Source organism: Carassius gibelio, chromosome A8 (genome assembly GCF_023724105.1).
Source record: "Carassius gibelio isolate Cgi1373 ecotype wild population from Czech Republic chromosome A8, carGib1.2-hapl.c, whole genome shotgun sequence".
NCBI classification, from domain to species: domain Eukaryota; kingdom Metazoa; phylum Chordata; class Actinopteri; order Cypriniformes; family Cyprinidae; genus Carassius; species Carassius gibelio.
Genome location: NC_068378.1, coordinates 18,094,294 through 18,158,641, shown reverse-complemented (window position 1 = coordinate 18,158,641; position 64,348 = coordinate 18,094,294). Strand labels below are relative to the sequence as shown.

Sequence of the window (64,348 nt, the reverse complement as noted above, 5' to 3'; positions counted from 1 at the left end):
TCAAAAAATTCACTGGAAATTAAGATAAATACTGTGTAAAAATTGTTTTTCCTGTGTTAGCTTTGGGTCTTACATAAAAGCTGGCTTATAAAAGATAAAACAACAGCAACCTGTTGCACCTGCATTTTCTGAGTGTTTTAATGGGATCTGCTTTCTGCTTTCAAAGACTTTTAGAAAACCTCTCCATGAGCATTATGAAATAGATGCATCAGCTACGTGCTGACATCACAAAATAAACAGATATGCTTTTAAGAAAAATATATTTATGCATACTGTATATACACCGTTGAACTACAAATCAAATGTTTGGGTTGGTAAGATAAAAATATTATGTATATATATATATATATATATATATATATATATATATATATATATATATATATATATATATATATATATATATATATATATATATATAATTTTTTTTTTAATTTGTGTCTATGTAGAAACTAAGTACTCTGAAAAACACACTAGAACACAAAGTGTGAATGATCCATTTTTTATAATTAAAGTTTTTTTTATATTTTACATTTACATTTTTTGTGTGTCTTCTGAGCATTTCTACAGATATAATCTCTTTCCATCCACGTAACTAGATTATGAGTGCATCAAAGTGTCATCTTTGCACATTGATCACAGCCAGATTAGTGTTACTGATAAACCCATGTGTCAATCTTCAAGAGTAACCATACAGGTCAGGCAGAACGGCTCTTGGTCTCTTCACATGTTTTTTTTTTTTGTTATTCCCAAAGACTCTACTGACCCAAACGCACCCTGTAATTGGGCTCCTTTTTTGTTTTTTTCCTACTGAATTTCTTCTCATTCACTATTATGCCTGTTTCCATAGCAATGATTTTTATGCACTTCAGCGTTCAGACCCTTCCCAGGTGAGAACTGTGATACACTCCAGACTCCAGAGGCCTTGTCAAGAATCTTAATCAAAGACAACATCAGATGTTGGGCAAATGTGAAGTCTGCCTCCACAGCCTGGAGATTGTCTGGCTGATATTCTCCACTTAAAATGGCCAAAAGTTGTATGCAATATGTGTCCACATCGGCGTTTACAACTCCATATGCAGTATGAGTTCTTAGATCTGCTTGTAAATCAAACATACACCTGACCTGATGTGTGCAGACAGAAATGCAAACATTAAAAAGTCAATATTCAGCTACAGCGTGTGCGTACCAAATTGTGCATTTCTAGGTGGCAGTGTATTTCAAGGTGAGTGCTATAGAGTGCCCTTCAGAGTCTAGATGATCAGTGAATTAATGCACGAGGCCAGGGCTCACACCTCCTCTTTCTCACTCACTCTGTCCCTGCCGTTCTGTTTTATATTTTGTCCCTCTTACATGCCATCTATCACCTGTGATTCTTCCCATCATCCACTTATAGAAATCCCTAACTGTCTGAATGAGAGGTCTGTGCATCAAATATCATTTGAACAGTTGATGTGGTTTTGTCTGGAGGTTAAGACCCAAGTTGGGGCTTATTGTGGGCCTTTTACTCTTAAGAGGTTTGTTGATAAGTGACTGTTGAACTGAAAGCCTCACTGTTCACAGAATGACTGATGTAAAATGAGCTTTCTTTGAGTTAAAGCTGCTGAGACTCTCAAATATTTCAAAAAGCTAATTTTCACTTTGTATTCTTCACCATGAACACCTGAAATAGAAAATGGATTCTCTGATGTGTACTAAATAATACCATCTGTTACTCAAGTCCCTATTCAAGACTGCTCTATTGGTGTGCAATACTGATATTTTTTCATGTTTTCTTTAGTCACAGTCTTCATAGATTCAAGGTGCTGTGGAAAATAAATGTTTCTGAAAAGATATAGACCTGTTTAAGGGACGGTTCACTCACAAATGTTGCTTGCTTGCTTGCTTTCTTTGGTGGAACACAAACTATTGCATTTTTTGTCAGTTAGGGTCCAGTGTTGTTTTGGACGCCATTGACTTTCATTGTATGGACAAAAGAACACTATTCAGAATATCTTCTTTTGTGTTGCACAGAAAAAAGAAAGTCCCAAGGGATCGCATCTAGTATGTCTTGTATCTCCAGCATCATCACTGGGAACATTCTGGTACATTCTGGAGACTGATCACTCAAACCTAAGCGTCAAAGAGTTTTATGGACTGGCAGAGGATTGTCTTGTTAACTATATTGGTTTCACAGCTCATTGTGCTCAAATAGGCCCCCTTGTTTCTCTCATCTCCAATGTTTCACTATCAGATAGTGGAAATGTCCTCCCTTCAGTCCAGTTGTCATGGTCACTGTCTTATTGTTGTGGCAGCTATTTGTGTCTCATGTCGTGTTCTAAGTGATTTGCAATTATTCCACCTTTCAAGGGGTTATTAACAGCTCTGAATTTTGAGAATATTAAGCACATAAAGCATAGCATTCTTTGAAATATCCAAAGCCTACTGCTCTGTTGTATGAATGAAACAAATGTTAGTTAATTAAGTGTTAAAGAAATACAGCTCATGTATTCAATAAAGAGGAATGACCAGGGACTTGAATTATAAGTGTTCTTCTTGAGATACTTACTCTTGTACCTTTTGAAAAACAGATTGTTTAGTTATTGTGTTGAACTTGGCCAAATATTATGTTGGTTTCAAGGTGTTCCTCTAATATATTACAGTGTGCGGGTTCAGGGGAGGGATCAATAAATAGTCATGTAGTTTTACAGTTTTAAATATACAACATTGATTAACCCCTCAAAATCTAAACATGCCTTGATTTACAGAGTATCTCATTAATGAACTGACAGTTGGGGAACTGGGGTCTGGAATATGCTAACTACTGTAGGTGCTACTAATCAACTGAATCTAAAACCTGTATAATGTCCAGGTGAAGCCATTTTGTGTATATGAAATTTTAATCGGATCCAATGACAAAGTGCAATGTATCTGCATCTATATAAAAACTAAACACGCATCCAATCTAAATAAAAAGCCCGATTTCAACTAAATTCCATACTTTTATTTAGCAAGGATGCAAAACATTCTCTATTTCCACCAAAATATCAAGCAGCACAACAAAGTTTTGTTTTCAACAAAGATGATGATGTTGATTATTATTATTTTTTTTTTTTTTTCTGATACTGTGATATGTGATGCTGAACACTGGAGTCATGGCTCCCTAAATTCAGTTATAATTTTCAGTTGGTTAGAATGAATAATGATTTAGGATTATGGGGCATAGGGTCAGACGGTACTGAGTTAAGTAAGACTTAACAATGAGAATATAGAATGGCTGTTTGATTTTGGGTTAAGATGATGTTCTGTCGATGCTTAATATGCTCTACACAATTAGGACATGGATAAACAACCTTGCAGATTATTCTGGCCAAGATACACCTGCAGGCTAGGTTTGTCTAGCTGACATTAACAACAAAAGGCTCATTGAATCAACCTTGTACCTTCCTCAACTTTATTTCCAGATGGAGTAGTACACTGACTGTTGAAAATTGCATAGAAGCATAGAATCATATTGACTTTCCTGTTTTGCAGTATGCCTCAGGTGGTCAGTGTATGTATTGTGGGCGGCACAAGAAATTTGATTGATAGGATGTTAATCCCATCAACATGTCTAGTGTAAATCACATTGGGCTCCCATGGACAGTGTGGAGAACAGTGATTCAATATCTACAGCCTCTTTCTAGGCCTGTTTTGAAAAATCAAATTATCCAAAAAACATCTAAGCTGAAAAATATGCAACTGCTTTAACAGACAAGTTTTAAAATGAAAGAATCCACTATCCAACTTTCATTTATTAGCATAACCTGTGCTTAAAATTCATGACAAAGCATCCCTATTTCCATGCCCTCACGTTTAACCTCCCTGACAATATACACTAACTCAGACTAACCCTTGGTCTTGACCCTCAGCCTTTCAAATCTCAAGCAGCTAAATGAGAGCAGTGCGATTCGGATAATTACCAAAGACAAAACACTCTGAACTCCCCTTTATTTACATATGATAATACAATTGTCTAAAGCTGGAGTAATAGCTCAATTAAAGCAAGACAGATAAGACCTCAGTTTCTTGACAAGTTTAACTAATTAGAGTTAACTAATTATTGCAGGTCAGCGAAGTGTCCAAATTGTTATTGAAACTGGAATGGCTGTGGTCGATGTCATTGACAAAATTTGGAGTCAGCCTTTAAGGGTCTTTACATTGGAGGCTTAAATCATCAGTGTAAGGATTACACAGTAATCCTGTGTGAGTAAATACCCAGCCTGATACATACAGAATGTTATGAATAAATCACTCTACAAAACAGTGCAACTGTTTTCTAAGAACTCTTAGGATTTCATGTTTTAAAGCCAGTGAAATGACTTTAGGTCTGGTAGTGTTCCACACAGAATAAAGATTCTCAAGTTTTTTCTCAAGTGATTTTGTTTCTTTTTCAGCATGAATTGAACAAATAAAAGTGTTATATAATATAATTACACACAGTATCTGGTTAAATGCATTGATCTTACAGATTATACAACATATATATCAGGTTTAAGATCTCTTAGTGCATACGTACGGTAAATGACCTCTTAACAGATGCTAAGGAATGTGTCTTCTCCAAAATGCATTTCCAGTAATGGCGTTAAAATGCCTAGCTGCTGGGATCTGCTGAACATTTGCTGTTAAGGCTGGATTTGATATGCTGTACAGCTCTTTAATGACGCTTATTTATCTCTTCATTTTCTATTTCCACACACACCCCATTAATACTGGCACAATTTAAACCAGCTTTCCTAGATGATCAGAGATTTTGTAAACCTTCCAGGCCTTGTGTTCAGAAAATACGTCTTTTAAACTCTGCTTATCTGCTTTAGAAATGGATGTATACAGTATTCAAGCCTGCTATAATGTTGATATTTTTCTATTGTTTGAGTAGTGAGCTAATGATAATTTCTTCCCCGTACCCTAAGGTATAACCCTTTTGCAAACCTTTGTGTATTTTTAGATTTTTATGAAGACATTATTTATTGTGTTTATTAAGCTATTTTCTCTTGGGGACCGTTAGATGGTCACCACAATTTGTGAGATAGGTTTAACTATCGTTGTGGGAACTGTTCGGTCTCCACAATGAAGGAAAAACTTGACACTTCACAACCCCGACACACACCAGTGTTTTTCAGGAATGTATTTTCTTCATCGGGGCTGTTTCCACAAAGACCTTCTCTCAAACGCACCGGCTTAATGAGCTTTCCTGCTGCTGCCTGACAGTCTAGGCCTAGTTTTTATTCATTTTCAGCCATTCCTGTGAAATAAACAGGAATTCAACATTATTCAATGCCACTGTTGTCTCTTTCTTCTTCCTATATGGTAAATTGGAGTGGAAGATCAATCATCTTGGCAACAAAAAAGAGTTTCTGTATTTCACAAGGAAGAAAAATGTGTCATTACGCTCTCATGCAATTTGCAGGATGTGGCTCTATTGCTTTACTAAACCCACCAGACACTGTATTAACCTTGGGATGAGAAATTGATCTCACCCTTAGTGGAAAGTGCTGTATACCGGTTGAGCTTTTCATAGCCCATATGCAGACTGATTTATCTCAGCGAGCAGAGATTGGGATAGAATTGGGCTCGGATTAACTCCTCTGAGGGAAAGAAGGGAAGGATGTCTAAAATGTTACATATTTGACTTTAAATGACGTCACGGGGTTGTCAGCTAAAGCAGGACTGGCAGGTTGTTAGTCAGACGGAGGAGGACAGGAGAGAGAGAGAGTGTATGTGAGAGAGGGAGTGAGGGTGGATAGCGCGCACAGTGGTGATAACACTATCTATCTATCTATCTATCTATCCTAATGACGAACGTCGCTTTCACGCGCTTCACTCATCACGCGCGTCCGTGAAGTGGTGTTTCATTCCTCACTCTTTTTGTCCCGCCCGCATCTCTAATTTATTTCAGCCCTGAGTAAACTGCGAGAACTATCGAAGAGCTTCTTCAGCCGATGTAGGACATGGTTTTTCGCCACGGAACTCTCAATGTTTTATCGTGCGTTTTTGCCTGCGCTCAGTCTACTAACAATGTAGAGAAAGTGCGCGGTGAGCGCGAGCGCAGCGCACGGGCGATGTTGACGCTGTCACCTTGCCGGCTGGCTCCCATAGCCTCTTGACTTTTTTTTTCTTCCATTGGAGTATATTCTAAACGAACTTGTGAATGTAAAAGAAGGGGACTGTTGTGAAGCAACTGAACCGTCCAGCTGCCCACGCTGCCGCTGGGTCGCTCTGCACATCCGTGCGCGCTTCTGAGGAGAAAAACGGGGACAAGACGCGTCCTTGTTTTTCCGTGAATATTTTGCCCAATCCTCGTTTGGTGCGCTCTGGAGAGACGTGGAGCTATTTCAAGCTTTCTGTTTCTCGGGATATATAACATTAGAATGCTAGCATCCGTCACATTTGGAGTAAAGTGTCTAACTTAAGGTGACCATTACGTTCGAGCGTCGACGTTTGCTGGAACGCGTAAATGGACGAATACCAGGACGACTGATTCGGAATTAGTATCTGGAAAAATGTGGCTGAAACGTTGTGTCACATGCAGGTAATAAATATCCCTTTCAATAGCTCTCAGCTAAGGGCTGAATGCATTAAACGCCCATTGCCAAAATCCTGTCATCTGTGAAGAGTTTTGTGGCAAGTTGACGCGCGTCATGCCGTTTTCACTTTACTTGTTTAGAATGTGATGTCTTACTTAAACATAACAGCTTTGCGTTGGTAATATTCCCGAGGAAACGCTTTAAGTGATGATGGTTTGTATGAATAACTAGACGGCTCGTAATTAACAAGATTTTGAATCGAGTTGAAGTTATTCGAGCATCACTCGCTAGGGGTCGCCAAATAACCGCGATGCGATACCAAAGACTTGGACGCGCGCAAATTAGGTCGAGTATCAGCTAAACACACCCTCGCATATCACAGTAGTACATCATGCCAGAACAGCATTTTCTGTGCGGTCAAGACATTCATGTCATTTTATGAATCACATCTCTCACTGTTAGAGGGACATTTTGATCATAAGGTTCAAATGGTGTGATGTTTGCTAGTGGAAAGTCAGGTCGAGTCAGAATCAGAATCAGAAGAGCTGTAATGGCCAGGGATTTATTAATGGTTAAAACAGGAGCCCTTAGCACTTACTGTACATATATAGGCAAAATGGGCATGCATGCAACTAATCTTCGTTACACATGCTAAGTAATATGCTACGCTCAAGAATAACACCAGCTCACGAGTAAGAGCCATAAAAAGGACGCAGTTTTCATTGAGATGTTCATTGCTATAGTTTCTAGTTAGGACCCCAATTCCAAAGAAGATGAAAACTGAGCAAATTCTAAATTTGCCATGTTTAAGATGGGAATGAAGATGGAGCCAGGCAAGCATTATTGTTTATTCTTTACCTGATGTAGGGTGCTGCAACATCTTGCATTCACAGGTTCTTTAGAAGGTGCTATCTTACCAGAGTCACACACGTTAAAGTGCACATTTTACATATTATATTCTTGATATTCTATTTAGATGTGTTCTTTCTTTATAGAGCAATGTCATACTGTCCAGTGGCTGGTTAAGATTAATCTTAGTCAGTTTAGTCTTACAAATTAGTAATCTTTTTTTTCCCTTTAGGATTGGACATATTTTATATGTCAGCTACTTAAAACATAGATTGGTCTTATTTCAATCAGAAAAGAAAGACTTATTACCACTTGACTAACTGCTAGCTGATCAGACTAGTAAGACATAGTCTTAATGTAATGACAATGCAACTGGCCTCAGACTGGTCATCCAACGAAATACAGCTTGGTTAGTTTGGATTACTCAAAAGTGTCTGGAAAATTCTTCTTTGTTTTATGTTTATGAGACAGAAATCAGAATCTTGTTTTTTTGTGGCTTTTCTCTTTGCTGCTTTGATTTAAAGCATCAGTAAAATGGATGATGTAGAATTCACTATGGAAAGAGAATAGCAAAGAAGACAATCTTGATGATCTGTTTGTACCTAAGTTTGACCAATGCCTACTGGAGTTTAGCAATGTGTTAGATAAGGAGAAAATTAAGTATGAAACTGCTGGTAAACCGGAGGGATTTTTTTCTCATCTAGGTGATCTGCTGCTAAAAAACACAACTAAGTATTGTGAATTTTGCCTTCCTTATGCAATATAATTTTTTCGTTTTATAGTGCACGGTGGCAATAAGGCACATGCTTTATTGCACTCCAGCAAGGTTTAAGGTGGATCAGCGGCCAAGTTATAAGACAGCGGGCGATCTCCCTTTCGCAGTTTGGAAAATTCCTCACTATTCCGAGTAGGCTGAATAGCCTTGATGAAGATCGTTAGCTGCATCTCTTAATTGCTCCATCAACTACTTTAATATCTTCACATCAAGGTTATGCATCCTCTCACAGCTCCGACGTTCTCTCAAGAGCCTTGATTCTCCAGTGTACCTTACAGGGTTATGCTGATGCTCTCATATTAAGGCAAATGGGTCCTCATGTGCCACAGACTGGGCATGTATCTCAGTGTCCAGCTCACTGACCCGAAAGCCGTTAGAAGAGTAAACAGAAATATAGGAATGTGGGGAATATCAGCCTGTGTGCTGACCTGAACAGCAGCTGGTTCATTACGGGCTCTGTCACTGGAAAGAATTACCTCGTCTCTACTCGTTGGGTAATTTTTTTTTTTTAATGTTTAAATGACTTAATTTGATCATATTTTTACCTTTATTTCTTCTCCCTGTCAGATATGGTTCTCTAAGTGCACACTGTATAGCCGTCGATGTCTTAAATGGCAGCACACAACTATCTCATTACCATGTACACTGTAGCGTGTAATAGCATGACACTTCTGTCATTTTTATACCACTTTTTTTTCTTCTCGGATGTAAGCTTACTCGCTCTCTCTCTCAGTAATGCATGGCTGGTTAATGCAAAGAGTGCTTCTGCTATCCATTTGACACTCTTGACGGTCTGATATAATGGCAGGACGATTTGATTGCACCCACCCCCACTTAAACTGTTATGTAACAACGTCTTCAAGGGTTCAATAAGCCAGAAACAACTCCATACCATGGTTAATGCTGCAAATGTCAGTAAAGCTGAAGTACCTTAATTAGGAGAGTTTTTAAAGGCCAGAATTTTTTTTTTTTTATCTGAATAAAACAATTCTATGATTTCACTCAGGAATAGTAAGTCTAAGGTTTTGACTACTTCAAAGGCATAAATAAAATTGAGGTTCCATGTTTAAAATGTGGAGCTCAACAAATTCTGGTTATGTAACTTTTGCCTTTTCACAGGGGGAGTTGTCGGTATTAGCATATGTACATTCAGAGAGTTTCTTCAAAGCCTTGATCGGAGTCAAATAAAATATTACAGTATATAGCATCCTGACAGACTGACTGATATTTAACCTACATACTCTTGAGATGCACACACTCTTAAAAAATACAAGTTCTTTATTGGCATCTATAACACAACCCTGCATTACATTTGTTGAGTGAAATCCAGTATTTTTACATATAAATTTTGGGTGGCTGATTCAATAAATGTCACAATTTCCCCCAAAACAATTTGCTTTTCATAGCATTTTTTGCTGTGCTTTTGTCAACGATTTGGAAGGTAAATAAGGCTTGTATTATTCCTTAATATTAAGAAAAACTACCAAGACATGATTCCATATGTTCCTATGCTCAATTCTCAGCTGATTTTCACACGTATGAATCATTCTGAAAACATTATTTTATGCCTAATCCCTAAGGTTAGAATCATAGTCATTGAAAGAACAATATGCAAACATGCTTATTTATTTATAAACTTGTGTTTATGTAAAGTTCTTTGATATTAAATGGAGTAGTTAATAAAAAAATCCTTTGAAGATTGTAAGTTAAATTATACATTTTGTTTTATTGTTATTAATGTAATAATTGTTTTAATCAGTCACACATTACGTTTTAATTACTTTATTCTCACTATACTAACTATTAACTACAACTTTAGCCTCAATAAACTCATAATGTGCTGCTTATTAATAGTTATATTGATAATATTGAATTACCATTTTGTATGAAATATGCTATATAAATAAACTTGCCTTGCTCTTTTAAGGTAGATTTAAAATTTATGTATGGGGTAGGATTAAAGGCATAAAACATGGCATTGAAGAATAAGGCATTAATATGTGCTTTGTAAGTACTAAAATAAGCTAGTTAAAAGTGCGAATTGGCCCTTAAAATAAAGTGAATACCAGATAATGATTTTTATCTGTCAAAAAACAGTATCTGATGAAAGTTTTTTGAAAACGTAACCCAGTTACATAACATTAGGCATTTTTTAGCAAATCAGCAGCATTGTATTTTTCAAGATGCATGACTGTGCAATTCTCTGAAGAACCTTTCATATCCATGGAACCTTTCCATTTCACAAAATGTTCTTAGAAAAGGCTTTTCAGATTCTTAAAATGTTCTTTACACTAAGCAAAAATGCTGCTTCCTGTTCACCAAAAGGTTCGTTGTGGAAGCCAAAATGTTTGTTCTATGGAATCTCTGTGTAAACGCTTTTTTTTTTAACATTTATTTTTAAGAGTACAAAGTAAGTGTTAATTGTTCAAGATAAGTCACTATGGCAGCCAAGTGCCCTGTACCCTCAGCACGGTATAACTGGGCAGGAGGGGCATACCTGAACTACACACACACACACACACACGCACACACTCATGTAATGCCTTTGTTCAATCAATACCACTTCTATAAAGCCTCAAATTTATCCGTCATGGCACAAGACCAACAGTGCCTGCTAGCCCTCCAGGGCCGTGTCTTTCTCCCTCTCCCCTTTTTCTACACACATCTTGAAAATGAACAGTAAAAACTTTTATATAAGTTTAAAAGGACTCTGAGGATTTCTCCAGACACCAGGACATCTAGGTTTGGCCTGAGAGGAAGTCAATGCCTCTAACTAATGAAACTACACATTTACAGTAGTAATGAAAAAGAATATGGTTTACATTGTTTACACTTGCATGTACTGGATGCGATCAGGTTTTATTGAGCCTGTGGGTCAAGTACACAGTTGTGCTGAGGGATTTTAGTAATGGGTCTTTAAATGCCTGTGGCTGTTGAGGCTCTTTTATCTGCAAACTTTTCGTTTGGAAGATCCCTGCAGTACAGATGCAATGCAGATCTTTTCATCCACAATAACAGCTGATCTTCTCCTCCAAGCAATGTACTGAATTAGACACAGATAGAGAGTCAGTTGGTGTGTGTTTGCGCATTTTTGTTGTTGTTCACTGTGTTAAAGAGCCACTTGTCTGTACTTACTTGACCAACTATAACACATAAAGTCATCCAGTGTTGGACACAGTTTGTTATGGTCCATTACAAAAAGTAGGCAGTTTAAACCAGTTAATGTTGGCTCAGCTTAACCCTGATGAGGTATTAGATGTTTTTACTGGATTATCATGCATAAATGACTAAATGGGGGAATTAACATTCATTTTTTAACCACAACATTTGTTTGACAAACCGTAAAATTGCATCTGAAAATATTCTAGTCTGTTTACAATTTAATAAAAATGTGTTTAGATTCTGAACAAATCCACATATCTTTCACAAATCAATTTCTAAGCCTTAAAAATTTTTTTTTGCACAGCTCCACATATACTTCACTTTTATTTGAGAGGCGATCTCCATTTCAACCAATTGAATCCACTCAATGGCTTCATTCTGCCAATCAGCGTAATTATTGGATTAAAATTTGGATCATTCCTCAGGTTGCGCTTTGGCGTTCACTGTAGTATTTGTTGGATCTGATCTGAGCATTGTCTTGGTATTTTGGATTTGATGGGAGTAAACAGAATGTAGAAATATGACATTTCACAATTCAGCCAAACAGCTGTCCTGGGGGTGATGTTAGTGGCATCAGTCCATTATTCGTCCACTCGAGAGGAAAGACAACCATAAAATTTATCATAATCAAATTATGTCATCATTTTTTCACTTATCTGCTCTTGTGAATCTGCTAGCAGCAGAGGCGGCAGCTAACTGTAAAGGCTCAGAAATATATTACTTCATTACCCATCTCTGGCCCTTCCTCAAATTGTAATAAAGTTTCATCTATTCGTGTAGTACTTCAGCTTAATTTATGATTGATTGTAAATTTGAATTAAGGCGGTTAAAATAGAACAAATTATGTCCCATTATTTTTAAAGCTGTTTTACAATATTTAATGTATGTATGTACGTCATTATTTATTTATTAGGTCTAAATTTGCAGGGGGATTTAATTTCTTTTTTCCTCCAAACAGCTACTGTTGCCAAATAAGTTAGAAACAACAAAATATGATATTTTTCAATCACTATTTTACACAAAATTAACACTAGAAATAATTACATTTAGTCAGTATTTTATCAGTATTTACTACATCAATATTTAACTACATTCTTTTATTTCTTTTAAACATTTGAATATATGAAAATATATACCATAGTCTTCAGAGATCATTCTTTTGATTGATAATACAAATGATTGGTTTATGATTTATTGAAATAAAAAAATTAACTGTAAGTTAAAAACTGTAAAAAAGAATTTGTTGTGATTTGTTTTTCTTTTTTTGATCCAAGCGACAACAGTCTATTCAATTCAATTCAATTAAAGTTTATTTGTATAGCGCTTTTTACAATACAAATCGTTACAAAGCAACTTTACAGAAAATTATGTTTCTACAATATTTAGTAGTAGCTAGTAGTTTGTGCACATTTGACAGGATTTTAGAAAAAAAAATAAATAATAATAATACAAGACGTAGTCAGCTAGACGATGAACTATCAATATTATTAATTAAGTTATTATGATGCAGTCACACATTTAGCAATAATTGTTAGTTCTGTTTGTTGATTCAGGGTTAGCATAATCTGGGGTCCTCTGAGGGGTCAGCATCATCTCTTCTCAGGTGTTCTGGATCCAGACTGGAGCTTGTGTAAATCCTAGTTACCACGGGATGTAAATCCCGTAGCAAAACATAAAAACAAAATAGAGACATCATTAGCATAGCTGCTGATCCAACAAAGTAAAATTAGTTTAACCCAAGCTAATGAATAAAAATGCACCTTTGATCAGATGCAACTACACTCACAATTTAAAAGATACATTATTCGTATGCTTGGCGAAAGAGATGTGTTTTTAATCTAGATTTAAACAGAGAGAGTGTGTCTGAACCCCAACATTATCAGGAAGGCTATTCCAGAGTTTGGGAGCCAAATGTGAGAAAGCTCTACCTCCTTTAGTGGACTTTGCTATCCTAGAAACTACCAAAAGTCCAGCGTTTTGTGACCTTAGGGTGCGTCATGGGTTGTAGCGTTACGTATTTACGTAACGTGTTACGTATGCAGGAGCTAAACCATTTAGGGCCTTTAGGTAAGTAATGATAATTTGTAACTGATACGGAACTTAATTGGTAGCCAGTGCAGAGACTGTATAATTGGGGCAATATGATCATATTTTCTTGACCTCGTAAGGACTCTAGCTGCTGCATTTTGGACTACCTGTAGGTTGTTTATTGACGAAGCAGGACAACCACCTAGAAGTGCATTACAATATACCAGTCTAGAGGTCATGAATGCATGAACTAGCTTTTCTGCATCAGAAACAGATAACATGTTTCGTAGCTTGGCAATGTTTCTAAGATGGAAGAATGCAGTTTTTGTAACATTGGAAATATGATTTTCAAAAGACAAATTGCTGTCTAATATAACACCCAGATTTCTGACTGTAGAGGAAGTAACAGTACATCTGTCTAGTTGCAGATTGTAATCTACAAGATTCTGTGTAGTGTTTTTTGGTCCAATAATTAATATCTCTGTCTTATCCGAATTTAATTGGAGAAAATTATTTGTCATCCAGTCTTTTACATTTTTAACACACTCTGTTAGCTTAGATAATTGGGAAGTTTCATCTGGTCTCGTTGAGATATATAGCTGAGGATCATCAGCATAACAGTGGAAGCTTATTCCGTATTTTCTAATAATATTACCAAGGGGCAACATGTATATTGAAAATAGAAGGGGACCTAGGGCGGATCCTTGTGGCACTCCATATTCTATACTATTTAGCTTTTTTTTATTATTATTATTATTTTTCATTTTCAACTTTTGTTATCAGCCAGCCCTAGCTTGAGTAAGTGAAAACTTTGTCCCCAGACCCTCAGTCTTTGAGTTTGAGTTTCTGGTCCGTGTTTTTGCCTGTCATAATGACTTGCGCTCGAGTTCCCATAACGTCACATCAGAGCAAGCAGACAGGGGAACTTTAGCTTACATGCTAATTACGAGTCTCAGATAGTTTAGAAATGTAATTGGACAGTGTAATTGCTAACTATGTGTGACAACAATATGGACACTAGGGACACATAAACTGCCACAGAGAGTTCTGGAAGCTAACTGAATGTTTTACATACACTGTGACTTATTGAGGTCAAGCAGGGATCGTTTATTTAACGTGATGAGGCATTCATTTGTTTACATATATCATGTTAGTCCAAACATGAGCCTCTGTTTGTATAGGAACTAATAAAAGAGATAGAAATTCCAGCACTCTGTGCACCAGTGAATTCTGTAAGTCCATATCAGCTGGTGCGCAAAGAGTTGTTTGCATAGTCATTCCCTCTAAGAGACTTTGCACATAGAGGGTCCGGAAACAATAAAGCCATCCTTTCACATTCAGCAAATAGCAAAGAGAGGGAAATCTGCCCTCTGTATCATGGCTTGGGTGAAATTTAACATATTGAAAGAGATCCATGATTTGTTTTTATTTTTTTAAATGATGCATAAATGAAATGTTGATGTTGGGGAAAATATATATAGTAATATAAACCGGTCATAAGAAGCTTGGAATCATTATGATTTTTTATTTATTTATTTATTTATTTATTTTTTATATAAAAGATTGTGATGCCTACCAAGGCTGCATTTACTGATAAAAATACAGTAAAGATATTAATACTGTAAAATATTATTACAATATAACATATTCTTTTCTGTTTTAATAAATTCTTAAGTATAATTAATTTCTGTGATGCTATATTCAGTGTCACATGAACATTAAAAACAGAATTTGGTAACACGTTACATTAAGGTTCCATTAGTTAATGAATTTACTAACATGAACAAACAATGAAAAATACATTTATTACAGTATTTGTTAGTCTTTGTTAATGTTAGTCAATGAAGATATTTACTCTCATTTTTAGTCAATGCATCCTTGTTAATATTTAAAATGTTTTTATTTATTAATAGAACTTACAAACTGTTGAATTACAGTGTATCATGGTATTTTTACTATATATATATATATATATATATATATATATATATATATATATATATATATATATTAGTAAAAATAGTTTTCAGCATTGTTATTTAATTATTTTGGATTTCCCCCCCAACACCAGCATATTCAACATTTTATTCATGCAACATCAAGCAATAAAAAAAATGTCAAGGATTAATAAGATATTGTTACAAATATTTTGAACATTATTAACGTTATGAACAGTAGTACTTTTCCAGTACAGTGAAACTAAACACTATGCCGAAACTCAATCAGAATTGGCAAGTCAAAGTGAACTGAGAGAACTTCTATTGAAGCTTCTATGGAGATTTGATTGACATCACATTTGATTGGACATGAACAGTAATGATAAAGTGGTAGGCTGATAGCATTTGGCAGAATGCAGTAGTAGAGAAATATGATGGAGAGAAAATAGACGAGTCTAACCCAGAGGCTGTCCAAGGAGCATGCCGAGTCGTCTGATGGACGCTTTTGAGGTAAAAATAGCCAGCTCAGGGGGGTCAGTAGGAGTTTGACTTTCTTTGATCCAGCGGTTACTGATTTTAACTACTCAGAACCTTCAGAAGGTCCTAAATGTTGTAAAGGATCTCACACCTTTGAAAACAGATTCCCAGTTTGAGATTTGATTCGTGACCTTGAAACCAGACAGCATTTCAGACAAGATTCAGCTTCAGTGAAGGTTTCAACCCCCCACGGCCCTCTCAACACTGTTCCATAATTGTCTTCAATGGGGAGCTTTCTGCAGAAATATGATTCCATCAAACTGGCTTCATGGTTGGTTAACCAATTAATTTTCTACTTAAGACTTCAATATGAGGGAGATTTGTATACATCCTCACGAGGTCAAAACTGATTCTTTTCTCTCTAAGAAAAGAAGATGGTGGTATTGCTTCACAGACCTCACATTTTATTCCAAATCAGCAGTCGGCCGTGAGTGGGTAACATTAACCACATTCCTGAGAGCTTGCTGCTAGACACAAGGGCAGAGAACATTCCAGATAGCAATCCCTCTGACTTAAATGCTTTGATATTTGAGGCAGTGTGCATGCATACAATATGACGTTGCGTTGTGCATCAGGGTTCCTGCTGCTTTTGGATTGGAAGTCTATTGGAATTTTCTTGTATTTATGTAATACAGCATACTCAACATTAATCATTTATCTGTTGGATGACAGATTTTGGTGTGCTGCATTAAAATTGCTTTAGATCCACTAGCATGAATTCATACAATTTTAATAATATTATATATATCCTTATTTAAAAAAGATTTGTTATTACCAAAGTAATGTACCATACGGAAGAACTATCAAGCAAATGAAAACCTTTAATTAGCGGAACTAGTTCAAATTGTTCATTATTCTATTATTAAATTATTCATTGAAAAATAATTGTGCATAAAAGTCTTCTACATTCTTCTTCTGACCTCAATATATCATCAAATAGAATTTCCCTGCATTTTTCCATCGAAATAAAATCTCTTTGCTTTAATATTTGAAAGAAAAGCAAATATATACATTTTACTGTTGTTCAAATAATAAATATAATATAAAATAAAATATTTCATATAATATAAAGTAATAAATAATAACTGAAACTTGACAGTTCAGTAGTATTCAAGTTATATTCCTTTACTGATTTGTTTTTTAATAGATTCAATAATAATACAAATACAGTTTCATGGCCAGTAAAAAAAAATAAAAAATTAATGGACTGGATATTAATATTCACTGGTTATTGAACGGTTAATTTTGTGTGGCAAAATGTTTGTCTTAGTCTCTCAATTGATATAATAATAAAAAAAAAAATCTAAATTGAAAAGAATAGCGTCCACATCACAACTATAACAATTACAGCACAGAGAAACAATACGGTTGGAATTACTTTCACAACAATTTTTAGTTGATGAGCAATAAAAACATTGATAGCCAATCAGAATCTACACTGCTTTCTGAATGATTCTATTCGGGCGAAAAAAAAAGCTCAGGAAATGACTTGTTTTAAGATTCTATCACATTATGATATAGTGCAAGAAAGCCCACCTCTGCAGAATCAGATTAACACCTACTTCTGCATCATCGCGTGTTTGGCCCCGCCCACAGGATTGTTAGTGAGACGAGGAGACGAGAGTAGAGCATTATTTGTTTGTTCGGTACATTTCACTGAGGATTCTTTGCACTGAGGATTCAGTCGTGCATGACAGTTGTATATCTAAATATAAAGCTATAATCAACACTCTCCATGGTTAGTTAATCTCAACAGTTGTAATAGTAAAAACGTAGTAAAATATTTTGAGAGAGCTCTACATGTAATACTTATTTTCAAATAATTAAAAAAAGGAAGTTGAGCCCTTTAAAGAGGGATGCTAATATTGTTCTTTATAGTTATCTTTCTTGGTGTGAACAGGCCTTGGTGTGGAGGTCAGAGCCGAAGATGATTCTGAGTAACATGAGGATATGAGGTTGAATATTGTTCAGGATTTTCATTCTGAGTTGCTTGCTCTCTCATTTGTGTGTAATTGATTTATTAATGAATTTTCTAGTAGGCCGAGTTGTAAATTGCTTTGACCATCAAATCACACTGTGGCATAAGGGCACATTATACACACTTACACACACACATTCATCATCTCAGCAGCGCTCTGGCTCTACACTGATCTTCCTTTGTGTTTATTGGTTTTTCTGTCACTGTTTGTTTGTTGATCTGAGGTCAGTAATGTCATTTACAGATCTGCTTTGAGAAACCCTCTCTTTCTCCTTCTCTCGCACTGTCGCTTAATTTGTGCCTTGTCTTTACTGCTCCATATGTGTGTGGTGTGAGACTCATGAAGAATAATGGCAGGATTAATCTTGGCACAGGCAGCCCTGCTGGACAGGCGTTTTTCTCAGACGATTGAGCCAGAACTGACCTTAAGGCTTTAAAGTGCAGCGGTGTTGACCTCTCTCCTCCAACCATTATTATTCTGGGCTATTCTGCCTGAAAGGTACAAACACTTATTAAAGGCAGCTAAAAGAACAAGTCAGTGTTTCTTATCTATTACGAATCCTCCTTTTTGACTGTGTCTCTTATTCTGTTTCTCAAGGCTGGCATTTGGGAGTCCTGACCAGTATTTGATTCAGAGAAACAAAAGTAGTTTTTTTTAGTGTATAAATGAAATCTTATGTACTCCAAGACTGCATTTATTCAATTAAAAATAAAGTAAAACTTAAAAAAGCTGTTATCTGTTTCAATATATTTTAAAATGTATTTTATTTGTGCAATGGCAAAGCTTTGTGGACTTTAAAGTCTAAACCCTTCCTAATCAAAATAGTGACACCCCTACTCTTAGTATTGAATGGACTTGAGTATATCTGATCAGTACACCCCCTTTTGAATTTCTCAGATTCCTCAACACTCAGGTGAGTTTCTTGTGGCATAGCTATATCTGATTTATGTTGCTTGAGATAGGAGAGGACACTATTACATTTAATTACATTGTTACATCTCAAAGAGTTTTGTGACTCCCATAAATTATCTCTTAGTTATCAATTATTAGTCATAAAGAAAGTTTCTGATTTTGAACATTGTGTTGCCACTATCAACACAGTTATACTTGTTGTATAGTCTAAAAAAATAAATAATAATAATGATATATATATACAGTCTCCATAAAGGATTATTAGGAACACTATACTACTACTGTGTTTGACCCCCTTTCGCATTCAGAACTGCTTTAATTCTATGTGGCATTGATTCAACAAGGTGCTGAAAGCATTCTTTTTTAAATGATGGCCCATATTGATAGGATAGCATCTTGCAGTTGATGAAGATTTGTGGGATGCAGGGCACGAAGCTCACGTTCCACCACATCCCAAAGATGCTCTATTGGGTTGAGATCTGGTGACTGTGGGGGCTATTTTAGTACAGTGAACTCATTGTCATGTTCAAGAAACTAATTTGAAATGATTCGAGCTTTCTGACATTGTGCATTATCCTGCAGGAAGTAGCCATCAGAGGATGGGTACATGGTGGTCATAAAGGGATGGACATGGTCAGAAACAATGCTCAGGTAGGCCGTGGCATTTAAATGGTGCCCAATTGGCACTAAGGGGCCTAAAGTGTGCGAAGAAAACATCTCCCACACCACTACACCACCACCAGCAGCCTGCACAGTGGTAACAAGGCATGATGGATCCATGTTCTCATTCTGTTTATGCCAAATTATGACTCTACCATCTGAATGTCTCAACAGAAATCGAGACTCATCAGACCAGGCAACATTTTTCCAGTCTTCAACTGTCCAATTTTTATGAGCTTGTGCAAATTGTAGCCTCTTTTTCCTATTTGTAGTGGAGATGAGTGGTACCTGGTGGGGTCTTTTGGTTGTGCGTGAAAATCCCAGTAACTGAGCAGATTGTGAAATACTCAGACCGGCCCGTCTGGCACCAACAACCATGCCACACTCAAAATTGCTTAAATCACCTTTCTTTCCCATTTTGACATTGTTTGGAGTTCAGGAGATTGTCTTGACCAGGACCACATCCCTAAATGCATTGAAGCAACTGCCATGTGATTGGTTGAATAGATAATTGCATTAATGAGAAATAGAACAGGTGTTTCTAATAATCCTTTAGATGAGTGTATATGTTTATTTTTTGAAGGATGATTAATATTAATGTTTAAAAAAGTTTTGATGCTCAAAATATTTTGGAAAATTATACATTTTTTGATGAATAAAAAAATATTTATTGATGATTGAAATCCTTTGTAATGCTTTGAAAATAATACCCCTAAACTTTTGACCCGTACAATAGGCTCTTTCTTTCTTATTTATAAACTGTCATGGATATTTTTCCCCTCTTTTGATTGTAGTTGGTGCTCTCTCACTGCTTGCTGTTTGGCCACTCTCAGAAAAGCCTATGGGCATCTCAGAGAGGTTACAGGTGAGGTCCTGTGCAGGTGAGATGCGCGTTTCCTGTCTTGCTCTCATGCCCCCTTTCCTGCATACATGAGATGACCTCAAAGCAGAGCTGAGAGCATAGATCATTAATAGAGCAGATAAAGCCTGTGGTTTCAGGACCAGAATCAAACAATAGTTGATGCTTGCCATATAGAATTACACTCAGCCACTGAGCATTAAAGAGGCCAGTTTTATAGATGGTATGCAGTGATCCGGGCTAAGTGAAGACGTGTGGGCTGTTTATTACATTTTCTGATAAATCCACAATAATTGTTTTTTAAATTATTTTTATAGGTCTTTTCACATCAACTATGTTTGGAGATGCCATTGTCAGTATTATGCCTGTAAGGCACTAAAAATCCATTCTTTTCTCTGTTTGAGTCCAGGGGAGATGCTAAAAGGAAACTTAAAAGTTTCATTCTGTAATGAAAGAAGAGAGGGATGAGGTGAAAGCTTTACTGGAGGTCATCAGTTTTCCATCAGACTGCTTTTGGAAAAGGTAAATATCTCAGATAAAGAGAAGAACGTCCGATAAAGAGAAGAATGGTTGATGCTCTTGCCTTTCTGTTTCTGTCTTTGTATCTATTTTTCTGCTTTTGCATTTAGGCGGTTCCATCCAGTCAGATGAATAGGCATGTTTGATCACATAGAGTTTCCCCTGGAGCAAGAAATGCATGACGGAGGGAAAGAGAGAGAGAGAGAGAATGAAAGGACCCTCATGGAGCTATTCATGACCTTCTTCTAACGTGATGCAAATGAAAGGTTTCTTGTATCTGCTGAGTTCTATTTTAGGTGTGTGAAAAGCGGTATGGAGACTTGCTCAGGGAGATACTCACTATACAACCCAGGATAAGCAGGCTGAATGGACAGGAAGTGTGTGTGTTTTGGCACACGTATGCATGTGTGTACAGTGTTGAACGTTTGGAGGATCTGATTGTTTCAGGGCTGCTCGAGCCACTCTGCTCACTAACAGTTACACTCTCTTGAGCCACAAGGCATGATGCTTTTTAGAATTCTCTCACACTGTATAAAATACCACATGATGGCTTATGATGCTGTTTTAGAGTTTTGTTCTCTTTTACAGGTTTTGTATGACATTGCGATCAAGTAAACTCAAAAATGAACTCCTGAAAGGTTTGGTGTCTAGAAAGTAATACTTTTATACAGCAAGGACACATTAAATTGATAGTTAATTGCTGCTGAAAATTCAGCTTTGTCCTCAAAGGAATAAATTACATTTTAAATATCAATAAATCAAACAAACACATAAATGGTTATTATACATTGTATAGTTTCACAATCTTACTGTACTTACTGTATCTTGTGAATAAATAAGTGCATTCTTGCTGAGCATTAGAAAATACTTTCAAAACATTAAAAACTCTTTGTGACCCCAAACATCTGAATGGTAGTGTATATTATACTATACAGTATATTGCATTACTTTATTCATTTAGCAGATGCGTTTATCTAAATAAATGAAATATAAGGAGCACCATAAGCAAGTTTATCATGAGAGCCAACAATATTTGTAGTATCAAGTTTCAAGTGGAAGATTAGATTAGATTGCTATTACAGGGAGCTCCTTTGTTTATGATTGCACTTGCATATGAAGTGTCTTCAGTTGTTTTCTAAAGGGTGTGAGGGTCTCAACAGATCAGGTCGAAATTTGCCACTCGTTCAGAGCTACAGAGAGACTGAAGGTTCTAGAAAGTTTTATTGTGAAGCAGCCACCGGGAACCACTCATTAACTAACAATAAAAGTTGATTTCTAGGGTGAAATCAATTTATATTTGAAGGTTAAAAAAAAAAACACATTTTGACTACTTTGTAGTTTAACCATAAGACCTAAACCTAACCCTGAAATTATAGGCTGATAAATGTTGTTACAGGCCAAACCTAAATTCTGATTGGTTGATTGGAATTGTGTTGATCAAGGAACATGTACTACTTGGTTAAATCATGGTAAGATGTAAATAGGGTAGCAGAGTGTGTTAGGTAGGTTGGGTAATTTAGTAAATGTTGTCTTGTTGACGTTGAACTTTCAGGAATATAGTGTTTCTCTTTCTGTATGCGTGCTGTTGTGACTGTAAGCCAGAAGTCGTGGCGCTGTCCAAGGTGCTGAAGAAAGACCTTCATGCTGCTCTTTTGATTTAAGTCTCAGCTCCAGACAGCCTCAAATATCTAGAATGACTCTGAAACAACTAAAGGATATGTTCATTGTAATCTCTTTTGGGACCTTTATGTCTTACTTCTGCAGGAACAGCACCTTTTTCGCTGATTCATAAATCTGTGTTTGGAGAAATAACATTGTTACACTGAATAGCTCAGGCATGTCTTTGAAAAACTGTGAAGATAATCTCACTGATTTGATGTACTAACTAAGACATGTCAGCAGATTAATGTGTGAAATCTTTCCTATAGTGAGTTAATGGCAGGGCTCTGGAATGACGTCACATCTCTCCCAACGAGAGAGCAGGGATTTGTCCTTTTTCTTGGCTAAGCCTCATTACACACTCTCACATACGCAGACACCCCTGTCATGTCTCTCCAGCCTGCTTCTGATGCTTCTATATCTGGATAATTACTAGGAGATCCTTCCTCAATAGCTTCCTACTGGCCAATTTTAAGCAAGACTAGCATTGCAGTCAAGATAAATACAGTATTTTATGTTATTTTATTTCATTTATTCACATCTTTCCATTTTTTCATGGTATATTTAATGTGGCTTTTAATATTGTGTTATATTATTTTATTTTACACGTTTTTAAATTTATTTATTTATTTATTTACAACATGGCTCTATTGTCCTGCCATATTTAAAGTGTTTATTTTATTATTTTATTTTAGTCACAACTTCATTTCAATTTACTTTGTGTTGATCATAGCAACAGTAATTCATCAAATATAGGTATGGAAACATTGTTTCATTGTTTACTTAAATACTTAGTCTATATGCCATTGTTTAATTTATTATTATTATTATTATTATTAGTATTATTATTATTATTTAAAGTGAACTTTTATTTATAAAGGAAGCTCTTCAATAGCTTTTAGTTTGCTGTGGTACTGAGAACTTGTATCAATAATTATGAAATTGTTCTGCAAATTTCATGAGCATCAATTGGCATACTGAAATTTTGTTATCATTACAAGCTTTCAGTCTTTTAATCGTATCTCTCTCTCTTTCTCTGAGGCATTGTATGTGTCTATGTGTGTGTGTGTGTATTTGTGTTGAGAGGGCGTATGTGTGAAGAGGGAGTCATGTTCTGCCATCATTGTGGCAGGGATATGAAATGTCAGTGCAAGGCTGTTGGAGATAACTCCCCCACAGTCACAACAAACACACACACACAAACACACACACACACACACACACACACACACACACACACACACACACACACACACACACAGATCTCTCCAGTGGTTCACACTCACACACACAGGTTCTGCAGCACACAGATCAGAGTATGTGAAACAGCCATTTACATCCCAGTGATCCAGCAGGAAGCATATTCTGATGCAGTGCTCTTGTACACTCATGTGCTAATGGGCCAATGCGAGGATGACAGCTGCCTGTTCATTACTGCCAGTCTCTAAATATGAAAAGTGAAATCCTTTCAATTAATTTATGAACCACATATGAAAGACAAGTTCAATTTTGTCCAATGATGCCATGATTTTATATTGGGGTCTTATTAGTAGGTATTAACTTTTTTTTAGAGTAACATATGTAATAAGAAACTTTCTATGCCTCTATTTTATGCTTTCATGCAAAGTTAAATTATAATTACATTTAGTCAAGGAAAGAGTGCATATGAAGTTACTTCCATCCACTTTTGTCCCATTAGGATTTCATTTATATTTTGCCTGTTTAATTAAGTATTTTGTTCAATCGGATTGTTTTTGAGTAATTCAGTACTGTGATACAAAATGCATACTTTACAAACAGATATATGTGATTACTAATGTTATTACCCTTTAAGTAAGACAATATGCTGATACAGTATATTAATACGCCTATATGCATGTATTTCCTACTTTTATATAAACACAGACCATATATCTTATGGCATCTTGTATTAAATGTTAGCCATTTTGATTTCACAATTACAACAGACTTCACTAGTTATCTTATAAAATAGATTAAAATTAATTATTTGTAAATATAGATAATTCTACCTGTTCTATTACATTTTGATTATTTTAACTCAGCTAAGGATAAACCAGCTGACTGATCCAAGGATTCAATCGGCTGTACAAGGATAAGACTGACTCGGATATAAGTTGCCCGCTTATCCAACATGCAGGCACGGAATCCATATTTATTTGCAACACTTCTCTTTAAGTGTAATTCAGCTGAAAAATCAGTCCATGAGTCATATGTCAGTGAGCATTCGGCTTGCTGTCAGAAACCATTCCTGTCGGGTTTCTCAAGTTTCGTCTTGTGTCTAGAGAGTATGTGTGATGATTCGTAATGTGAAGACAGCTGAGTAACTAGTACTGGATGTCCCTGTATTTTCCACAGGCCATATGTTCATCTACCAAACGTATGATCTCATTAATAGTTACCTGGGACAGTGTTGACCATATTCCCTCTGGATATACTGTATACTGTGCTTGCATGTGTATTCAGACCACTATTATTTGATATTCTTTTGTAACCTACACTCCTAAGTCTAAGTCTTTAGTGAAAATATGAAATAGAAATTTTAATTTAAACCTTTAAAAAAAGTTTTAGGTTAAAAAAAAAAATCAATGTTATGATGTTTTTTGGTTAACTGTTCCTTTAAGCCTCTTGGTGTTGATGCACTTGCCTGGGGAACAAGCTACTAATGTTTAATATTGGATCTGCCTACCCAGTAGAATTATGTATAATTTACACCGATCAGACATGATATTATGACCACCTTCATATAGTGTTGGTCCCCCTTTTGCTTCCAAAACAGCCCTGACCCATTGAGACATGGCCTCCTCTAGACTCACGTAGGTGTACTGTGGTCTCTGACACCAAGATTTTAGCAGCAGATACTTTCAGTCCTGTTTGTTGCGAGGTGGGGCATCCATGGATTGGACTTCTTTGTTCAGCACTTCCCACAGATGCTCAATTGGATTGAGATTTTGGGAATTTGGAAGCAAAGTCAACACCTCAAACCACTCCTGAACCATTTTTGCTTTGTGGCAGGCCGCATTATCCTGCTGAAAGAGACCACAGCCACCAGGGAATACCTTTCCATGAAAGGGCGCACATGGTCTGCAATAATGGTTAGGTAGTTGGTATGCATGAAAGTAACATTCACATGGATGGCAGGACCCAAGGTTTCCCAGAAGAACATTAGCCAAAGCATCACACTGCTTCCGCTGCTTGCCTTCTTCCCATAGTGCATCCTGGTGCCATGTGTTCCCCAGGTAAGCGACGGTCATGTGCCCACTGTTGGCGCTTTTGGTGTTGGAAAGGGGTCAGCATGGGCACCCTGACTGGTCTATGGCTATGTATTGTGACACCTTTCCATCAGAACCAGCATTAACTTGAGCTACCGCAGCTCGTCTGTTGGATTGGAACACATGGGCCAGCCTTCGCTCCTCATGTGTATCAGTGGGCCTAGGCTGCCCATGTCCCTGTTGCTGGTTCTCCACTGTTTCTTCCTTGCACCACTTTTAATAGATACACATACTGCAGGCAAGAAATGCCCCACAAGAGCTGCAGTTTTGGAGATGCTTTGACCCAGTCAAGTTGTCTAGCCATCACAATTTGGCCCTTGTCAGACTTGCTCAAATCCTTACACTTATCCATTTTTCCTGCTTCCAGCTCATCAACTTTGAGGACCAAATGTTTTATTTGTTGCACAGTGTGGTGTGTTAGTCGTGACATCTAGTCCTGAGAGGGTCAGTAAATGACTATCTATAAAGGGGATTCATACTGTATAAGACCTGTACCACCCTGCAACACTCATCAGAACAGACTGAGCTACATATTGAATTCAAATGTTAAAATAGAGAAGAAGAGAGAAAGAAAAAACTGAGAGGGAAAGTTCAAGTGATCAAAATACTGTGCTCTCTCTCTCTGTGTAATGGTTAATAAATCCTTTTTATTGTGTTATTTCCCATAATTTGTTGCGTCATCAAATAAAAAGTGTAACCTTTAGCTTCAGAGCTCTGTGGAAAAGTTATGGAGCCTGGCCATTTACTCAAATTGGAGAAATTGCAATTATTAACAAAATGTTAGGAACGAAAAGCAATAAGGTTTCTCAAACTAATCAGGCAGATTTCATTGGTGATTTGAAATATGTTTTTGAAATGTAAGCTTGGGACACAGTTCTAGATTTCTAAGTCTTTCCACAGAGCTCAGCTAGAAGTAGCATTTGACTTAAAGTAGTTGCCTGGGGGTGTTATGAAAATGGCTTAAAAGAACTTTGGTGAAACACATTATCAATCCATTCAGTGTTTATAATGTTATTCCCTTTACTTTTAACAGGGCGGATAAGAGTGAGATGGAAAAAGGAGATGGTGTTATCATTTTCTTTCTGGCTTTTTCAGATAGCATATTTTCCATTTAACTTTTTAGGAACTCCAGGGGTGCTTCTTTTAACTTCATTGTGTCAGGAAATGTGTTCTTTAAGTGTTTTCATTTAAACAAAATATATATTTTCTCCATTATTATGAATATGGATGAGAAAAAAAATTACATTTTCCCACTTAGTCTATATTTGTTCTGCTGTTAAATCTAAGCAACTAAGAACAAATCTTATGCAAGTTTGCAAACATAAACATTTAAAGAGGTTTGCCTGTCATCTTAATTGGCTTGTGTGGCAAACAGCTAATTTTGAACTGTGTGCCTGTTGGTAGTCTGTGAATTCAAACTGGTAACTAAAAACATCTAAATAGAAACAAGACTTTTGCTTTGTGGGCGATGTGTGGAATTACAATGCAGAATCTAAATGAGTTGCACCATGCTGAAAGGACCCGAATCGTAGCTGATGCGTTATAAGTACAGAGCAGGGAGGGGTTGTTCATGCAAAGCTGTCCTCTATGTTTTTCTCTCTCATTCACACCCTGTCTTATGCGACCCTTAATTTAGTCCTCATTAATATCACAGCAGCCTCCTTGAATTCACAATGTAGCCACCTATTTTCATCAAAAACCAGCAGACGGGTGATCATTAATAGCACAACATCGGTTCCAATACATCTTCTTAAGTAAATACAATGATTTTGCTGACAGGAATTACATTCTAATGGAACACATTTGCACAGGGAGTGTGAGTCAGGCCCCCCAGGGCCCAGGCCAATGGGACTGAAGGACCTTATTAGTGAGGTAAAATCTCTCAGATGAGTGGCCAACCCAAGGTCCTGACCCAGTTCAGTCAGACCAGATCTCTATATAATATATATATAATTTTTTTTTTTCTGAATGGAAAATAAGAGAGAAATGTAAAGAGAGACTAGAAGAGGCAAACATGGAGAGCAAAAGACCCTATCTTTGTGTGCCTGGGGAATCCATCTTATTGATGAACAGATGAAGCAGCTTCCCGAACTGGCTCTTGAGTATGGAAGCACATGGGTAGCAAAATTAATTTTGAAATGTAATATGCAAAATGACTATGCAATATGTAAAATGGCAATGTATTTCTGTATTTACAAATTTAGATTTTCCCATACATATGTACAACATTTAGTGCAGAATGAAATTAAAAGTTCAGTTATCCTATACATATGTGCAACATTTAGTGCAAAATGAAAATTCAGTTATATAATTTACATGGGCCATTTTCTACACCCATTATAATATGTAAATTAAAAACATATTTTAATGCTTTATAAGTTGCTTTATAAAAATTAAAATGAAATTGTATTACCCAAATTGATTTGATATGTTTAACATGTCCAAGCAAAAACTGTAGAAAAATTATCATTTAAATGCCATTATCCTTAATGCATTTAGACTTATGGATAGGACACTTGAGATTGCAACTTGCAATTGCAAATTGGAGCAAAATGCACTGTGAATTTCAAAAAGCATTTAATGATTCCTTAGTCAAAGGTCTCCTCTGTGTCACTCCATGTCTTGTGCTGAGTGTGCTCTTCTGTGTCTTCCAAGCCACAAGAATGCGCTGTTTTATTTCAAACCAAAGCTAAATACACGTAAAAACAGCACATCCTTGTGGCACCAATACAATTTCACTTTAATTTTGCAACTTATAAAGTTTAATAAACATATTAAAATATGTTTTGTGAAAAAAAGACTCACTTTCACTTAAATATTACATTTCAAAATGAATTTTGCTACCCATATGCTTCAATACTTGAGTATAGGTAAATTAAAGTGCAATTTAGATGAAAAAATAATTTATATTGCTTTCAATTTGTGGTTTTATAAACTGTTGTAGTATATTTCAAATATATGATTTTTAAGTATGACTCATATTTTACTTTGTGTTGGACTTGCTGGTTCAGACATGGCAGTTCACCAATGGGTCAGATAATGGAATAAAATCCATCTCAGAACTCAAAGCAACGCAAGGGCCATTAATAGTATGTGTGGCCATGTGTGGGCTCTTTAACCCTTTAAAATTAGCCTTTGACCATGACCAATGTTATTGAAGGACAGAAAAGTTTACAGATATGTCTCGATGAACTCTCTTTCTGTCTGGATAAATAGAGATTCTTAGATTAGATATGGGTATGATAGCCCATTTCAATGTGTTTGTGATTCTGGAATTGAAGAAAAAAAAACAGCACCCCTTAAAGAGCTAAAAACAGAGAGGTACTGTAGACTCACAGTGGAAGAAAATTGGACATTTTGTGGTTTGAGGAGTTTATTTCATTAGAGGTCTTCAAAGTGGTTTCAGGGACCCTCAAGGGACCACAAGGGGGTGCTAGGGTGTCTGTGAAACAATGAGGAAAACAAAAGAGAGAAATTGTACAAAATGCTTTTTTAGGGATTTCATAAAATGTGTTATTATTATTATTATTATTTATACCACCAAATTTGACCATACATTACTATTTAATTATGCTTTCAAAAGACAATATGTAGGGTAAAATGAAGGAACTATCCGAAGGAAATATCTGGATATAGTTTGTAGGTAGTATTAAATATTAAACATATAATTATATATTACATTTTATATATTACATATTACATTTTTTTTTTTATGTTTTAGTTGTGCTTGTATTTTATCTGTAACCCAACATTATTAGTTTACTGGCAGAATTTTCAGACTCTAATTTTATGAGATTCCAATAAAAATCAGACATTTGGCACACTTTTATCCAAAGCAATATTTGATGGATTCAAGCAATGCATTTTATTAGTATGTGTAAACCTAATCTTTATGTTATTATATATTTAGATAATCTTAATAATCTTTATGTTGCCACCATGAGACCAATTAGGCTAAAGGAACGTTTGTTTACAAAGAAAAGTAATTGAACCGTGTCTTTGAAAGTAAATGTCTTTGAAAACAACATTGAAGTGTGCTTTTAGCATCTAGCTGTTAAAGGGGAATCACACGTCTAATTAATATTGGGGTTCAATTTATGAGAACTTAGTGAGTCACAGAGCAGAACAAAGCCTAGAGCGAAAATCGCTAGACTGGAAAATGGTGCTGGAAATAAGGACATTACAAAGAGTGCAGTAAAACCCAATCTACTGTAGTCTTTCAAATATCTAATAAGACAGTGTTTAAGGTAAAGAAGTTGTGTACATTTTGCAGAGCCTTCATACTCTCTCTGTGATGTATAAAACATGCACTGATTAAGATTCTCCAATGCGTCTGATTTCCCTCTCTCTCTTTCTCTGCTCTTCAGTTCCATGGTTGCTTTGAGACCTGGAGGAATTCTGGGATGTAGAATATGGATCCTCTTCATCCTTGTCCATCTCATAATGGATCTGTCTCTATGTGCACCAGCAGGCCAAGGGCTCACACTGAAACTACTGCCCAGATCAGTGTCCCGCCGGCAACCACACCCTCTGCCTAGTCGGGACACGCTCACCGGCCAGCACTCGAGGACTCGTGTCTTGCATCGTGGTGTTCCACCTCCCTTGCCATCACTTGGCAATCATGGGGAGCTGGGGGGCACCAAACTGTGGTGGCGGAGAAACCGCAGGTCACTCCAAAAACGACAACTTTGTGCAGATTGCCAATTGACCCCCTCTGACAAAGGGAAGTCGGCTGCATTAACAGAGGGGAGTAAATCTGATTTAAATCTGCATTTATCTCGCTCACGGAGGCAGCTGAAAGGGGACGGCTATGACTCCCTGGAGGGGAGGACCACTACAGTGGCAGGATTTATTGACTGGGGCCCTACAGGGGCCGATGAGGTGCTTGAGGAGGAGGCGAAGACGACCCTGAATGCCACCGTCACCTCTTTAGCCCCATCCACCACCACAGTTACCATAACTAGCACTACCACACGCAGCCCCCAAAGGACGTATGCAGAGATTACAACTGCACATCCTAAGAGGCACAGCACCACACAGCCAAGCAACTCCAGAGTGACTGCCAAACCACCGAAACCTTTTGAGGGGACACCAGGTAGGGCGTAAATCTGAATGGCGACTGTTTCTTCATGTGGCTTTTGTTTTCTAATCTGTGTAAGGTACTTAAACAGTTTATGTTTGATCATGTATTTAAAATTCAGAGAAGCTGAAACATGCAAAGATATTTTTAGGGGCCGTCAGGTGGTTTAAGGTCATTCATGAAGCCTTTGGGTCTCAAACCACAATGCAGTGCATCAAGAACTGTGCGGGTTCTTTGAAAAACTGAGGGTGGAAAATACTCACGAAGCTGTGATTGGCACACAACTGCTCGGCAATCTACAGCAGACAAAGTGGTTGGATTGTCGAAGAGCCAGCAGCGTGCATAATTATGGAAAATAAGCAAATATGGAGAAAATAAAAAAATGTACTAGTGTTGAAAGTTTTTCATATTAGTTAATAGGCTATTTTGAAAGTTTTGTGCAAAAGTGGAAATGTGTCACTTTTGCTTTTTGTGGCTTAAAGTTTCTTAAGCAGGCAGAAGAATACAGTGTTGTACGTATATGATATGAATCTTTAAATGTTTTTCAAATAAGTATCTTATAAATCAAGGCTGCATTTAATCAATTTAATTCACAGAAACCTGTAATTCCAGTCATATCCTTCAGAAATCATTTTAATCTGCTGATCATATATAATTCTTCAATTAGAGTTTATGTTAACACTTACATTTGAACAGCAATTTTCAATCACAATTTAGGAATTTAACTGGAATTCCTTTCTGAATCCTTTGCTGTTTTTGATATTATGCAATATAGTGTGTGGAATAAGAATTACATAAAAAAAAAAAAAAGTTTATTTATTAATGTCCATTTTTTCAACACTCAGTTTCAACTGTGAAATAAGCATCATAATCATCTCTCAATGTTCTGGAGCCCCGGAAGCCTGAAAATTAGTTTTTATATGCAAAATGTTGCTTGTTTAGTCATTGACTGGGCACAGAGGCAGCAAGATGTTTTTGATGCTCTTCTGCTGTTACATTTCTCATCTTTGGCTCCTTTGGATAATCTAGGCCTTGGTACTGCATGGCAGAGTAGCCTAAATATGGCAACCTCAGTGTGTGTCTGTAGTTTTTTTGAATCCTGGGGAGATTATTCTCTGTCCTAGAAGGATGATGATGATTGGCATAAGCTCTCATGTTTGCCATTAGGCTGCAATCTGTCCTCTGTGTTTGGTATTGCACAGCATTAGGCTAGTCATCCATTCAGTGTGAAGTCCTCTGGGTAGATCAACTATTGTGCTCCATAAATCTGTGCAAAAGGGGAAGTGTCTTGACACTTTCTACAAATTAGCTTGACACTATCTGTGTACGCCATGCACAGAGATCTGTTTAAGTTTACACAAAATCATGGTTCAGCACGAGACACAATAAAAGACACATAGCATGACCCCCTAAAACTGACACGCTGCCAATTTGCCGAAAAATATGTTTTAATCCCCTAATTCTACACTACAGATCCGCAATACTGCAAAGTTATTAATCTTCACTAGTTTTGCATATTAGCATGCCATATATTACATTAGCTGCGAAAGATATTAACAATGAAGACTCCCATAAAATTTAATTTGTGGTGAGTAATATACAAGCGAGAACAATTTTACGACTCCCCTGAATGGAGACTTACATACATCCATGCATGTCGAATTGTATTTCAGCACAAAGGTCAACCTCCAATCAAATGTCACGGCCTCATTAACCACAGGATTGATTAGCCAAATGAAGTCAATCTGGAGTGTGGACAGCAGTGTCATCACATCTAAAGGCCAGCATCAGGAATGCCTTAATCTCTAAAGTGCTGTTCCAATAATCCTCTTCGCCTTTCTTCCACTTCTTCATTTCTTCTGATCTTTATAAAGGCTTACCCAGGTGAAGGCAAAACATCAATCGCACCAAACTGACAGTTCACAACCACATAGTCTAACACTATATATATATATATATATATATATATATATATATATATATATATATATATATATATATATATATATATATACTGAAAAAAATAATGACTTGTGGTGAAAACATTTGCATGGCAAGTTAAAATCTCAACTACAACACAGAGAAAAAAATATATAGTTTTAAAAACAGTTTTCTCTCAGAAATTAAAAAAAATATTAGAAAGAAATGGCAAGTAACACACTGAATTAAACTAGAAATTTTGAAGTCGAAAAACTGAAATATAATTTTCTTGTAAAATATACTCCAATAATCTTTAATCTCAAATATTGAGCTCTGATCCAATTGAATTTCGGTTGTTCTAAAAGATGTTCACATTAAGCAGCGTTACTTTAAGTTAATAGTTTGCTTAAAACAAAAAATGTTTGTAAAAAGAGAATGTCAAATAGTTATTTGCGTATTGTGGGAACTCTGAGGTAGTGGCTCACATTCGTAGAGTGATGTCACGGTATGTGGAATAAGCAGTTTAATCTAATATTTGCAGCTAAATTAATTTGACTGGTTTGTGTTTTTTGCTTCTGTTTATGAAAGCAAGTGTAATGGGCTAATACAGACAATGCTGCAGTGTTTTTGCATGTTTTAATTATCTGGTGAATAGAAAGAATACCGGTGTTAATTGCAGTTTTAATAGAACTGAGGCGTGAAAATTGAATAATTTGTTTGCTGCACACAGTCCGTAGCTATCTTTTAAGTGCTATTTTGTCATAAGGGGGGAAAAAAATTGGCTAGTCAGTGACTCTAACAAATAACAAGCGACCTGAGAATATTAAAACTTGATGGAACTGCAGCGGGAAAAAACAGCAAGTTGATATGTAAATCCCTGAAGAATATAATCCTTCACTCTGTTCTACGCTGTCCACATGGAAAGAGTAGTAAACCACATCAAATGTTGCATGTTGTCTCTTGATGGGGCTAGATCTACAGTATCTGAAATATTAATGCATTATGTAGTATGTTGCCTTGCCATATTTTTCATATACAGTATGAAAATGAGTCCTATGTAGTGCCCTTATGGCATGCCATAATTATCCATCTCTGTCAAGCTAAAGCTGAACCGGTCTGATGAAACGAAATACCTATCAAGGTGAAATCCTCTGCTTCCTCGTTCAGTGAGCAGCATGGGTAAATTTAGCCCCTCGCGAACCTGCACCAGTACTAAACTACTTCTGACATGCAAAGTTATGGGGGGAAAATAAGCAATGGGCTGTGAATACAAAACTGGAGCATTAGACATGCATATGAATGGGTGTTCAGCCAGGGAGTTCATTTCAAAGCATAGAAAGTGCATGGAGGTCAATGTAACTGTTCACATGCCTGATTAAAATCCAGGACACCAACAGCATTAACTCCTTTCATTATGGTATTGGAGATGCTGTATTTTGTATAGGGATATTTACCCCAAAGTTAAAATTATGTCAACATTTTCTCCTTTCATATTGTTTCAAACCAGTAGGACTTTCTTTCTTCTGTGGAACACGAAATAATTAATGTAAAATAATGTTTTAAGCATTCAGTTGAGAAACTGAAAACTGCTTCATATTTTTTTTTTTTTTGGAAACTATGATACATTTTTCGGGATTCTCTGATGAACAGAAAGCACAATTTATTTAAAATAGAAATATTTTGTCAAATTGTAAATGTCTGTAATGTTTGATCAATTTTAATGCATCCTTGTTGAATAAAAGTATTAATTTCTTTCCTTGTTTCTTTCTTTTTAAATCTACTTATACCAAACTTTTCAATGGAAGTCTATCTTGGTTTCCACAAAAATATGAAGCAGCACAACATTCATATTGATATTCAAAGAAAATAGTTATTTAAAATTGTAAAAATATTTAACAAAATGCAGTTTTATGCTGTATTCTGGTCCATTAAATGCAGACGTGGTGAATATAACTGTTTGACTTTTATACTATGTAGACTTTATGAGAACCATGTGACAACAGCTTTAATCTCTACCCACTTTCATTATATAGAAAAAAAGCAGCTTGGACATTCTGTGTCCAATTACGCTCTTTCTTTTTCACCCATGAAAAAAAGTCATCAAGTATATGATGAGAGAAATTATTTTTTGGATGAAATATCCCTTTATTTTCCTTTAATAGCGAACATTCAAGACCTTTCACTCATTTTAATGAAGAACTATATCAGGCTTTTCCCCAAGGACCATTGCATTGCAACTGTGTGCAATGCATCAACTTCCCTCCATCAGCTCAGTGCTGACTAGACTATATTTTAGAGTTACGTATTATTCCTGGTGACAGCCTTGACTTTGGGGGTCTGTTGGCACAGCACAAGGAAGATTTTACTGCAGCAGATCAAACATGATTCAGCTGTTTACCCATCCATTTGTTTGTGTATGTGTTATGTCTTTGTGTCTATGTGTGCATTCAGAGGGGTCAAGGTTTGGTCCAGTTTGCCCCTACTGGTAGGAACTGTAATTGCACAGTATGGTTCTACAAATGGCCCTTTTTTTTTTTTTTTTTTTTTTGCATGAATGGCCAACCGCAGGAAGTCTTGTATTTTATAATATATATATATATATATATATAATATGTAAGCAACATATGCACAAATATTAAATTATTTTATACTTTGTATTTATTACTACTATTTTTTTTTTAAGGTTAGTACTTGTTTCAGAAGGTACAGATAAGTAACATTCCCAAAAATGTTGGCAAATTTATAAAAATGGAATCGTCCTCAGTCCATACCTGTGTAATCATGTGTGTCGTTTGTGTCCATTTAAGATGCTAGCATTACCATGAAGATCACAGATGGAGCTATCAGGTTAAAGCTGTGCGTGAGTTGATTAAAATGCAGTACAGTCCTGCTGCTCAGCACTCCAAGCTTGTTATCACCTCCCCAGGCTCAAAGGTTAATTGAACATTTAATAAGGAAAAGACAAAATTATGCATCTTTCCAAGCCGGACTGTGCTTAAAAGTTAATGGTTGGAAAATATTTTTTTAGTTTACTTATTTTGTGAAATTATGTTGTGGCATCCTGATTACTCATAATAATGCTCTGCTCAATGAAGGGTGATCAGTAGTAAAATAAGAATTATAGGAATCACTGGAGGGCTGAAAATATTGCTTCCACATTCCACTCAAATGCAAATTGTTATATATTCCATATCTAATCCTTCTCCTACTTCACTGAGGGACAACTTATTGGAATTATTTCCAATTCCAGTTATTTGGAAATGTTGGGTAATGTGAATAATAATTAGTTATTAATATTTTTATGAAAAGTTATTAATTCACATTACTTTTTTTTTTTAACTAAACATATGATATGTCATATGATCAAACATGATTATTTAATGTAAATTGAATTGTTTACAAATGTCAGTAAACTTTCAGCACATTATCTCACGTTTCTAACTCGTTGAATATATATTAATTAATGATAAATTAAGCATTATATAATGTCTGTTAATGATTAATTAATTAAATTTATTATAAACATTTACTTTTTAATTTTATTTCTACAAACTTTTACTTTTGTACAATGTAGTTTGATGATATGATATTCTGTATAGGCTATGCTTAAAAGGTATGCTTTAGTTTTGACATGACATTTTAAAAATACATATTAATATACATATTATTATTATTATTATTATTATTATTATTATTATTATTATTATTACAAGGTATTATTTTGTAGTCTGACTAAAATCAAACCTTTAAACTGATAAGCGTGACACACACTCACCAGAATTACAATACCCATAATTCTCACATACTACAACATACAATAAAACATTTTTTGCACATCAGATATATACCTCAGTTTTTCCCACCATGGTGCATGGAGATGTTTTCAATTGTATTTGTCAAATACAATAAAAAATAAGATAAATAAATAAATAAAAAAGAAAAATAGACTGAAGTATTGAAAAAGACACATTATTAAAATACAGTTTACCTTTATTATGTCAGTCCACCGTGTATGATTGTTTTGTGGTAACTGAAAGACATTATGTTAGGTCCCAAAGCATGACCCACTGGATGACCTTGTGTTGTAGCAGCAGTACAGCGTTTGTGAGATGTCTTCAGGTGCACTTACTTTTTTAAGTTATTGCCTCCAGTTTTGATGTGCTCCAGTTTTATTAAAAGGCGACATTTTTCCTGTCAAAGGTGTGCTAAATTCCCTCACAGGCCCCTTAGGGATGTGTCTTGCCAGAATTATAATACATGAACTATATTATGTTACAAGTGCTATCTTTCTTAAAACTGTTCAACCAGTAGGTCCGTGTGGTTTCACCGAGGTAAACCTTTTAAAGACGTGATGATAAGCTCACAGGGATGCTCTGACAGACATCCGTGAAGTAGTTCCATCCAGGACAACTTCATTATCTGTTAAGTAATACAATCATAGAGTCTACTTTGACCACCTCTCCCTCCCACACTGTACAGAGCGATCGAATTATGCAGGGAAGCCTTTGACACTGGGAAAAGGCATTTAGAATAATTGCCTTTGATCCTCCTTGTCTTTCTCTTTCTCCTCTCCATTTCACCCTGCTCCTGCAGTAAGGGTTTGGGAATGCTGTAGCTCAGTGAAAAGTCAAGTGAGATTGACATTTTGACATCTTTGTTAATTGGCAATCGTGAACCATCAGCAGGAGCCATGAGAGTTTGCCCGCAATCAGGTGGGGCGTGTGGGAGGACAACAAATGGAGCAAAGGGGGGGAGAAGGTTGACACCCAGAGGAGGAGGAAAGACTTCAAACCCTTCACTACAGATCCAATGCATTCAAAATTAGAGCTGGATATCTGAAGTATGTGGTTGTCGCTTGGTTGGCAAGATTTTCATCAAGCCCGTTTCCACAAATGAACGGGAGAGGTGCACTCAGCAGGAGTCAACAGCTCTGTGCACAGAAAGCTGATGCAATCAAACGTAAATGTAGCTAGATTCACAAAGAGCACAAGGATGTAACTGATGGAGATATAGTCATTCTCACTGGTCTGCGAGAGGAGAACTGGTGCAGAAAGAACAGTTTTTTAACTAATGTACTGAGCAAATAGGGTTTACACATGAGAAAGCCTGCGTTTGAATTGCTATTCCTATTTTCCCCCATGAATAAGTTAAGATTCCATTCATAAGTGGAACCCTCTCATTCACATACATTTTTCGGTGTACATGCTTTTAAACTTTTAAAATTCAGTGGCCATGAAGGACAAATTGTGAAACTCAACACGTTCTTGTGCTGAATTATAAAGCATCATAAAGTGTAGTGCTGTGGGCTTTCTGTTCTATCTCACTTGTTTTGGAACATATGGGTACAACACAAAAGAAGAGATTTTGAAGAATGTTTCAACTGTTTTTGACTATACAGTGAAAGTCAGTGGGATTCAAAACAACAGACCAAAAACAGAAAAAACACACTGGGACATTTTTCAAAATATACTAAAATACTAAATGGAATGTAGAAACTTTAATTTTCTGTAAAGCAACTTTGCAACGATTTGCATTCTGGAAAGCGATATAAAAAAATTCTTGAATTGAAAATTTATTTTTATGTTCCACAGAAGAAAGAAAGACCAATGATAAAAGAAAAGTTTTTTTATACAAAAATATTAAGCAGGTCAACTATTTTCAACATTGATCTTATAAATAAGTGTTTATTGAGCACCAAATTAGCATATTAGAATGATTTTTCAATGAAAATGAAATAACATTAAAATTTAAAATATATTAAAATACAAAAGTAATTTTAAATTGCAATAATGTGTCACAATATTAAAATGATACAGTTTTATAATAAATGCAGCATAGTGAGCATAAGAGACTTCTTTAACATTAAAATGCTATGTGTGTAGAAATTCTTATAGAGCAATACAAAATGTGCAAAAGGAAATGTTTAGATGAAGAAGATGTTCTGATTTGAAATCATGATAATATAATCATGATCATAATATAAAAGCAGCTAAAGGTACTAAAAAGCCCCTTTTAAAAGATTCTGAATTTGGCTTTACATGACAAATCTCCATGTTACAGAAAATGGATAATTGCTTTTGGAAAATGATTTAAAAAATAGATTCATAAACCCCAGAGAATCTCCATGCTCAGATAATATATGCATATACTAATCATTTTTAACTCACAGGGAAAAAGAAAATGTTTAATAGTGCTCAGACATCATGGGAAAAAAGATTTTCTTTCTCCTAATACTCTTGCTTTCTTTCTCTCTTTCTCTATGAGATTTCACTCATAATGAAATTACAGCATTCCCAATAAAACTAAATTGACTTATTAGATTACTGTGAAAAATATCTGGTATTAGTGCTGGGAATTGCAGCAAAAAAATTGTATGATTTTGGCGGGATTGGTGCTCCTGTAAAGTCAATTTAAACTTGCCAGACGCACAGCAGTTCATTTGAAGTTTGAAGTATCTGGAAACTCCTGCATACACATTCTGAAAGTCCTTTTTTTTCCACTTTCATTATCTTAACCACAGCATGATTGAAAACACTCAGTGAAGGCATCTCCTTTCCACTCCATCTCACTAGCCCTTTACAGCCATCTGTAGCTGCAGATGCCAGGCTTGGGCTGCATTAATAGAGCATTTAGCTGACAGATCCACACAATGTCCAGCTTCAAACCACTAAATGTCCTTTAGGTGCATAGAGGAGTGTCTGTGTCTGTGGTCTCTGCTCTATGGGGTCCCAGCAGCACAAACTCATAACCATCAGTTAAAATACTTCCCCCATGTGTCTCCTTTGCATATTTTTCTTCAAGGTCCTATACGTATAAATAGTGCTATTTGGGTTTTATATTTGTCCTAATTTTTCAACTCTAAAAAAAACTATATTTCCACCACTGTCCTATTTTAAAGGCAGTCTCATGACATTTCACTTTGTTAAGCCTAACTTTTATCTGGACCAGTTTACTCTGCTATATATCACTGACCACTAGTGGATCTTTGTTCATGTGTTTTGTACATCCTGGTTCTACATATTGTAACGGAAACAGGTCAATTTAGCTCAAAGGGAATCATTTAAGATTTTAAAGGGAATTTGAACAGAATCACTGTTTCACGGCTGGTCACTGAGACGCCCTGCGATTCAGTGAACGAGCCGTTTAACATCAAATCTGCGCTGGATACTAATAACCAAACTATAGTGAAACACTATCAATTAGCACAGTAACAAGATCGGCAGTTTAAGACATTAACTTGTAAGCACAACATACTTCTCAAGTATACAAGATACTTCTCTTTTCAATATGAATAAGGCTTTATTAGATAAATCTAAGACATGTAAACTAATCTAACACATAAACGCACGCACTCACACATTCACACAAGTTGCAGGAAGATATAAAGTTAGGGAAAGATGAGTTTAAGAGAATGGAAATATGGAATCCCAAGTTTACAGCAATACGTTAAATTGCATAGACATGAGCAACCATCAATCACTTAATTAAGGCTCGCATTGAGTTCCTCAATGGGGTTAAAATTATATTAGATGCACCAGCACAACAAATATCTGGGGATACATTGCCTTCGTTTTCTGTGAAAGGGACTCCCGTTGAAAGGGGTATCCCGGTGTTGCTGATTGGCTGGAAGTTCAGTAGTGATTGAAGTGATGTCTTGGGAAGCCCGTGGTTGTTGGGCGTTGTTGAGTCGTGTGCGCTGGTTGAAGTTGAACGGGCACCCGAGGTCAGGCATCGGAGACTTAACGTTACAAAACTTAACTCAGAACACGAAACTCTCAAATGGAAAAGAAAAGAAATAAAGTTTGACGAGACTAGGTTGTGTTCCTTCTCATCGTGGCTAAGTAGCAGCAGGCGTGCAGGCTGAAGCACGCTGCAACCGCGCTCAAACTGTGATGACTAAACAGCACTGCTAGAAGCTACAAGCTAGCAGAAGCATAGCTAGAGACTGGAAACTGGTATGACTGATAGCAGCAGCATAGCTAGAGACTAAAAGCTAAAGCTACGTAGCAAAGCTACAAGCTAAAAGCTAAGAGCAGGCATGACAAATAGCAGAGACTAAAGGCAAAGATTTTATGGTGTCCCAAGGTATTTAAACTGGCCTGTTGGCCACACCTCAAATGTTGTCTTGACCAATCAGATATTGTCTTGGCTCGGGGGTATCATAAATCATTTGTTTATCTTACCAAGCATGTGGTCCGAATTTTCTTGCCTTGCAGGGTTTAATTTTGGACATGATTCCTATTACACAAATATGATACATGGGACAAATAAATTATTGTCTGGACAATATCAAGCAAGCAGATTCGATTATATCAATACTAGACATGACTATGTATCTTATAGTTATCAAAAGACATACACAATAAGTGATCATACATGATAGTCGAATGTCCGGGTTACACATAAATGAATATGGAGTTAAGCGATGGAATGATTCATTTATAAGTCTTTTTGAGTTCATTCTGGTCCATATATATGTACAAAAAGCAGTTTCTTTGCCATTCTCATGACATAGGAATGTTCTGTAGAGACAGAGGTTTAAAGCCCTTCCCCCTTAGGAATTTCAGTCTGGTTCTGCTGGGTGGGGGAAGTCAATGGGACTTGTGCAGTACTCTCATGGGTTTTCATGTGATGTCCAGTGTTGCATTTCAATTACGCTTTGATAGACTCTTTAATTTGTCTGGTTCGACTCATTTCTGTACAATATTTTTTTTTTTACTGTAAAGGCAACACTACACAGCATATACAAATATATTATTCAATGTATTTCCATGAAAAACTATATTCAGAACAGGACAAGAAAAATGTCTTATAGTATTATTGATCGCAAGGATATAGTGGAGGATAAACAAAGCTCTACATTCCTTTTGTAGTATACAAAAGTATTACTTTTTTTTTTACTAAATTATTTTTACACATATATTCATATTATCACTTTTTAAACAATTTTAAAGTATTCAGACATTATTGACTGACTAGTGTGATATTTTGTGAATAGCTCAACAATATATTTTATTAAACTATAAACCTCTCCCATTTAGAATCACATATTTTTTTTCATATACATAAAGTCAGTTATCACTGTGATATTTTAATAATAATAATAATAAAAAAAAACTTTAACATACAGTAAAATTATTTTTATAAACCTATACCTTGATTACAAATGAAAGCAAATTTACATTTAAACTTCCTTTTGCTATTTCTTTTGCTTGAGGGATGCAATTCTTACACTTTAATATAAATTCCCATTGAGGTTTTTTTCATCCCTGACTGATTAATATTTTTTATCATCTGTCCATGCAACCTTGAAAATTTCATAATAAAAGGAATGTTATGACCAAAAAAGTTACTGCATTTTGATTAAAGATAATGAAAACAAAAACATTTTCACTTTGAGGTTTTTTTCACATTAATTTGAGTTCCCCTAGCCTGTCTATGGTTCCCCCACTGGCTAGAAATTTCAATAGGTGTAAACCAAGCCCTGGGTGTCCTGTTCTGCCTTTTAGAAAATGAGAGCTCAGACGGGCTGATCTGGAAAGATTACATCACATTTCTCTGCTTTGCCCGTCCAAAGAATTTGGATAAAATGTATTCAATTTATTATTTTTTTTTTTTTTTACATTAAATTCAGTCGCAATGTCAACACAAGCTTTACCAACAGAATTTTAAGAAATGGATTCGACAGCACCGCCACAAACAGTGAGTAACAGTGTTCATTAATGCCTAATCTGTGATCAGTGATTTCTGATGTGTAGCTAATTATTCAAGTTCACACAGACTTTCTTTCTCAATCGTTTAATACTGTTTATACATCAGTAATCAAGCAGTGACTAAACGATCAACTTTACATTGTTTCTCTTAGTCATGTCGATATTGTGTTTGCAGTTAGTTGTGGTAAAAATCATTTTGTGAGAGAAAATACATTGCAATGATGAGATCACTGCATTCACATGATAAACAGACTCTACTCAGTGCTGCCAGATTGTATGGACGATTTCCAGCCCAATAGCTCACAAAAACCCGCCCACTCCAACAAAAAAAATGCCCAAAAATTTAAGTGTCAAAATAGTGTGATAGAATATGTCAGTCTAGGCTGTTAAGAGCCATTTCAACTCATTAAAACGAAATTATGACGACAAAATAATATATAATAACGTTAGATACATTTCCCATGGATAAAATCGGGGGAAATATATTAAAGACAATTACCAAATATGCTTTGCCTAAAATATGCACAGTCAAAACGTCAATCAAGTAATTTACCGATACCCTCGAAAAAACACATCCATCATTTTCCGTGTCAACATTCAGAATTTAAATGCAAAAAAGTGCCCAATATAAGTTGCAGTGATATTAGAGCCTTTGTGTCATCTCTCCCTCAACAGATGTAATTCAAGTTTTGAGAGTGAAAACACTTATATTTAGGCATTACGATCACTCATATGGTTCATACATTTAAATAAGATCCGTGATAGTGCTACAAAACCCATCACTCATGAATCATCAGGTCTGTCTGCAGATCCCTAGTGATTGGCTGAAAGTAGCCTACGGCTGCGTGTTTATAACATCGTGATGACTGTTTGGGTGCAGTATATGCACACTTGGGTTTGTTTGTTAGCCAGTTAGCCTATACAATTTATATGTTTGAAAACTGACCCCAAACCAGCCCAAATTTTGTCCACCCGCCAAAGCCAATTTTTCATCCGCACAATCAATTTCAAAACCGCCTAATCTGGCAACACTGAGTCTACTCTCTACTCAATGCTCATCACTGCAGCCTTTCTTGTGATCGGAAAAGATTTTAAAAAAAATAACGCTATAATCTGAATTTACACGATTCGTTAATTTCGACAGCTGTATTAGTAAAAAAAAAAAAAATTGTAAAAGTAAAATTTCCACATATAATACGAATTTCAAATGCAAAGATGTCAGCCAATCACAACAGTTGGACTCTCACAGCAGACACGCCCCTTCAAACAGAGCATTCAAGCCAGAGGCTAAAATCAGGATATAAAAATGCCTTTTATTTCTAAATTGTATTATGTGAAAATCATACTAACAATAAAGTACATCTCCGGAAACATAAAAAAAATAAAAAATAAAACAAACAAAAAAAATAAAATAATCCACATCATGGGACCTTTAATAAAATACCAATTTTGAATGGCTGTTAATTGAGGCTACAGGGGGGTCATGTAAATCAGCCAGCCTTGAACTCTTTGAAACAATTAAATCAAACAACACCCCAAAATAGTTAAAAAGTTCAGCGTGTTCTAACAGGAACACTTAGCAATATCTCTGGGCGTGAGGATTCTGCATCTTTGTGGTTTGGAGAGTTTGGGATGTAGAGTATAGTGCCTATGAGGGTTGGGCTCTTTTGTCCTGATTATTGGCAAGGCGCCCAGGGAAACAAAGGCTCACCCTGAGCACCTGAAGCAAGGTGACTCCATGTCTGTCCCATACCACAGGGATGTTTCCTCTTTTGACACTTTCCCTGACTGGAATTGGTGTGCCTATCTCTCTCATTATAGGTCCAGGTGCGACAAGATGATGTACGCCCTGTTCTCTTTGCCTGGGTGGCAGTAATAAGAATATAATGGGGGTACATTTGCATTCGTCTACTCTGGTATTATAATGCTCTACATTGCACAAATGTGGTGGGTTCGGTGTGACAGAACGGGGAGAATAAAAAATGTGAGCCAAAATCAATACATAAAACAAAAGCCCAAGAAGCCAACAAGAGTTCTGACTCAGAGAAATGCTGAGGACGAAGAGCTCGTCTCATAAAATTTCAGAGATGCATAAACACCTGAATATATCATCTGACACACTCTCTCAATTCAATCTGCTGCCTTCCATCTCAGAGTTAGAGGGACGGAGCAAGAGAGAGAGGGAAATTTAAATGCTGTCTGATATGTTTATGTGTTTGTGTTGCTGGGGGACTACATGCCAAGGAGCAGTGTTCAGGCCAGGGACTGAGATAAAATTAACCCAGCTCTGACCCAGACACAGAACACAGGCAGGGAAAGTGAGGGAGAGCTTTCCCAGATGCATCTGCATGCTTCCATCAGTTACAGTGCCAGGTAAGCAATCAGGAAGAGTCAGAATGCCAGTATGATGTAAACGAGTGTCTGAACTCCTCTGAACCTTAACCAGTTCTCCTCCAGGTCAAACAAACAACCTGTAAGGCATGCACTGCCTACAGTGAATCAAAACTGCATTCGAACAAACTGATTTCTTTTCTGGATCAATACTTCACACCCCCTTGTTAAGACTGATTGATTAGAAATAATCAAGAACAAATTTCATTATCAATTAGTTGGTCTGCACACCATGCAGCATCTCCTAGTGACATCGTTTTACAGTACTGAAAAATGCATTTCTATGGACAACACACAACTAAATAATAGAGTGCATAACACTAGATGTTCAAAAACATGAGAATGCTTTAAATTAAGTGGTTCAAAAAAAAATTCCATAAGGAGTACTACTCAGCAGAGCTTGTTGGCCCTCAAGGCTAATGTAATCTGTCAGAACTGGCCCAGATGTTTACGCCACATACACACATATACAGCATGTACAGGTTTGGAAACATGCACACATGTGCACAAAACTGAAGTGTTTAACTCTCTCTCTCTCTCTCTCCTCTGTTTATATCCCATTTCTTTTCGCTCTCTCTCTAGTATTGATTATTCAGCCAGAACCTGAGGGGCACAGCACCCCAGAGGTCGGTAGGGTTAAGTAAACCATTCCAGGGTTTTCTGTACAGCAACACAGTATGACATACCTTGGCCGTTTCTGCCAGCACTGAGACATTCCTTTAATTGACTCTAAAATGAAAAACGCCTAACACAAGGGGCACTAAAGGAAAATGATGTGTATAAACTGACTGAAGCACACACATATACAGTATTACATCAAGCAGTTATATTTGCTGCCGTGTTAGCTGAACAAAACAAATGCAGTAGGAAGAGGATGCTGGTTTTGAAATGGTTAAATCTTTTTTTTTTTTTTTTTTTTTTTAACTACATACTGAATAATGCAAACAGTCTGACGGTGTGACGGTTGCAAACTGGGTACTGCGGTGGAGTGGATTATTTTGTTATATTTTTTCCAAAGAAAAAGAAAAAACAAAAACAAGAAGACTTTGTTTTTGATTACTGCCAAACAGTGTCAACATTGAACATCTTTAATCTTTACATTGTAAATCAATTAATGTAAATCTTTCAGCCTCAAATGTTAATGAGTTGCGGAAGCAACACATATGGGTAGTTGATGCATAAAATGTGCCTTTAACCTAAAATAAGGATGTACTGCATAAGTGGCCACATTTCTGTTTTGTTTTTCACAGTCTTAATTCATTTAAAGGGTCTTGTCATGTAATCAATAAATTATAGAAATATATGCATATAAGTACATATTGTTGACTCATTGACATTGCTTTTGTTTGGTATGCTGCTTCTGTTAATGTGTCTGCTAATTTCATATATGTAAATATTGCACTTAGTCTCCCAATTAATATATCATAGCACCTGAATACATAATAATTCTAAAAGAATCAGCAAAATATTTGTAAAAATTATTTTATATTCTCACTGTCCTAAAAGTATTTTATGCCAACCACCCATATCTTACAAGAAACACTTGCACAGACTTAATCTTGTACTTGTAATTTGTAATGTACAAAGGCGGCCTAAATGTATTTATAGATAAATCACTTTTGTGGGACACAGTTTAATAAACTGATGTCTTTTAATAATAATAATATATATATATATATATATATATATATATATATATATATATATATATATATATATATATATATATATATATATATATATATATATATATATATATATATATATATAAATGAACAGACACATTTAACTAACACTAAAGGAAAAGGAAACAAAAAACAAAAACAAAAAAACAACAACAGGATATTATCTAGTTATTTTATATGGAAATTTTTGTTAACCCTAAAAAACTAATCCAATAAATGCAATATTCAAAATAGAGGCAAAACACATGAAAAAAAAAAAAAAACATGGAAAATTCCTTCATTATTAATAGATTATATTGTTTATATATATTTTTTTATCCCCATTCAAGATTACATTATAACTTACACACAGCCCACGTTCAAATGCTGTGTCTCATACTGAGCTTGACACTTAACCCCATGTGAAGCTAATGCGCAAGGTGAGGTAAGGTTAACTACTGTTATAACTCTGAAATGGTTATGTGAATAAATTAATGCTAAACTTTGAAACTCCATTAAGTCCTGCACACTAAACACTCGCATAAATGTGCTAAGCTGTACCACATTCTCATATTCCACATACTTTAATATGGATGCTGCTCTTCCTTGCAGACCCGCACACAAACACTTTAATATTGATGGGCAAATCCATAAAATTGCTTTCTTCACTCTTATCAGCTCCAGCAAGAAATGGAAGTCGTGGTACTCTTTATATCTAAACGTCTGTAACTGTGGCTCCCCGTGGGGTTTCATTCCTATCCATTCGGGAGTGACGGAGTGAGAAAGACTGCATAGCTCATACTGTAGTTCTTGCGACACTCTTTATTCTGGAACAAAGTGTTCTTGTTCTGCTTTAATTGTTGTTTGCTGAACTTTAGCCAGCTGGTATGCTTGCCATCTTCTCCCAGTCAAGCTGTTTCATGCTCCAGACTTTGTGAAATGGTGTAACGGTGGCAGACGGGGCTTAGAAGACGCTATTCTGGCATAGATAGAGCAGTACATGTTAAGATGCAGTATCAGTGTTATTGCAATCAAATACCTTGCAAGAGGCACTGGAGCTCACATTAGTTGCCATAGAGACATTGATAACTATGCTTTGTCTTTGGTTTTTCTCTTCTTAGGTCTGGCTGTTCACCAGATCATCACCATCACTGTGTCCCTCATCATGATCGTTGCAGCCTTGATCACGACTCTAGTACTTAAAAACTGGTAGGAAACATTCTTTTCTTTCAGTACTGTGTCAGTGACCTCTGTCTGTGTTCCTCCTGTTTGTCTCTCCCTATTCCTGTCCCTCTGTCTGTTTATTATTTGTCCTTTTCTATCACTCTGTCTGTCAATGTGGACAGTGACCCCTTATTGCACCAAGCAATCTGGATACTCGTACACAATAGCTCTTTCCCAAACCTTTTGAGCTTCTTTTTTTAGGCAGCATTTTAAGGCACCCAAGATAACTTCTTTTGATCTCTATGAATCTTCTATGAGACAGCATTATCAGAGTGCATTGCAACATGAATGTGGGAGATATATGTGTGTGTGTGTGTGTGTGTGTGTGTGTGTGTCACAAAGTGTTCATTAAATTATAAAATTATTTAAAAAAATGGTTAATAATGTAAATAATGCTAATAAAAATGGAAATAACAAACAATTGTAAAAATAATATTTAGAAACTAAAATGTTCATTAAACAAGAATAAACAAATACTGAAAATTACTTATGAAAAATCGTAGTAATAATAATAAAAATATATTTGTAAATGATTAGAAACATACCTTTTTTTACATTATTAAAATACTTGAAAAAATATTTTTAAAAATTGTCAAAATTATATGAATAAAAGTTAATTAAAATAATGAAAATAATTATGTTTACTATTTAAGGCAAAAAAAGGTAGTTATAATAGTTCAATTCAAGTTTATTTGTATAGCACTTTTTATGATACAAATTAATGATTTGTATCATAAAGAAATGTTAATTTTTAAAATATTTAGTAGTCGCTTATCAGTGGTGACTGTCAGTTTATGTGCATATGGCAGATATTTTTGGATTAAATTAATACAAGAAGTAGTCAACCAGATGATGAACAATATTAACAGCAATTATTATATGATATTATCACACTTATCACACAGCAATATTTGGTAGTTCTGTATGTTGTTTCAGGGTTAGCATCATCTGAGGTCCTCTGAGGGTCAGCATCATCTCTTCTCAGGTGTTCTGGATCCAAACTGGAGCTTGTGTGAATCCTAGTTACCACATGATGTAAATCCCGTGGCAAAACAGAGAAACAATAGAGACATCATTAGCGTAGCTGCTGTTCCAACCAAATAAAATTAATTAGTATAACCCAAGCCAAAGAATAATAATGCACATCTGATCAGATACAACTGCAGTCACAAATTATGAGATGCACGCTTGGTGAAAGAGATGTGCTTTCAATCTAGATTTAAACAGAGAGAGTGTGTCTAAACCCCGAACATTATCAGGAAAGCTATTCCAGAGTTCGGGAGCCAAATTCGAAAAAGCTCTAACTCCTTTAGTGGACTTTGCTTGAAATCTTTTGTTGAGTCATTTTGCTGCACTTTGCTGGCTATGTAGAGCATTTCAGATCAGTCATTTTCAATCAGAATGCCTATTTAGGAAATACACAGCGAGGAGGCTCACTAGGTTTCGAACAGAGCTAAATTTGTCTGTGTCTGCCTCCCCAGTCCATGTTAAGTGTAGGACAGACACAGCGGTTCAAGGTATGATTTTATGTTGGCTTTGTGAATTTGGTGCGTGTTTTTGTAGTTGTGCGCAGTCCGGGAATGGCCGACACAGCAGCCATCAGAGAAAGATCAACCAGCAAGAGGAGAGCTGTCAAAACCTGACCGACTTCACGCCCGCCCGCGTGCCCAGTAAGATGGACATCTTCACCGCCTACAATGACAGTTTACAGTGCTCACACGAGTGCGTGCGGGCCGGCATACCGGTGTACACAGATGAGATGATCCAGCACACACCCATCTACAAGACCTCCTACAATGGAAACAGGCAAGAGTCCAAGATTAATATATATTCTGTAGAAAAAACTGGGCTGGATGTTGCTGTTGCTGACAGTGAAGATACTGCACTGGCAGCCCTGTCCGTACATTCTGACAGGGTTTGGCTTCCTCATAGCTTAGAGTAGGTTCAGTGCTGTCAGAAATAATGTTCATTCTAAAAAGCTTGAACACTGGACCAAAGCAGAGCAGAAGAAACTTTATCCACAAATGTATAACATGCTGTTTAAAGTGCACATCACATTTAACCCTGGCTGTTAGCCATTTTCTCTCTCTCTTTTTTATTTTTTACTAAGGGGCCATTTACACAACACCGTTTTCACCTAAAAACAGAAAAGCACACATTTTACAGTGCAGTCTCAGAAAAAATGGTACAAAACTGTCACTGGACTGGCATCCAAAAAACGTAAAAAAAAAAAAAAAAAACTTAAAAAAGTTAAACGTTACATAATTTGTACCATTTTTACCCCAAATCGTAAATAAAGTACCTTAGATCTAAGAGGTAGTTTCTTAACCCTTTCACGCGTGTGTTTGAAATATTCACACTGACCCCCCACAGTGAGTTTTTTTTTACGGCGACTGTTATTTTAGAACGCCTTATTATTTCCATGGCGACGTGACACACTGCAGCCACAATAGCACTGTATGAAAGATAGATCGCTTTTCCTTAATTTTTTCAATGTAATAAAACAATCACAAACTTGTTAACTGTGTCATAAAATGATATTCCGATTCTCAAATACATGGAAGTGAATGTGTTTTGTGGTTTACAAACCTTCATTATGATCTTGTTAGTTGATCTATACTGAGTGATGGGCACAGCAATCCAGAGAAACATACTTTATCTGCCAGATTTACAACACATTCTCGTGAAATACATGAAAGTAAGTGATTGGTGAATTAGAAGAATAGAGAGAAGTTTATAGTTACCTACACACAGGGCCGTCCCAAGCTGGACCCATCGTCAAATTATAATTGACTGGATTTTTATTACTGCTGTAAAATCAGTGTGTATTACTTATTGTTTTTCTAGTAGTTATGTGTTTTTAATGTCTGAAACTTAAAATAAACATTATGTGGTTGAAAACAGTACATAATTGTGATACATGACAAGCGCAGATTGAGTCCATCATTGGCTCGGCTCCAGTCAAAGCGCAAAAGCACATTTGAATCTGGCTGTACTTTCTAAATCCCATATGTGTGACCGTACTCCCGGGGGCACAGAAATAACGATCCCACATGTGGGACTGTGGTACTCAAGTGATTCAAATGACATATTTGTGCCTGCAGTGTAAGTGCAGAGTTTTGTAACTTTTTCTGAATTGTTCTTTAGCTGAGAGATAAAGAACATGTTTCCATGTTAAAACGTTCTTAGAGAAGTTGCGTGTTTAAATTCTTCCACTGTAATGCAACACCACTATAGCCATTCACACACACACAGACAGACTCTCTTGCTGTTGCATCGTGCCTCATGCTGCTTTTCATGTAGTCATGAGTTACATTTGAGATATTTATGACAGCTTTTCAAGTTAATAATAGTTAAACTTTAAATATCAGAGGTCTTAAAACCCCTGCATTTTGTTTCATTTAAACTGTGTTTGAATGCAAGAATGTCGTCATTTAAAAAAAAAAAACAATAGGCTGTATATATATAAGATAAATAATATATATATATATAATTTTTTTTTTTTTTTTTTACCATTCTTAAAGTGCTGCTTTTAACATGTTTCTCTGCTATGATCTTTAATAATAGAATAATTTAGCCATTAATGTGCATTTTGGAAATAACCAGTTTAATCTGCCAGAGAGTCATTATTCTTCAGACAAGTATGTTGTGACAGTTGTTTAGTCTTGTTTTTTTCCATTCTTCCATCCATTCTTCCATTGCCCTGGTCTTAACAAAAGAGTATGAGTATGAGCTTTAAATTGTATGAATAGTATCAATGTAGTTTCATTTAATAGTGTATGCTTCAGAACGCAATAGCCTAGATGAGAGGGTTTAGAGGAAATGTAACTGTGGATGCTTTGTTTGTGGAATAATGTAGTCGCCACATTAAAAAAAAAATATATATAAAAAAATATATATATCAGGGAATAGGACAGAAGTGCTTATATCTGCAACAGGACTGAAGAGCTGATCTGTCTGTCTATTCCAGACCGTCGCCCACTGAAAGGCAGCTAATCCCTGTGGCCTTTGTGTCGGAGAAATGGTTTGAGATCTCCTGTTGAGGCCCCTTTACTACCTTTGGGTTGAGCCCACGTCTTCAGTTTGTGCCCTGGTATGTACTGTATTTCATATGACTCTGAAGTCCACATGGTGTAATTCTGACACGTGCTTGTGTACTTACTAGAAAGTCACAGTTACTTGTGGTTTGTGGATCATATCTTTTAAAAATTGTGCTGAAACAGAATTTACACCAACAGCAGAGATATAGTGTGACATGAAAATACTAATATAATGTAACACTTGTATCATAAACTAACAATGAACACCTTTTATGGAAATAATTGGTAACAATTTCACATATTGAGCAATGCATTTGCTTCAGTATTTATTATTCAAACAATACATTTGTTACAGTATTTATTCATCTTTGTTAACAAAAGTAAAAAAAAAAATAATAATAATTATATATATATATATATATATATATATATATATATATATATATATATATATATATATTATGTTCTTTAAAGTAACATGTAAGTTAAATCTTACATTTTTTCTTACATACTTTTACAGTAGTTTATTTATTATCAGTTCTTATTCTATTTAAAAAAGTCAATTTAATATTTAAATACTTAATTGAATCTTTTCAATGTATCTTTCAGGATCTCATTGGAAAACCTGTGAGTCAAACACAAAAGACTAAAACACAATAAAGCAAAACAAAACCGCAAGAACAACAACGACAAGCAATTACAGAGACGGGAAGTGAGATGATCAGGCAGTTTGTACAAATGTTTGATCTCTCTAGAAATGGACTGAAGATGTTTATTTTTCTAGACTGATGCAGTGCTATGGATACCACTCCCAAATTATTTTCCATAGACATGCGATCATTTTAGAGATGCTATACCTAGAGCTGATATATTGAATACGTGTATTACTGCACATGTGGGTGTGCTGGAGTGGAGAGGCCATGGGACGCTCTCTGACACGATGATACGTCTGCTTGTGTGGAGAAAAGACTCTCCTGAACTTTGTGCCAATAATGCCATTATGTGCCACTACATATATAGATGGGACGCATTCAGTTTTGTGGAAAATTACAGACACATCATGTAATTTCAGTGACTGTCTCCCAATATCAATGTGTCATCCGTTTTTGTATAAAAAGTATGAATATGTATTTGAAATATGTTTTGAAATAGCTGAGGAAATGTGTTACAAATGTCAAAAAAAATATTTATATGGAGCACTATTCATTTAAAGAGAGAGAGAGAAAAAAGAACCCATTGAGAAATATAGTAGTATACCCAGGTTTTAATTTCACTACATTGTTACTAGGCCCTGTTTTAAAGGAATAGTCTCTATTTTTATACAAACAATGTTACTTATGAGTCAAACAGACCCAATTCAACCGGACTCTTGGGACTGTTAATCTGTGAGCAGAGGTTTAATGAAGTCGTTTTTTTTAAAGCTATCAAACAATGTGGAAGCCAGATTCAGTATGCATTTAAAGCTTATTTGATTTGCCAAAGCCATGCATCAGACGCTTGTTGTTTCCTTTTTTTTTTATCACTGATGAGAAATTACCTGTATGGGTTAATCATGTTTACAGACTCACAGACCCTCAGAGAGGTGTATGATACCTACCAGAAAACTGTTAGTTTGTGGGTCAAGCCTAAATATCACAATCAGTTATCTATTAAAACATTACCAGATAGCTAATAAACCTCCTCTACATTTGAATAACAAAGCTTAATTTGAATAAATCACCAGTCAGTTATCAGCCCTGTGCATAGACTCATAAAGGACAAAATATAGTTTATTTCCGTGCCTAGTCATTTGTGCCATTTGTTTACTTCTATATTTAAATCTAAAACAAAACCATGAATGTCCCTGTCATTGTGTGGTACGATTTAATTTAAACTAACAGTTTATAATTTATACTAAATTTGACTAAAAGGTTAATATTCCATTATTAGAAACCGAATCGTATAGTGCCAATCATTTTAATAAATTCAGAAATGTAGTAATGTGCAAACAGCATGAAATGTGCCAATCAGTTTCATTTATTGATTAAGTCAGCAGGAACAAATAACACTTTTATTAGTGTGTGCATGTGTGTGTGTGAGAGAGAGAGAATGTGTGTGTGATAGTTGAGCATCACTAGACCAAAGAGCTTCACTGTGGGTAGCAGTATGTAAACAGACCAGGACAGTTATTCATGATGAGTTAAGAAAATAAGAGGGAGGATACTATTATTTTATCCCAGGACAGATGTTTAATGATTACAATTACATATTGTACAAAGGCAAACACTGTGAACGAGGAAAAGCGTTGTTTCCGAACATCTTGGAGTAAATTTAAACATAGGTTTTCAGATGTTACTAAAAATGTTTAGAACCAGTAGAGAATTGTGATTCCTGTATTCATCCTTGGAAGACAGCAATACATATGAAGTTTTGAAAACCCCCTTTTTTCACAATCTATAATTGACCAATTTAAGAGATCATGTGAACCACACTTGCCAATCATGTTGGGTATTTAGAAAGCGTACTAATTATATACTGGAACACTAAAGCTCTGTATTATGTACATGTGTAAATGTGTTTTCTATATATTTACCTCTGTTCTATCTGTGTGATTTTTTAAAAATAGTTTTTATCACAATATCAGTGGATAAGTTTGAAAAAGATTTTTGTTTCCATTGCATAAGCCACTGCAGACATTACAGACAGACAAATGTACACTGATGTTGTGCCAAGCCTCAAAAACACTGTTGTTTCTGCTGTAGCTGTAGTTTTCCTAATAATTAGGGAATTCCAGGAATCACTAGGAAACTGCATGGGATAAGATGCACTAAAGACATTTTGGAGGTTTCAAGAGTAAGTTTTTATTTTAATTTTTAAGTCCAAATAAGTGCTAAACGGGACACTTTGAGAAAAGAAAATGTTCTCTTAAGCAGAAGATTTGTGCTGTGAGTCTGATAAACATGTCTGGAGTTGGACTTGAGTTTGAAATGTTGATTTGTTTTTCAGTCTTGACACAAAGCTTAGAATCAGTTGAATGAAAATCTGCTGGAAAAAAGGTTAATTGACTTTGTGCTAAGCCCCGCCTTAAAAAAACCCAATGACCAATCCTTCTGGACCTTGCCAACTGTTTGCCATATCACAAGACAAGCTTATGTTTTACATTCTGTAATGGTGTGTGTACACCAAAACCGAAGCGAAGTCATACATTTCAGGGTGCCTGGAGACGGCTACAGGAATGCCCTCCTCCATTTTCTGATACAACCAGATGTGTCAAACCAAACATTCCAATAAGCTCTTTGCTGATTGGACTGCGCCACAACATGTCATGCGTATTTACCGCTCGAGCTGAAATTTTTCAACTTGTGCGGAAGACACGATTAAGGCGAACATCGCACATTTGCAGCAATTGCAAATTAAAGTCTATTTGCCCCTTTAGGTTGATTTTGTATATAGGCTAATCTACTCACAAATAATTACATTTGCTTTTGGTGTGCACACTCCATACGGCTTGTCTAAATGAACAACAGTAACCATTGGGGCGGAGCTAAGGGAAACGGACAACTGACCATTTTCATCGTCTGTGCATTACACCTGAATGTGCTTTCTCATTCATTTCGAGTCTATCAGAAATTTCTCTGAATGAAACCTGCTGAATCCAGTGCAATATGTTTTTTTATATGACAAATGCATCTAAATCAGAGCGTCCTCGTTATTGACATGTAAATTACATACTGCTTATTGTAAAGGCTTATTTTGTTGTCGTGTTGTACTTTTTGTTTTCATGTGGTAATATACTCAGGCATCATCTATCTATGAACGTTTATAAAAGTCAATTGTCTAATGTTTACAGACAAAAATCTTTGTTGGCTTCAGTTCTGTTCTTTTTCTTTTTTTACTTTATTTATTAAGTGACGCACATTTCCAGAGTCACATTTCATGATGACAGGTTTCATATGGTGCAGAGCGTACTCCTAAACATACCCCCCAAAAGCCCAGGGCTGTCAGGAGGGATTACGCCAAATTCCTCCTTGTCCGTTTAAACTTATAGAAACCAGAAACTCTTTACTACGGCTTAGTCAGGGAGGATCTGAAATGGTCTTTGGCTTTTGATTTGCTGCAGGTACACTTTATTACATTGCTCCATATTCCATACGAAAACAACCTGACACATGTCCTGTTGTTGCCATAGAAATAAAAACTTTGTACTTTGTGTACCTTAACTTTTTTATATTTATGTCTAATATATCGATGAGTACCTCTTTTTTTTCTTCTTTTATATAAGATCTATGAATATAGTACACAACACAATATATGAGAAAGAAAAAACACATGAAAACATACACGGATGCTGTATGAACTAACAGTCTCTGTGTGGAAATAGTGCTGTGTACTTTTATTTTGTGTCTTTGAGTCTCTCTCTCTTTCTCTTTTTGTAGGTATTGGTAAAGTTACATTTCCAGGTGACAATGATTTTGATTCTTGTTCTAAAGCTCTCTGTGTTTTGGCCACTGTAAATGCAGCTGTCATCAGAATGAATCTGTACATTTAGTACTCTCTCAAGTTGCTATGAATAAGATGTTACAATGAAATGGGCTGTCTTTCTATAAACACCATCAAACGTTTGTAAAATGATTATGGGGTGTTATTTGGACTGGGACAATGATATTGAAAATAAAAGTCATTCAAAAAAGAAAAGCACTGCATGCTGGCATATTACTGCTGATTGTTTCTTGAAAATATTTCTTTAATGTTCCATTCATTCAGCTCTATTTGCAAAAAATGCATTTTGTGAACAGGATTGTTGGTAGCCTCTAAGATTTAATGTAATATTTTTTCCTATTGATTGAACCAGACAGGAATGTTTAACAGACCTCTTTGTATCTTTTGTTGTACGGCTAAAACATCAGGTCTAGCTCTACACCGGCCGTAAGACATGAAAGCGTCCAATCGGATTTTTACCAGATGAAACACTGTATGATTTCCCATAAAATATGATTTTGTGTTCCCATTTATCAAAAGACTAGGCTAAACCAAGCCTAATGAGCAGCATTTCTCTGATGATGATCGAGATGAAAAATGAAAACACTCCATCATGCTCCAAGGAACAACAGGAGGCAGAGAGACTGAGAGAGATTGTGAAAAGGATTGTGCTGTGAAATCAACACAACAAAGTCCCAAAACATTGTCTATATTGATGGATACCCCAATAAGCAGGAGATTACAAAAAGTTGCTCATTAAAGTGCTACAGTTCAGTGAAAGTGTGAGACGATGTGAGATTTGATAACATTCGATAAGATACGAATCAAATGAATTTTAAAATTTATTTTATTTTATTTATTTTATGATCATTCTGGGAACTAAAAATCCACTTCCTAGTTTCAGTTGCGAGCAAAAAAACAAAAAAGAAAACAACGTTTACATATTTAGACAAAATTCAAACAAAACTCCACACTGTAGATAGGACACAGTTAAAACAAAATGTTCAGAAATTGTGTTGCTTTAAGTCATCTGAAGCCATAATCTATTTCTCTCCCATCATTTCTAGTTATTTGATAAATGTCTGTCAGACAGAACACTCTCGTATCTGATGTCCCTATCTGAATGGGACACTTTAATCTGATTGGTTCTGTTGACAGGACGCTTCCTCTCTGGGGCGTTGAGAGTGAGAACAGGAGATGAACACCTGCTGTCAGAGCCGCTTACATATCCTCTTGAAACTTCAGACAGCAGATGATCTCACAGCCCCAAAAACCATCAACCCGACACCAAACCGACTCAAATCCACAACCCTCACTTACTTATTGATCAGTTTGTGGGCTGTATGTGCAGGTGAACAGCACACAAAGTAACTGATGATGAGATCCGAATTGCATAAATTGCATCTTTATGCCAGCATTCCCATCAGCCCGCTACTCAGATCTTCATTAGCGGTGCTGCAGTGGTTCTGCGCTCTCTCCAATCGCTCCTGTGACCAGGGTACAAAACACGCCTACATTTGCATTAGCTTCGCCTTTCTATTTCTCTGTCATACTCGCCAAAATTAAGTATTGAAAGGCTCTGTAATCTTGACAATTGTGTTTGTGTTGCTAAAGCAATTATGTGTGATAAAATTAAATATTACAAAACATAAAAGCAAATTGTGTTTCTCTCTCATGCTGCCTGCTGTTGCTCCTAAGGAAACCACACTGCATATATATGAGGCTGTTCTGATCCCTAGCCTGCCTGACACACACACAAGCACTTTCTGGATTCTCTATTCACACACAAACAAACAGATACACATGGATAGCGACTGACAGCCCCACTTGCATCCGTTCCATCCCTTGAACAGCAGCATACACACTCCAGACTAGCTAAACAAAAGGCCATCATCAAACACACACACACACACACACTCACTCACTCACTCACTCACTCAGTCACTCAGTCACTCAGTCACTCACACTCGCTCACTCACTCTCACACTCACTCACTCACTCACTCACTCACTCACTCTCACACTCACTCACTCTCACACTCACTCACTCACTCAATCTCACTCACTCACTCAATCACTCACTTACTCACTCACTCACTCTCACTCACTCTCACTCTCACTCACTCACAGTCACTCACTCCCTCTCACTCACTCACCTCACTCACGCACTCACTCACTCACTCACCTCACTCACACACTCACTCACTCACTCACTCACTCACCTCACTCACGCACTCACTCACTCACTCACTCACTCACCTCACTCATGCACTCACTCACTCACTCACTCACTCACTCACTCACTCACTCACTCACTCTCACTCACTCACAGTCACTCACTCCCTCTCACTCACTCACCTCACTCACTCACGCACTCACTCACTCACTCTCACTCTCACTCACTCACAGTCACTCACTCTCACACTCACTCACTCACTCACTCACCTCACCCACTCACTCACTCACTCACCTCACTCACGCACTCACTCACTCACTCACCTCACTCACACACTCACTCACTCACTCACTCACTCACCTCACTCACGCACTCACTCACTCACTCACTCACTCACTCACCTCACTCATGCACTCACTCACTCACTCACTCACTCACTCACTCTCACTCACTCACAGTCACTCACTCCCTCTCACTCACTCACCTCACTCACGCACTCACTCACTCACTCTCACTCTCACTCACTCACAGTCACTCACTCTCACACTCACTCACTCACTCACTCACCTCACCCACTCACTCACTCACTCACCTCACTCACGCACTCACTCACTCACTCACTCACTCACTCACTCACCTCACTCACGCACTCACTCACTCACTCACTCACTTACTCACTCACTCACTCACTCACTCACTCACTCTCACTCACTCACAGTCAATCACTCCCTCTCACTCACTCACCTCACTCACACTCACTCCCTCACTCTCACTCTCACTCACTCACAGTCACTCACTCCCTCTCACTCACTCACCTCACTCACGCACTCACTCACTCACTCACCTCACTCACCTCACTCACTCACTCACTCTCACTCACTCACTCACTCACTCACTCACTCACTCACTCACTCACTCACTCTCAGTCACACACTCAATCACTCACTCACTCTCAGTCACACACTCAATCACTCACTCACTCTCACTCACTCACTCACTCTCAGTCACACACTCAATCACTCACTCACTCACTCTCACTCACTCACTCTCACACTCACTCACTCACTCACTCACTCACTCACTCACTCACAGAATATGACAGACATCTGCAGAAATGTGTACTTCATACACAGTGCTCACTGACTTCATCACACACACTCTGTTCCAGCTGTTAGTCTATTAATTGTGATTATGCAGGCAGTGCCCACGTCCGCATCACAGCGACGACAGCAGCTGTAAGAGGGAGCTTGAATACCTTCAGCTCAGTGGAGCTGCTGTCACTCTAGCTGTCTTCCTGACAGTCACGCACCGCTGCTTCACAGACCGTCCTTCACACATACATACTCTAGCATCTACAATTCTACATTTCCATCCACCGTTCTCCATCACTAATATAGAATCATTGCAACTGTCCCAGAATCTCCATTTTTGATACAGAATCTCCTCCGTCATTTCTGTACACTATTCTATAGTTCTAATTTAAAATATACTATAGAAATTATATATCTACTCAAAAATAAAATATGCTATAAACTTTTTGAAAGATCCCCAGAAGTGATACCCTTAGTGTCATGTATGCAGCTAAATATTTCATGCATACATGTTTCTTTCTGTGTAAGAGAGAATGTGACAGTTTAGACAGGTTTTGATTGTAATGTTAAATGATCTTACTATGGGCTTTGCAGAACAGATTTTATTTTGTTACTATAATACTATAATGAAGCCTGAACAAAATAATAATATTATCTTAAAAAAAAAGAAAAAAAAGAAAAATACAGAATAGCAGTTAGATAGCACATATTTTTCTACCTATAAAGTCAATATAAACCCGAAGATCTTTTCTTCCATATAATTATACATCTGAGTGAAGCAGATATCAAAGAAAAAGAAAAAAAAAGTCTTGTTTCTATCCATAGATTACAGATTGCATGCATGATGGTCAAAATTTTTATTAAAGTTCTGAGTTCTGAGAGTAGTCTGTTGTTTAACCTAAAGATTGATGTACGCTTGTAAAAAATATATGATGTTATAAATTTAATGCATCAATTGTTTACTATAAGATCAATAAGATGCATTTAAAAAATAGATAAATTTTTATTTAAGATTTTATTTAACTTTGAATAGCTGTTTTCACCATAAATATCAAAACAGTTTCACAAGACATTTCACCTTGCAGCCACCCATTTGCAGTACAATGGCTACAAAGGTAATGATGAAAACCACCAGAAAAATTAACACATTTTATTGAACTTATGTTTGCAGGTACTATGTGGAGATTTGCTTTTCATTCATGGGCTCTAAATAAGTCTTTATTTATTTACTTAAAAAAATGTTTTTTTGTTGTTGTTGTTGTTGTTGCCTCATGTCCATCAAATAAGGCATTCTATAAAATGAAACAAACAGACAGCAGTGAATTAGAAGTAGGCCTAACAAACATCATGCTGACACAGTCTAATAGAGGTCATGCCACTACCAAAATATTTGTCCAAAACTGGCATGATAACCCTGGACTCCATCCTTTCCCTACAGAAATACAGGACAAATGATTCAAGCCACACATTCTGACCCAGATACATCAGCCTGTGGCAAACTTCATCACATTTCTAAACAAAAGATCAGCTTTCTCTGCAGCAGGCTTGGTAAACAAGTGCTGATCTGCAGCTCTGCATGACAGTAAAGGGCCAGAGATCCAGTTTTCACCAACAATTGTTTAGTTAAACCAGCTGATATACAACTACTGCAAGGGAAGGACTCTCCAAAACAATAAATATTAATTTATATATCCCTCCAACTGGCATCTCGCATACACAGAGAACACAATGAGCCTGATGGGTGGCTCTCATTCCTACATTAGGTTTGATTTTGTAATCAGACAAGTGATTGCTGCTTCCTATAGTGATCCTCTTCTTAGAGTGGAAGGAGGAATGTTGTGTGATTGCAATTACAAGTGAGATATATTCATGTTTCCCAGACATGACTCCGCCAGTGTGACCTTTCCCCTGTTTTCCTGGGACTGGGCGGATCTCTGAGCAGCACGAGGATGGACCTGTGGGGACGTGGCATCTCTCCATGCATATATTAGATTAATAAATGTAATACAAGGCTCCAGTACAACTAATCCAAGCACTTTGGGGAAGCATGACCTCTCTCATGTAACACACACACGTTTGCATTGTCTGCTTGTTATTATGTTGTCTATCAAAATGTGTTTTGTTTTAATGCCAATAATTGAGCAAGGCTTGTAATTTCACAAGTCCTATTTTGCATTTGAGAGATCAGTAAACATGTCGGCTGATAGCACCCAATAACAAGAAATCAATCAATCAATCAATCAATTTTGATTCATTTTTTTATTAATTTAAATTTAGAATTTCATACTTTTATAATTGAATATTTCATATTTCAAATTCTTTAATTTTAGCATGCATTATTTTTACAAATATTTTTCAATCAAATTTTATTTTAGCATGTATTTTTTGTATATTAAAAAAATATTATGAAACAATAAATGTTAAAAAAAATTGCACGCATACAGTAATTGCATTCTATCATCAAAAGTTTGCGATAATACCTGGAAGTTATACAGTTATTATAATAATGAAGACAAATTCAAGACTTTAACACAAAAATTCATAACTCATTCATAACATTCTGGAAAATCATGGCATACATGCCATATAGTTGTGTGTTTGGCATTTTATATAGACAATTTTGTGAAAGTTAAAAGAAACTGACAAGCATTTATTTTCATTTTTGACCTATAGGGTGGACTGTGAAGAAATCAACAATCAACAATGATCTCTACAGTCTCCATCCCTTACAGATGTATCTGAGAAAAAGTGTGTGTGTGTGTGTGTGTGTGTGTGTGTGAGATAGCCTTTGATGTTGTTTGTAAGCATTCTGCTCTGAGTTACGGGTGAAATCCAAACGCTTTTTTCAAACCATCTCCTGCCTCAGCTAACAGAAGATTAATCTTGATCCACACCAAATTCCCAGAGTGTGATTTATTTCAGTGTGGGCACATGCTGATGAAGAATATCACACGCACCACGCTGTGTTTACTAATGTCTGAATAACTGTGAGTATCAGCTCTCTCCATCTCTGACCTGAATAAACAGCACCATCCCACCCCTACACTAGCTTAATCTTTCCAAAATGTTTCGTTTGGAAGTGTTAAGATGACGAAGAATTGCCAAATACAAGAACCAACTCCTGGGGTGTAAAAGTCACTTCCTGTGTTTGTCTCTGACAGCCGGATGAGTTGCATCTCAGAGCTGCCATAGATTTGATGGGTGTGGATGATAGATCATCGCCTGTGTAGCATGCTGAAATGTGTCTGCTTGAAACTGTCACCACGATTACACCATGCACAACGGCACGCTACAGTCACAGGCTGATGTTAGCAATGTCTGCATGCACGCACCACCAGAGATTTATCTGAGTTTTGCAGGCTTCACCTCGACCAAATATTAATGAAATTCTGTCGTGGGGGAAATGCCTGTCATGCACAGTAAGCAGACATCAAATATAAAAATGCAATCCTTAGGAGATGTCAACAATGAAAGAGCAAATGTTTGGTAGGCATATTAGTCTTGGAACATTGTATGTGTCATTGTTCTACTCTGAAATTTCAAAGAAGGAAAACCCTTTCCAATATTGGAAACTTGCAGGATTCACAATCAAGAGTCCTTGAATTCAATGATAATGTCAATGACAATGTTCTTTGATAATTTAAATTATATTTTGCTCTCTTTCTGTACAATAAAAGTGTTCTAATTTACTTATATTTGACTAAACTGAATGAATCAACTGAGGGAGGCCTTTAATCAATCCGTGCCCGAATAAACCCACCGATTCCATCAGAGTGGCTAAGGAAACTGATAAGCAGCCCTACTACAGTATATACAATCAAATTATTGTATTTGAACAAAAATAAGTTAACTACAAGAAAGCAGATTTTTACTCATATTTCACAAGTTTTTTAGGAATTCTAAGTGATTTAATGGGTCTTGGCTGATTCTACCCAACACACTATCATGGCAAAATGCAACTGTGTTTTGGCAAATTTATGGCTAATTTGCATGAACTGGTGGCTAAATTGTAATTCAAATGTAGACATTTTTGTACAAATTGATTATGCCTCAATGCCAGTTAGGTTTAGGGGTGGACCTTCTTTCTTAAGTTTTGTTCTAAAAAAAAAAAAAAAAAAATTATATATATTAAAATAGAAAACAATTAAACAGTTATTTAAAATAGTAATAATATTTCTCAATATTACTGTTTTTACTGTATGTTTATATCAAATAATTTTTTTAAAATATTTTCCCCATGTCATCTTATATTAAAATATATAAAAAATAGAAATATATATTAAAATAGAAAACAATTAAACAGTTATTTAAAATAGTAATAATATTTCTCAATATTACTGTTTTTACTGTATGTTTATATCAAATAATTTTTTTTAAAATATTTTCCCCATGTCATCTTTTGAGCAGAAGGAGATAGACGTTCTGTGTTTTGTTGAGTTCTGTAAAAATTGAGGGCACAGCAGTTTTCTGGCCAAAATGGATCAGCTCCAGACAACCGGATGTATAATTCACAAAAACACCCTCTCACACACACACACATACACACAAATTTTTCCCATAACTCTCTCACACACTGACATTTTTAGAGTTACTCAATGAAATGAATGTCAACTAATGATTAAAATTTTAAATAGCCATTAAAGACCTAATGGAATAACTTCTGAGCGTGTTTTCATATATTTTGCACACACCCCCATAATATATAAAAGGTATGTACGTATAAGACTGTGTGATTTGCAGTAAATCAAAGTTTGCTATACAAGGCTCAATCTAGTTCCACACTGAATTAGCCAATGTATTGTGTGCACATGCACTTTTTAAAAAAATAAATAAAATAAATAATAAATAATAATAATAATAATAATAATATATATATATATA

General features: G+C 36.1%; 1 protein-coding gene across 1 annotated transcript; it reads left to right on the top strand.

The window, feature by feature from the left end:
- Nucleotides 1-5,734: 5,734 nt before the first annotated feature.
- On the top strand, nucleotides 5,735-56,410 carry LOC128018729 (adherens junction-associated protein 1-like). Its single transcript, XM_052604455.1, has 6 exons — nucleotides 5,735-6,550; nucleotides 30,079-30,806; nucleotides 47,601-47,688; nucleotides 49,267-49,509; nucleotides 51,674-51,796; nucleotides 52,353-56,410. The coding sequence occupies exons 1-5, from the start codon at nucleotides 6,522-6,524 to the stop codon at nucleotides 51,744-51,746; spliced, it is 1,161 nt and encodes a 386-aa protein (XP_052460415.1). The 5' UTR covers nucleotides 5,735-6,521; the 3' UTR covers nucleotides 51,747-51,796; nucleotides 52,353-56,410.
- The last annotated feature ends 7,938 nt before the right edge of the window (nucleotides 56,411-64,348 follow it).

Excerpts from the sequence above, each read along its gene's own strand:
- LOC128018729 (XM_052604455.1), top strand. The coding sequence starts at position 6,522 with ATGTGGCTGAAACGTTGTGTCACATGCAG. Across the intron at positions 6,551-30,078 it reads AAACGTTGTGTCACATGCAG|TTCCATGGTTGCTTTGAGAC; the intron begins GTAATAAATATC and ends TCTGCTCTTCAG. Across the intron at positions 49,510-51,673 it reads ACCTCCTACAATGGAAACAG|ACCGTCGCCCACTGAAAGGC; the intron begins GCAAGAGTCCAA and ends TGTCTATTCCAG.